The sequence below is a fragment of the Coptis chinensis genome, chromosome 6, assembly GCF_015680905.1.
Source record: "Coptis chinensis isolate HL-2020 chromosome 6, ASM1568090v1, whole genome shotgun sequence".
Lineage (NCBI taxonomy): Eukaryota > Viridiplantae > Streptophyta > Magnoliopsida > Ranunculales > Ranunculaceae > Coptis > Coptis chinensis.
In genome coordinates, this window is record NC_141461.1 from 78500351 (window position 1) to 78572439 (window position 72089).

The window sequence follows — 72089 nt, forward strand, 5'->3', positions numbered from 1 at the left end:
CTCAAGTAATTAATTAGTTTTGATTAAATATTTTGAATATTAATTAGTTGAGTTGGACCAATTAATTATTTATCTTATACACATTTTTTTTTTTATAATATCAGCATTTTGTTGACTACCGAGTTAGATCGGCTTTACTTGGTGTTAGAGAGTGGTGGAAGGTTATTAGGAGTTTGGATGAGTTTGTACATATTAGAGATATTATTTTGTATACACCTTTGGGTATTTTGATTGATACGGATTATGAGAAGGCTGATTGGGCAGTGGTCATAGCTTTAGTAGAAAGATGGTGGAGTAGAACTCATACATTTCATTTTCTTTGTGCGGAGTTAGGGTTCACACCACTAGACTTCACTATGATTTCTGGGTTGAGTATCGGTATAGGCCAACCGATACCTTTTCATACACATTATGAGAATATGGATAGTATGCTTGTGAGTTTTCCTCGTTTGGGTGCGAATGCTTATGATTCTTCTGGGATTAAGCTATCTCATATTAAGACTGCATATATGGAACCCCTCTTGCATCTTGATACATGAGCGGAGTTAGCTTTGACTGTTCTACCGGGTAGTGAGGGTGTTGATCAGTATGTTAGGGCTTTTTTGATGTTTTTTATTGGGCATGTTTTGTTTCCTAATGGTCATTCTACGGTACGACTGGGATATTATGCTTATGTATCTGATTTGCATACTATGAGGGATTATGACCTGGGTAGCTCAGTATATGCCACATTGATATCGGCGTTAGATAAAGCTTCAAAGACATTCGGAAGTAGAAGTCCTCAAATTGCAGGATTCACGGGACTTTTAGAGATTTGGTTTTATGAGTACTTTCGATGTCTTTGTCCTAACATAGACATGATTGCTGATACTCACCCTAGATTTGCTAGTTGGTCAGGGCCTCACTTGACTTATAACAGAGGGCAGATTCGGAATAATATCTGTATGGCTCGTGCTCAGATTGATATTAGATCATTGTCATCTATTGAGTGGAGACCTTGGCGTTTGTCTACTGCTTTTGACGATCCGGTACCGCAACATGCTTGTGTGTTGTCACGTCCGCGAACTTGTTTTTGTCGACGTATTTGTCGGGTTTAATCTTGTGGCGGCGGATGTTGGAGGCAGATGACTGGACGATATGGAGTTCCATGTGCTCCCATGCCAGATGTTAGTGATGCAAAGTCGTGGGGTAGAATTCAAGTTCATGAAGTTCATGCCGGTGGTGGTCCTTGGCGGATCGTCTTCTTTTTGTTGTTGAAGCGGGCTGGCGTCGGTATTATAGATGGTGGAACCGTGTTTCCATGGGTCCGTTGTTGCCTCCTGTTGGTCGGGTTAGCAACTTCGAGTTTGTGGGCCTGGAAGGGATGAGACGTGAGCTACGTATTCCTCATCCGCCACAGCTTGTTTACAACCCACAACCTCTGAATGCATATCGGCCGCCTCGTGGTAATGCGCGGTAATCCTCAGATGTTTGCCGTGTGTGGACCTGATGGGGAGCCTACTTATATTTCCATTCCTGAGGTGCCTCATGCTCGTTTCTCTGAGTTAGAGCCGCATATTGATCAGTATACCATGGTGAGTTTAATTATTTTATTTATCTTCTTCATTATTATATATATAATATGTACTCACACTAATTGTATTTTCTTGGATTTTCAGGTGAGGTTGGGAAAGATATGAGAACCGAGGTTCTCATGTTTGATGGGATGAGGACTGCCCTGTATCATTATAGCCAAGAAAGAGAGGAGGCATATTCTCGGACATATATCGGCAATCCAAGCGTCATTATGATGAGACTTCGAAAGCGTATGAGGATATGCAACAAGTGTACACGCAAAGAACATCGGGGATATGAGGAACTTCAGGTGAAGTAGTTAACCCTCCGCTTGAGGAGAAGATCATCGATCCCGGATTAGGAGCTTAGAGGAGCGACTTCGGAACGTCCAAATAGAGAGAGGAGAGGGATCGAGTGGTAAAGGGCGTAAGAAGATAACTAAATAAATTTGATGTAATATGATAGGTTTTGGATTATTTTAGATATTATATGATTATATCATAATCATAGATTTTGGACTGCATAATCATAATCATAATCATAGGTTTTTAATTTCTTTAAGTTTTTCGATTTTGAATTACAATTCTTAATTTCTTCAATTGCACAATTGTTAATTTCTTAATTTCTATGCACAACTCATAATTTTTCAAGTTCTATGCACCACAGTTCTAATTTTCAGAAAAAACGCACGCAGTTTTGGCAAAACCACGTCCATTGAAGCCCAAGCCCATGCGGTTTTGCCAAAACCGCGCCATAGAAGCCCATTTAGCAGCCCAAGCCCACACGGGTTTGCCAAAACCGAGCGGTGTTTCTCAAACCGCGTGAGTGATTTGATACAACATCAAACCTGGAACCAAATATTGGTCGATTTGGTGTTTGGTTTGGTGTTTTTTTTGTGTTTTCATCAACATGTAGTACTGCTGAAATTGAAAAAACACCAAATTCTCAAGAATTTGGTGTTTTGATGCAAGGTTGATATCACTGCTAAAGATGCTCTTAATTTAGAAATGTGATTCTCGTTTTTAATAGTTTTTAATAGGAGAAGGATTCATGTTTTAATTAGAAGTGCTAGAATTTCTCTTTTCATTAAGAGAGGAATTCCCGTTTTAATAGGAGTTGATGATGTGAAATTTTAAGAAAGCTAGAAAAATACCCCTTGTGGAAGCTTTAATATTAGCTAGAAAGTAGACCCGCGCATACGCAGTGACTCTTTTAAAAACTTGCTCAACAATCATAACTATACATAAAGAAATTTTCTAACAAATCACGATTCCTGTTTTCGACGCTAATTCGTTTTAATTTCCTTACAAATTGTTTTAATCAAGTCTTAAAAACCCATTTTAATTTCTCAACAATTGTTTTAATTAAGTTTTAAAAACCCGTTTTTTAATTGGGGGAGGGATCCTGTTTTAATTTAAAAGTGTGATTCCCATTTTCAATAGGAGAAGGATTCCCGTTTTAATTAGAAATGCTAGAATTTCCCTTTTCAATATAGGAGAGAAATTTCCGTTTTAATAGAAGTTGATGACGTGGAATTTTAAGAGAGCTAGAAAAATACCCCCTGTAGGAGCTTTAATATTAACTAGAAAGTAAACTCGTGCATACGCATTGACACTTTTTAAATCATAATTATACATATATAAATTTCCTAAGTGATTTTTGTTTCCGTCGTATAATATGTTTTAATTTCCTAACAAATTGTTTTAATCAAGTCTTAAAAATCCATTTTAATTTATCAACATATTGTTTTAATTAAGTTTTAAAAACCTATTTTTTAATTGGGGTTGAGATCTCGTTTTAATTTAGAAGTATGATTCCCGTTTTTAATAGGAGAAAGATTCCCATTGTAGAAGTGTTAGATTTTTTTGTAATAGGAGAAGAATTCCCATTATAATAGGAGTAGGATTCTCATTTTAATTAAAAGTGCTAGAATTTATCTTTTCAATAGAAAAAGAATTTCCACCCGTTTTAATAGGAGTTGATGACGTGGAATTTTAAGAGAGCTAGAAAAATACCCCTTGTGGGAGTTTTAATATTAAGATATAGATACTTAATATATTGATTGATTTATTACTAATTGAAGATACTTACTGATTTTTTTATTTCATTTAAAAAAAAATTGATTGAATTATAAAATTTATCCAAGTTTGATGGAATCCCAACATGAAAACAAATAAGTCTAATAATAGTTTACGAATCAAATCAGCCATAATCTTTTCTCCACATTATTACAGTTGAAATCAAAGCAAAACTTTTATGCATTTGAATATACCAATTCGTTCAATTTTATGAAAAATGATTAAAATTTTAAATTTGTCAACATTAAAAAGGAACATTGATTCAATTGAATGTAAGATAAAACTAAACTAATCAAAATTAAACATTTTTTTTTTATAAAAACATTAAAAATCTTAAGTAGGGCCTATTAAATTTTCAAGTGGTTTTCATAAAATAAGAAGATTTAATTCTAAATTGGTTTGCTTTGGGTGTTCGCAGTCTTTGGTAAATTAAGTGGTGCTTTTATGAAAACCCTTATTTTATCTCTAAATAAATAAGAATTAAGTCACACGATAATGAATATGCCCATAGTAGTGTACTGTTGTGATCAATATTAGCAAATTAAATTAATAATTCCTGATCATCTGATAATTGAATACCTGGATGTTGCAACTAACAATACAGGGCAACCCTGTACAACGTTTTAACTACAATAACCATGAACAACGTATTACTGATGTCTAAAACTAAAACACTAAACGTTTTCTACCAGAATGGCTAAAATAATTATTTCTTTCAGAATCGTCAAAAAAGGAAGCAACACATTTAGGATACAAAACCAAACCCACGCATACCCTTTAGGTGGTTAGCGCACTCTCCTGTGGCTAAAATAAAGTTGGCACTGTAAGCGCAGGAGGGATGCTCATCTGTTTAGCTCTCTAGTAGGTTATATGCATGGTTACTCTTGAAGTTTAAGGGACTGCTTCCGCGTACTTACTTATTATTTAGCCACCCATGTTCAAAGGTCATTCCATCACTACAAGATTTGTATACAAGTTGATAAATACAAATAACACATGAGGAAGCACATCTCTGTGGGATTTGATCGAAGCCCAATTTTTCATAACATCGCCCATCATCATTACATCTTCAACCTGCAGAACAGGCCACAATCAGATTGAGTGAAATAATTGATAAACATATACAAATTACAGCATCTAAAATCGCAAGTAGAATAACTTTTTCATTTTGGATAACCAAGTAAAATCACTCTAGCACATGCAGATGGAGTCAAAACAAAGCAAAGTAAAATCCAGAACGGCACTGAGATGCAAACCATGGAGAGGTGCTTATGTAATTTGAGGGAGAATGTCACCGTCTTATTTGACATAACATGCCCATACATATAAGAAGGCGTTGTGTGAGGTGACTTTAAGGGACTAAAACCAGGTGTTGTTTGAGTAGCGATTCAAGGGCAAATGATAGATGGAGCTTTATCTAACTGTCGGGATCTAGGGACATAAATGTGAAATACAACCACTCGTTACATCACTTGGCACAGGGTCAAGTCGAATTTATTGAGATGACGTGGTAACTGACATTGAATTTGCTTTCAACCTGAAAGGCTGAAACCTGTTCAACTAACAAGCTCAGATCAGATGTGATATATGTTGAATACAACGGATGTTACGTAGCTTTGGACCAGCAGCGACCCAGACAAAGCTTTTCCAAACCTGACTCAAACTTCTTCATCCTTCCAGCTTGGGAAGACCAACCATTTCATAAGATTTTGGGGAAGGAAGACCAAGAGCAGTGCTAAGAGGCACACAGGCACACTCTGTTTTATTACCAAAAACTGTGATAACTCTTGATGCTCTTGATCCACCTTCCCAAACTATACTTTTCAGCAGTCAATGACAGGTAAGGCAATTCTAGGCCTAAGATTGAGCCTAGAGCTTAGAGCCTAGGCGGGAATCTAGCATATTAGACTTTTGAGGCAGATTTTGGTTAATCTCCATAAGATTTTGGCCAACAATGTTGTGTTGTAGCTTGAGGAAGATTTTGGCTGCTGAAGAAGATGCCTGAGTATCTAAGCTTATTTTTGCGATATCTCTATATTTATGTGCACTTCATCGATTTAGTAAATAGTAAGTCATCTAGGCATATATGTCACATACTCACATACAAGGGTGGGTGCAGGTCATACTTTTTGGGTGTGCTAGCTGACTAGTCCCACATAAGCATAGGCAGTGTTGCACTGCCTAGGACATTTGACTGCTCAGCTTAAACCAAGCCAAGCGCCTCCCTCACTTGTCAATCTTCTGCTTATTCTTAACACAGTTTACAGCCAAATCAACATGTCCATAATCAGCCATTACTAAGCTACTTCTGTCATCCAGGACTACCAACAAATAACAATGTGACTAAAACTACTTACATTTCCAGAGTTCTCAAACATCACTTGTACTGGAGAAGCAAAAAAATGATTCGCGTATGACATTGGTACATATGTCCTATAAGGGGAAAGGAAAGCATTTTATGCCTGAGAACATGCTCAATGTTCATCTCATCTTAATCAGTTGCTCGCAAAGGAGACCATTGCTTACTTCTAAACCTAGTGCCAAACACTAGTCGCGGTCCGAAAGAAAGTCGTGATGGGGCTTCACTTCCAACGCCTCTATCTTTGCCTTAAAACATGTTATCCCACTCTATGCAGCTATAACTTTCTTTGCAAAGCTAAAAGGGGTGGTCTCGATCTAAACAACTCTCACAACGTAAGGCAATGATTAAAGCTGTCAAACTCTCATCACGAAAGATAGTGATCAAAACAGTGAAGTGCCCACTGTACAAATATCTCACAAAGTCTTACTCTGGTCTATCTACAGAAGCAAGGAAATGACATGTCCCTGGAGTAAGAAATGACATAAGTAGACTCTAAATGCAATGAGGGAAGTCCAATCAACACCCAAACCACTATATAATATAAATATATAATATTCCATCTCTGGATTCCTAAGCTAGAATACCAAAAAAGGGAATAAGAAAAGGAAACTAAACAACAAAACCTAAAATAGACCAACTAGATAGACACAGACCAAACAACAAACTACCGAATGAGTACATCAAAACAATAACTGGCGCTAATATATCTAACCCTAAACACAGGAATTAAAATACTACTGAATATAGTCCATATATGACATCATTTACACACAAAAATTAAATTATCCCACAAAGCAGAAATACGTCCAGCAGCAACACATGACTAACCCAAGGGACGAAACAGAAGCCGAACAAGGAGAACTTTAAAATGCCTAACTAAACCAAGAGTACCCATTATGACCACAGTACCTGGCTCCCTCGTATATAAAAGATACAGTTCCTTTCTAGCAAAGAGATTCCCCAAGACAAAATGTTTCCTAATAACTCCTTGACTATATCAGAGTGCTGACCCGATTTGGTCGTTTTGACTGCACAATATAGGTTCAAACATACAAAACCTAACACACACAATTTTAGAAAAATACAACAACTTCATCAAAGTAAAACCAAGCCAAACAAGACGATCAGCCCAAAAAATACCTAAAGACAAATCCTATGTTTGGAACCGACATAAGTCTAAGAAAAGAAAAAACAAAGATATATACGGATGCATGGGCATGGAATTAATAGTATTTAGTTTGGTTTAGTTAGTTTATAATTTTATTTGTTATGTTAGTAGTAGTTTCCTATTAGGACTATAATTAGAATTAGAAGTAGGGTCTTATTATAAATAGGCTTGGAAGCCTCATTGGGTAAATAGACTAAACAAAATCAACCTGCCCTTCTTGAGAAGGCATTCCACCCAACTCGGTTGTTTTTGTTTATTGATTGATTGTTTAATTGAGAGATTCAATTAAAGGAATTTCGTTTTTCCTTAAAACCCTAGCTTTTGGGTGTTTATCGATTCTTATTCATTTGTGTTATTGATTCGAAGTTGCTTCCGCCTTCGTATACATCATATACTAAGCCAAACTTGATGTTAGAAACAGAAATAAAACAAAGCAAAGAAAACGTTAATATTTTATAAACATATGACAGACAAGTAAAATGACAAGCAGATCTAAAGGACAAACAAATACCTTGCTTGAGCAAAGCCAAATCAATAGCTGACAGCTGATTTTCCGTCAAGTCCTACACAATTCCAAAATCTCAAGATATTAAGATGAGAACTCTGAAAGGATTAAGCGGAAGCTATGTACACCATCAAACACATAAGAGCATATAGTGGATTTGGGAAATTAGAAGGTTTTGAAAGCCAGAAAAAGTTAGATCAAAGAGAAGAAATGTCTAATAGGAAAGATACCCAAGAAGGGAGGAAACTGGAAAATCCTTGATGAGGACTCAAAAAAATCAACTCAAAATAGATAAAACACAATCATTCTGGATTCTACAAATCCGCCTGAGAGTGTTTTGCCTTTTCTGTTACCAGGTATGAACTGATTTAGAATTAGTTCACACCAATTCCCGTTTTGCACTCCAAAGAGCTTCCTTTGATCTTGTACACAAAACATTTTCCACCAGCCACCTTTGTTAGCAATTAGAAGACAACTAATAAGTTATGGAATGAAAAGTAGAACGTGTTCTTATTCATCCATGTTTTTTTCTTCACAGACAAGACAGCATAAAGTACAAGAAACTCATGATGGGATATTGGTTAATGTCTAAATAAACAGAGAATTTTATCTAGAAATCAAGCCCATTTTATTAATTAAAAAAAAAAAAAAAACAAAGAGTTTAAAGAAATGATTTAGAAACTTACCACGGAACTCACCTTATTAGCTGCACGAACTGTGCTTTTGATTGAAAGTAGGGTCGCGTTGTAGACAACAACCTCGGTTACAAAACTTACCGGATCCAATGGGAAATACTTTAATTCTTGGATAACAAGATCCCAAAAGCACAAACGTCCTTCATTACTCCCATACCCAATTATCTTCCCATTCATCAAAACTGCACACGGATAAGCAAAAAGCTCCAACTCTATTGTATATAGTTTCGTCCAAGACTCCATTACATCATATTCATTCAACACCCATATTTTACAGTGCCATATGTACGGATCATTTGAATAAAACACCCACTCAATGCAAGCAAGGTTTTCTCTTAACAAGGCCAACCTCAAATAAGCAGGGGAATCAACACCGTGAACATCCCCGTAAACATCCGGCACTGTCATAGTTTTAAACACCTCAGTGGTAAAGTCGAATGAAAGAATTGCATGTCGTTCTGATTCATCTTCTCCCAACCAACAATAAATTCCATTCCGTAACGGTGCTTTAGGATGTGAGAATACATAAGGGAAAGGTACTACAGTGTCAATAGGTCTCCAAGAATCCGTACTTAAGCTGTAAAGATCAACTCGACATGTCATCAGATTCAGAAAAATAACTTTCACAACTTTGTAATCGTTGGTTTTAGCATCATAACCAAAACCAAAATAGAAGCCCAGCCCGCTGTCAGGAACCAATTCAGGAGGGACTGATGGTTTCGGAAGAATTCGGAATTCTCTCAAAGCAGGGTTCCACAATGAAACATTCTGGGAAAGGTCGGGTTGAAGACAAATTATGCCGTTACAAGAAGCAATGATTTTTGGGGACTCAAGAGCATTGTCAAAATGGTGGGGTAAATCTAAGACTTTGGGTACTTTATAGTTGTCACCAGTACCAGAGAGTAAGGAGAATCTAAGTGAGTAACAAGGTGTGTCATCACATTGAGAGGGATCCAAAATGATAAGTTGATGGTCATCATTATTATTGTTATCCTTGAGAATGGCAAGATGCTGGGTGATAAAAGGGGAGCTTTCGATTAAAGAGCACCATGATTTGCACACAGACTTGAATCGTAAAAGAGATGCCACCGGTAGCCAAAGTAAAATCGTAAACACCACATCTTCTGGCAGCACTTCCATAACAAACAGCTGTCCTTTCTATAATCAATTCAACACCACATAATACAAATAAATACTAGAAGAATCTGCGTTGTTGTATTTGTGTCAACCGATATTACAACACTCAATCTCACTAGTCGCTTCGTCTCTTTTCTTCTTTTTCATCTTTCTTCTCTCCCACTTCTTCTCGCCTTCCCTCGTTCAACTCCGATCCTACGGTTTTCCAGCTGTCTTTTAGGGTTCCGCGGCTTTTGCTACAGTGCTTCCCGTCCCGACTCCCTTGTTCTGCATCCGGCTTGGCCCAAAGGCCCGTCCATGTCCTTTATCCCTAAATGCCCATCTTCTTTCAGGGTACCGCGGACCTGATTCTATGCCATCCGGTTTCCTTTCCTTATGTCACCCTGGGACTGCGGACCTGCCACCTTCATATGTCACGAATTAGGATGACACAATATTCAAACAAGAACATAAATGACACCATATCAACTAGCAAAAGCCTAATGTGGGAAAGCTAATGGTACAATTCAAACACCCTTTCATACCCAAGACTGTTTAGAACTAGCTTCAGTTATCGACTAGGTGCCTAATTAAATTAAACATGGTAAAGATGAAACTCAGTTTTCACTCCAAATAATACGAAAAAGAAAAATCCAACATGGTAAAGCACAATAATATTGGAATGACAATTTTCTTTTATACATAAAATACAACAAAAATATTTCTTTTTTTTAGGGCAAAGTAGGCTCATCAGCCAAAAACCAATCAACGCAGCAGCTCTCACTTCTTCACACGAACAATACTTCTTCATGTCACATGGTGAGGGATGGTAATATATATTTTTAACACGTTTTTTTTTTTGCTTGGTAAGTAGAAAATATATTAAAGACGGGAAAAGTTACAAAATTGTGTGGTATAGACTAAAATGTCCCACCATGATCAAGCTCAGTGTATCCAAAACCATATTATATGATTTCGAATATGTACAAAGATTAGAATCTAAAAAACTGCTGAAAAGGTAACTCCCAGTGTAGTAACCATAGTGGTTTGCCCTCATAGATTAGCTTTTCATTAGGCTGCAGAGCCACTCCAGCTTTTGCAATTGCATTTGCCGAGAAATTGGCTTCTCTAAAAGTCGATGTGAAAGTGAAAACCTGAAGCATAGTGCAGCAGTTTCTCCATCGCAGTTGCAGCTCCTATGGTAGACTATCATTGCAAAAAGCTTTGATTGCCTGCTCCGAGTCCGCTTATATCCTTAACATTACCCATCCCTTCCTTATTGCTAGTTTAATACCCTCTAGGATAGCTAAGCATTCAGCTCTAAAATTTGATCAATTCCCAATATTTGGGCATAGAGACAGTTTAAAAGACCCTTCAAAGTCTCTAAAAGTAACGTCAATCCCCGAGGGCCCTGGATTGCCAAAAGCCGCACCATCAGTATTTAGCTTCATAAAATCTCGTTCTGGTGGTACCCAAGTACACTGTTTAGTGGTGGGGGCTGCCCTTGGTCTATTGGTTAGATTCCATGCTCTAAGAGTAGCCACATCCCTAAAAGAAGAGTTGTTACTTGCCTTAGAAAGATGCGCAGTGGTGAAAATGTCGTATTGAATCAAAAGCTTACATTCATCCAGATTCGCCTTTTTGCCCTCAAAATTGATTCGGTTTCTGTGCTTCCATATCTCTATCATACTACCAATGAGAGCGGCAGTCCATAGGTGCTTGAGTCTTAGACTCCACATTTTCGCCAGTTTATAAGCATCTGAGAAAGAAGTAAGGGTCTGACGAACTTCAAATCTACTTGCAGTCCACTTCCAAAGGGTCTGAGAATTGACACTCCCATAAAATATGCTCCAGCGTTTCACCATGTTGCCTACACAATCTGCATATTGACATTAGGTGGACACCCTTTCTTTGAATGACATCATCTGTAGCTGCACATCCCTTGAGAGTCTTCCAGGTAGTAGCAGCAACTCTCAAGTGTATATAGGAATTCCACACCTATTTATGCCAACCAATTTTGGTTCTATGGTTCATGATAGTCTCATGCGCTGATTTGCACGAGAAAATTCCCTTGAGATCGGGGCACCATACCAAGTAGTCTAGAGGTTGTGAGAGATCTCTAAGAACTCCCATTGTACTTAGACCAGCAATGTCAAGGAGAGAAGAGAGAGGATTTGGAATGACCAAGTCATTATTAATCAAGAGCGAGCTCACCTTGGCAGTGCATCCCCTTAGATTATGAGAGCTAAGGCTTAAAATAGATTGCAGCCAATTGTCTCTCCATAAGTCTATCTTTTCTCCATTACCCACCACCCATTGCGATCGAGGTAGTATCTCAGTGAGTGCTTCTTTGATGCCTCCCCAAACTGAAGACCTTTTGTGGTACTTAATAAGGTCACCCCTGCTGTTCTTATACTTGTGTTGTATGAACTTCGCAAAATCATCATCTTCACTTAGGAATTTCCAGGCTAGCTTCATCAACATGGATTTATTGATGTCTTTCAATCTCCTAATACCAAAACCACCTTCATCGTAAGGCTTGCAGACCTTTTCCCAGCTAACCGTCGTTGCTCTCTTTTTATGCATCTCCAGTCCATAGAAAATTTCTAATCCATGTTTCTGCTTCCTTGATCATAAGAGATGGCCATTTGTATATGGACATATTGTAAATGGGAATGCTGCTAATTACAACCTTAATCAGAACACTCCTTCCTTGAAAAGATAGCATACGCCCCTTCCAACTCGAAAGCTTTTTCTTAATGCTATCCAGAACAAGATAGACAATAGACTTAGTAACTCTACCTTGTGTCAAAGGGACATCAAGATATTTTTCCGATAATGATCCCTCCGAAATATTTAGCTCTCGAAGAGTTCTGACCTTCCTGAGTTGAGAGAAAACACCAAAAAAGATCTTGTATTTAGCTTTGTTCATGAACTGACCTGACGCAGCTTGATATCGTTCTAGGAGTGAGTTGAGGTGTTGAATCCCTGCAATATGACCATTTGCAAAAATGATAATATCATCCGCAAACAATAAATGACTAGGGACTGGGAACCTTCTCGGAGACACCATAGGCTTGATTATGCTATTTGAAGTGAGATAAGTCAAGCCTCTACTCAGAACATCTTCAGGCAAGGCAAACAACAGGGGAGATAGGGGGTCGCCCTGCTTTAGGCCTCTTTCCATATGGAAAAAGCCAACTAGGCCACCATTCACCATCATTGAAATTTGTGCAGAGTGAAAGATAGTGTGAAGACACTGTATCCACCCCTGTGAGAAACCCAAGGCAGCTAATACTTTGAAGAGAAAATCCCACGACATGGTGTCATAAGCCTGTGAAATGTCAATCTTCATAGCAATGTTACCCCCATTTCTTTTGAATTCAAGTTCATTCATAAGTTCAGAAGCCCACTTGTTCTTTTGTTATAATTCTATCCGCTATCCTATTCAGTCTTCTTTGCATCAACTAGTGATTATCTTGAAGAGAAAAGTCCTCATACAAATGGGACGGAATTGACTGAGCTTACTTGCACTTCTCTCTTTAGGGATAAGAGTGATAAAATTGGAGTTAAGGATATTTGGTAGGATCTTGCTGGTGAAAAAAGATTGGACTGCAAGACAGATGTCCACCTTTATAATATTCCAGGAGTTGGTGTAGAAATGTCCTTGGAAGCCGTCAGGACTAGGGGAGCTATTTGAGTTCATGTAAAAGACTGCTTTCTCAATCTCCAAGTAATCAGGGGTTTTGGAGAGGTTAAAGTTGTCATCTTGAGTTATGAGTCTAGGAATTAGACCCATCAGATAGTCATCATGCGTGACTGGAGATGCTTTAAATTTGTCTTGGTAGAACTCAACAATGTGTTGTTTAATCTGATCCTGGTTCATAAGAGAAATCCCCTCCTCTGTTTGAAGTTCAGTGATCAGCGCAACTCCCTGTCTAAGCCTGTAAATGTTATGTAACTATTCAGAGTTTCTGTCGCCCTCCTCATCTGTTCGAATTCTACTTTTCTATTTCAGAACATTGGCTCAATTCTCCCTTGCATTGTCCAACTCGACCTCCGTAAGAATAGCTTGCGAGACGAGTACTTCATTGTCAGTGTCCTCGGCAAGTACTTGCACACTTATTAGCACTTCCTGAGCTTTTCTAATGTTGATGTCCACATTCCCAAAAACCTCATAGTTCCATTTCTTAATGTCCTTCTTGAGTCTCTGCAACTTCCTCATTACTCTCAATAAAGGACCCGCGTCGGTAAATTGGTTCCAGCTGTGGGTGACTAATTCCATGAAAGAAGGGTGTGTGAGCCATACTTTGAGAAATCTGAAAGAAGCATTAGTGGGTTTGGGGATGCTTGGGGAGCCTCCAATGAGGGGGGCATGATCAGACGCTTGCCTAGCTCCAACAGAAGACTTCCAACCAACATATTTTAGATTCCACGCATCTTTGAAAAAAACTCGATCTAGTTTTGAAGACACCCTGAGAGGACCTCTTTTGTTATTCGACCAAGAAAATTTTAATCCATCAAAATTTGCTTCAATGAGATTGCATGAGTTAACAAAAGAGTTAAATTCCTGCATTGCGGTTCTGTTAGGAAAATTGGTGCCTCTTATCTCTTCATACCTGAGCACCACATTAAAATCTCCTGCTATAAGCCATGGAGTGTTGTTATTCATAAGCTTAAGCTGATCCCAGAGCCTTTGTCTGTGCACTAGAGAGTAGTTAGCATGGACAAAAGATACAAGCACATCATCCGCTAGAATAGTAATCTGCTAGTCAGAGGAACTGATGAGAGTAACTTGGAGGCCGACTCTATAAAAAACCCAAATGTTACCAATTCTGGTCGGGTTGTCATTATGAAAACAGACCCCATGGTAGTTATTGTTAATACCTCTCGTAGATAAGAAGTCCAGCTGATGTCTAATAAGTGGTTCAGCTAAACAAACTAAATCCATGTTATGAAACTGAAAGAGTTCTTTTAGTCGATCAATGCCTTTATCTTTTCTTGCACCCTTTATGTTCCAATATATGATCTTCATTGGAGAAGGGATTGAGACAACTGGCCTTGCGACCTAGTAGAAGGATGTGAAGCCGAATCTGGAGGATACACTTCCGCTTTCTTTCTTTTGATTTTTTTTTGGCACATCCGGCACTGTAATGATGGCACTATCTTCCACCTGATCTACCCATCTCTGAGCCATTACTGAGGCCTCTGCTGCCACCTGACATTGTTCTTCATTCTCATTTGATAGAACCTCAAATGGGTTACTATTGCTCAGTAGTTCGCTATGAGTGCCTACGACATTGTTCGTTTGTAGGTCCTCAAACACAACCATTTCTGATCCCATAGGTGCTTGCTCACTAGGTTGCTCATGACTAGCAACTTTGTCTTGTAAAGGGTGGTTGGCCTCTGATGGTACCAAGGGTTCCTTACTAGCAAGACCTGGTGGGTCTTCGGGTATGCCAGGTACTCCATCATCCATACTAGTAGGAAGCACCACGGTAGTTGGTACTTGAACAGGGCCAGCTGAGTTTTCACTACTGCCACTCCCATCACTAGTCAAAGCTACATTACCTCCAGTAATGACTACCTCCTTATTTTTTTGTCTCCATCTTTTTTTTTGTCTCCTAGACATTTTGTCATATTCCGTAGCTTTGTCAACCACCGTTTTCCCAGCTACTTTGTTTAGGGTGTCTTGTAAAAACAATATTAAAGAGATGGGAAATAGTAGATTTATATGGAGGAAAAACATTAGATTTCATACTCTCTAAATCATGTAATATAGAGGAGTAGTCGTGTTCGCCACCAGTTGTACGTTAGCTACTTGAATACACGTTAAGGTTGATAAACGATTTACTAAGAGAGAGTAATAATATCAAAGTAGTATAATAAGATGTGAACACTATACCAAAATAGGATATTAGTAACGTTCACTTTTTTTTCATTAGTAACGTTTTTTAAGCGTAAGAGAGTTCCTCTCACTTTAATACCGTGAGCAATTATGAAAAACTGTTACAATGATTTTCCATTAAAATTGAATTAATTTCTAACGTTTTGTTTTAATTTTCTTAAGAAATTTATGCGCTGGCAAACCGTGAACATTAAAAAAAACACACAAAAAAATTAGAAATTTGGGAAATAGAGGGAAACTGCTAAAAACTTGCGCTCTCTTTGAGTTTCACGTATCACAACTCTTTAACTATGGAAACAAACTATCTTTATATCTCTCAAATTTCTTTCAATCTCTCTCAAATCTGTTTCGTTCTTAAGTTATTTGCTGTCGCCGCTTGTAAGTATGCCTTCCCTTCCCTTCCTTTCAATTATGTAGGGTTTGGTAATTAACTTCTTTCTCTCTCTCTCTCTCTCTCTCTCTCTCTCTCTCTCTCTCTCTCTCTCTCTCTCTCTCTCTCTCTCTCTCTCTCTTAATTCTTTCTTGGTTGGATTAATTGCTGAGGGATTTTGCTCGTTTTTTCAAATCAAGTTCAATTTGAGTCGCTGCAAAAGGTATGATTTTTTATTTTCATTTGTGCGTGCTCTCTATCTTTTAGTTTGATTGTTTTTCTTTGCAAAGGGGATGATTGTAGGGCTTATGCCAGATTTTGTTTTCTCCCCATCACACCAACGTCAATATTTTGGGCCTTGTGTTTAGTGTAAGCTACGACACAAAAGTTTGGAACTGAATGTTATTAAAGGTTTACCACTTTGTGTTTGCTGTAAATTCTGCTGCCTAGATATACCAAAATTTCTTCTTATTGTTAGTGCAAAGGCGTAGGAGAACTATTCATTGTTTTCACCACATTTTAACGGTTATTGTAGACGTCATGTTCTTTCGATGGTCATGAATTAGTTCATCTTCGACAACCGAAATTGGTTACGAGAATAGACACATTTAGTTTAGAAGAATAACAAAATTGTTTTTTAGTTAGCAAACACTCATGCTTGGCAACTGATTTTGCAAAAGAAAAGCAATTTTTTTTATACAGTTAGCTTATTCTAGAATGTGAAGTTCAACTGGATTTACTTTGAGCTCCTAATTCTAGGAAAATGTTTTTTCCCCATGGGGACCCCGAAGCCACACATCCAATCTTGTTGTCAATAATTTGGTGAATGGTGAAGGGACATCCACAGCTCAATCTACAGTAACTCACAGTGCTGCAGTGACCAATTTCACGAGCAACTCGTGGAGCTTTAAGGGCAATGAAGTTGGTGGCAGTTCCTAGGAAATAGAACAATCATTTCTCCGGTGAGCTCGAGATAGCTCAGCAGGGTGATAGGCAGTACGTGGAACTTAGAAACTCCAGGGGCTATGGGTCTTCCACTCGTCAGGTGCACTGGTCTCTTTAAAGGCTCTTGGTGATAGTGTTATATACTAAAAACATTACTTTTGTATTAACTCTAATTCTTTATATTTTGAATGAGAATCATATGGGCAAATGTTATGCATATTATATATGTTATTAGTTATATGCATGTGTCTAATACTTTATGTTGTAGATGATATGGTGTGAACACACAGAAGATCATATCATCAGTACCTTATAAAGTATAAGTAATCGTTCACAACTTAGATGGATTTGGACAAACCATTAGTACGGTTTTAGTATAATCTGGTATTAGTCTATCTTGACTATAGGATTACACTAGTACACTTTGTGTGTATTGAACAGGACCAAGTGAGGTTGTTTCTCCTTATACTGACTATATAAGAGAACAAACGCCTCTGTTATTATAGATGCTTATCCTCCTAATCCGGATATAATAACGGGCACTTACATGCATTGTACATTGCTTTAAATCATCAATGAGTGAGATTCATATGTGAATCAACAAACTCGATGGATTGGGTAATGACATTGTATGTAAGGTGTGCTGTTGATTATAGAAGGAATCCGTGTCCCACAAGAAGTCGGGTTGATGATGTCCCCTTGAGGAGCTCAAAAGATTGTCATGTAAACCCCAACGGTGGATTTATTCGACATGACAATGAGGTTGAGTGGTACTACTCAAGGACATAAGAAGTTGATTAATGTAGTTGTCGAACTTGACTTAATCAACGGACATTCGATATCTTAAACACGGGGAGATCAACGAGCATATAATATGGAGCCCATAAACGCTGATACGTAATTTGGGATTAGGGCGGTAGTGCAACAATGGCCTTTAGTGGATTAAGTCATTTGTTGACGGACTTGGGTCGTGTGTTCGGGGCGAACATGGGAAGCCCAAGCCCATCAGGAGGCCCAACCCTAATTTCTCCTCATGGTCCCTGTTGTAGCCTATAAATAGAATAATCTCTCTCTGGCCGAAATTCACTATTCATCTAAACAGAAAAAGAGGCAAGGAAAGATAGATCCAAAATTGGATCTAGCTTTGTGAGAAAGAAGGGGATTGGTAGATCGTTGTCCACACAACGTCCAATCTATTCTAAAGGAATACAATAGAAGATCAAGGGGTTGATTGTTGATTCGGATTCATAAAGATTGGATTCTCAGAGTTATCAAAACTGGATCTAAAAGGTATGTTCTCTATCCAAATCGTGAGAACCCATTAATTCCGCTGCGTGTGGTTCTCGCGGTTTGTAGAAATATTGATTCTCAAAATAACGGTTCCTACACTTGGCTTCTCGGGATATATATCTCCTGATCCTAAGGGTGCTTCTCCCATGCATGAATTTGAACTCTATCCTAGTTTATTTTCTGCGAACTTGGCATTACCCATTATCTTTTGAACTTAGGGTGAACTCCTAATTTGTGGGTTGTTTCTAGTTGCTTAGACTGATAATTAAGCAGCTAGCCTTGCTTTTTGGACAATATAACTTGCATTTAGGTGTTTAGATAGTTGTTTTCTGTTGAAAAGTAAAGTGCATGTGTAGTTTCAGGACCAAAATCCTTATGCATCTGGTTATTAATCTAAACTTTTAAAATCTATTAATTAGCAAACTAATGTATCTTAGTTAAAAGGCGAAATGATTATGGAGGCATCTGATCCTTTTCTTTTGCCAACTACACAGTGAAATGCTACCGTATTTTGGAATGAATCTATATTTTCTCACCATCTAGAATGATGTATCTGCTTCGGTTCTTGCTTCTGGTGTGGTAGATGGTTTTATGTTGCTATGCATTAAGGACTTGCGTTTGGTTAGTATGTATTGATAGATTTATAAAGAAAGGGGAGTGTGAAACAGAATGAATGTTGCTAGATTTATTTCAAGTTGGGGAAGGGCAGTTAGGGTATTAAGTAAAATATTGACGTTGGTGTGATGGGGAGAAAACAGAACGGGGGTTTATCTCTAAGGAATCATAAAATGAGGGGTGGGGTGGTTTAGTCTAAACATGTATATAAAATGGGGGGTTTTAGTCTAATTAACCCATGAAAGAATGATTAGATACAATTATACAAAGGAATGTTGATCTCTCTTTCGAAATTGGAACCATATCATGATGTGCAATGAAAAGAACACTTATCTATTTTAACTGTACAAGATTATTCAAACTTGTTTACGTATCAAAAAAACAGAACTATCACATTAAAACGTAAGAAATCCTTAACATGCCATGAGCCGAAAGACCACATCATACTTGCCACAAAAATACAACCCCTTAAAACACATCCAAAAACGATTGGAAATATACAATATAAAATTCAAAGCCCATTAGAAACTCACTCAAATAATTTTGTAACCAAGAAAAAATAAATTACATAACAATCAGGCATAAAAAATAATTGTTTTTGGGAGTTGTTGGTTCTCTGTTTCAGTTTGTTGGTTTAATCAGGCATGTAATGGGTATGCTCTATTAGTACTATTCAATATATGAATACTATGCTGTTTGAACTCTTCTTTTGAGTCTCTAGATTGTTTGTGGAAATGCATCTTTGTGGTTATTATCTACATGTTATTATCGTTGTTTTATCTCTATGGTTTTTTTTTCAAGTATAATGATTGTGGTAAGTAAACTAATCGATGGTGTTAAAACTGACTTTGAGAGATCTTTTCTTACATGTCATTATTTGGACAAATATCTTGTCGTCATTGCCATGAGTGAACTCGAGTGTTTGTATTTTTCTTTAGTGTTTCCTTGTCAAATTTGTTATGGTGACTGGATTGAAATATTGAGTATACTTACCTTAGTGTTTTGATACTTTGCCGATATTTCTACCGAAAAAAAAATGATACTCTACTAATACCTATACTAGACTTGCATATTGAAGGAATTCCCTGATTTGGTATAATGAAGTTTAGTAAATAGTTGTGTCTGTATATGTCATGTTGCAAGCTCGAAGTCACTTCCATCCTTTTGCCTCTAAACTATTTTGCGTAGATTTTATTTTATTCTAAATGGTGTAGTGTAAGGAGTTATTTTGCAGTATGTCTCAACCAATTCCAAAGGATTGGATGAATGAAATTGACAAATTTGGGATTGTATACAAGTAAGGGGTGTCGGATTTTATTCAATTTGCTAGTGACAAGGACCCTACATCGACCACGTGTCCTTGCCCTTGTAATAAGTGCCGAAATAGGAAAAGGTTTCTGTTTGATATAGTGAGAAAACATTTGATTTTGCATGGTATAGAATCAACATACCATGCATGGGTTTTACATGGTGAGAACCCATATAAGGATTGAATGGTAGACCGAGATGCAGAAGAAAACGATGAGGCTAAAGGACTCAGAATGGGGAATCTTGTTGTCGTTGCTTATGGCATACATGAAGGGCTAGCAGGTGATTTGAATGGAGGCGATGAAAGTGAGGGTGGAGATTTGGAACCACCATATGTTCTTGAACCAGATTTGGGTAAGAGGTATAATGAATATAAACAAAAAGCGGAAGAAAAATTATACCCTAGCTTCATGCATGGCTCCTATAACAACTCTCTCTGCAATGGTGGACCTACAAAACTTGAAGAAGCAATATAATTGGTTAGGAAACAGTGTGACTGTGTTCCATGTTAAGAAAATGGTTGCCGGAAGGAAACACGTTGCCTTTAAAGTATCCTGTAATGAAGGCAATGTTAAAAGATTTGGGAATGAAAGCCAAGTGTATAGATGCATGCAAAAATAACTGTATGTTATATTGGAAGACTGAAGCTGACTTAACGGTATGTCCTCAATGTGAAACACCTAGATACAAAGTGAAGGAGGGGAAAATGGGGAAGAAAGAAACAAAAGAGGCGAGAAAAGTATTGAGACATTTTCCTTTGATTCCAAGACTCAAGAGGTTGTACACAATACCATGGATAACACGTGAAATGACATGGCACGATAGAGCGACACCTTTTTGGAATTATATGCGACACCCAATCAATTCACTTCAGTAGAAGACATGTAAAGATGACTAGCCAGACTTTGCTAAGGAAGGGCGTAATGTTTGGCTTGGGATTGCAACTGATGGATTCAATCCATGTGGAGTTCAATCCACTGGTTACAGTTGTTAGCCTGTTTACATAGTTCCTTAGAATCTCCCTCTGTCTTTGTGCATGAAATCTGAGTTCCATATGATGTCATTATTAATACCAGGGCTGAAGGCACCGGGTCAAAACATTGATGTATTTCTTCAACCACTAGTTGATGATTTACAACAATTATGGAAAGAAGGGGTGGCAGCTTATAACATGTTCAAAAGAGAGTACTTTACTTTGAGGGCTATGTTGATGTGGGGGATTCATGATTTACCTGCGTATGGTAACTTATCAGGCTGTGTAACACATGGTTACAAAGCTTGTCCTATTTGTTATGATGAAACTCTGTCTATGCATCTTGGGAATGCAAGGAAGATCATTTATACAAATTACCGGATGTTTCTTAAATCTGATCACCCATTTAGGCAGGGCAAGTACTTAGGACTTAAGACAAAAGAGTTAAACCCCCCTCCACCAAGGTTAAAGGGAGAAGTAATTGAGAAAATGCTAAGTCGTGTCCATTATGTACCTGGTAAAGTATTAAAAGGTGCCAAACGGAGTGTAGATGATGTAGATGTGGTTGCTATTGGAGATGATGAAGATGATGACGATTATGAAGTTACTGAAGCATGGTATAAGAGGTCTATTCTCTTTGAACTGGAATATTGGTCGAAACATAAGATTTGACATGTTATCCTAGGTGCATTTGCCTGATATTGGTCAGCATCCACCTCTTGGTGCATTTGGTTGATAAAGGGCTGATTTGTGGACCCGTGTATCCTAGGTGGATGTTTCCATTTGAACGGTATGTACAATTTTACCTTTATTTCATATTTAACGGCAATTATCATCGAAACTACAAACTACAATTTTGGATTTGTTTATTTTAATAGGGCAATGAAGGAGTGTAAAAATATTCTGAGTAATAAACGCTATGTTGAAGGCTCCATTGCGGAGTCCTATATTGTTTCTGAATCTGTCAGGTATGCTATGGAGTACATGCCAAATTCACGGGATGGAAACCACAAAGCTACTCGTGAGGTGTTTCTAGATGAAGATGGAGAGTATTGTGATGGGGGCTTATACTTGAGGGTAAAATTGTGACCCTAGGCAAGGAACAATGGATACAAATCCGTAGATGGGTTCTTTTTCGACTAGACATCGAAAATTTTGATGAACATTATAGGTTAAACAGTCATGTCAAACTGCATAAACAAATTGCAGTGAGTATCGTGCCTTGCAAGCAAGTGCACGTGGTAGAAGAAAAAGGATAGCAAAGACAGAAGTGGAGATGCAGACCGAGTTCATTGTGTGGTTATATGACAAGGTATTGTTTTCTTATATTTATGTATTTAGTTTACTTGGATATTACAATTTGTACTTTTAACTTTCTAATTGTCATTTTTTTTTCACTTCACAGTTGTTGGTTGAAAAAGACACAAATTGTGACTTATGGCGATTTGTCCAAGGACCTTTGTTCAAAGCTAAAACGTATAAAAAGTACCGTGTTAATGGTTTTGTGTTCTCTACTAGGTCGCATGATGAAACAATTGCCACACAAGACAGTGGTGTTTGCATGAATGCAATCACTACATTTATGTCAAGTAGGAAGGACAAAAATCCCATTGATGCATCGACTAAGTGGTTGGGGTTATCGAATAGATAATAGAGCTGGACTATACGATCTTCCAGCATGTTGTCTTTTACTGCAATTGGGTGAGGGTGGAGGACAAGACCAATGGTTGTAAACTTTGTCCAGATTCTAATTTGGTGATGGCTAATCTCAATAGGCTAAAGAGTGTTGATCAGTATATTGATGAGTCTGTGATTCTTACTTCCGAGGTTAGTCAAGTATTTTACTCAAAGGATTTGATAAATCCTAATTGGTGGGTAGTCATAAATTCACCTAGGCGATTGACAAGTCGAGTTGATGAACTTAGATGCACCAACCGACTTCCAATCTATTCTTGATGACCAACCTAATTTGCAGCCTTTGATGCAAGTCTAACCTGATTGTAATAGTTACATTATCATATTTTTAAGATTCTTAGATATTTTTAAGATTCTTAGTTGCATGTGAACTTCTCATTTTCTACTTTTTTCTATTTTGAAGTTTGTTTGTGCAATTAGGTGAGAGTTATGTTTTTTTTATTATCAAGAGTAGTCTTTATAAATGTATACTTTTGAACTTTGTCATTTTTTTTTTTGTGGTATCCTAGTTTTACCTCTCTGTTCTAACAATTTTTTTGTCATATTAGGCTATTTAATAATGTCATCAGGTCAATCACAACATACTGCTTCCCAGCCTTCGAGTTTAGTCCCACTTCCATCTCATAATATAATTTAACTTCCGACTCACATACATCTCAACCTTTGGAATCGTCACCAATGATTACCAAGTTACCTATAGAGTTCAATGGGGATGGCGTCGATGTGGGTCCTAACCATGCCAAATGGAATACCCAGGTTGGAGTTTATGTTCGAGCTCGTATTCCAATTTATAACAAAGATTGGAGAAAAATAGATGGAAGCCTCAAGGATAATGCCTGGAACAAATTAATGGTATGGTTTACATGTACTTTAATTTCAATGATATCATCCATTATTCTTGATAATTAGTATGTTTTTCCAATCCTATATCTACATGTTGTCCAACCCTATGTGTGGAAATTTACTTAATATGAAATGAACAAATATCACTTTGTTCATGTAGGAAGAATTTGAGCCTAATGTTCACCAAGCAATAGCACACCGAGAAGTTGAAAAGGATTTTCCCCAAAAGTTCAGATCAGCAAAGTATGCCTTTCGAAAAGAGATTTTGCGTAAGTGCAAGAGTGACACTTCCTCTCTTTGTGTGTGTAGATGAGATGATGGGTGATGTAGATAGATGATGATCGTTGAACAAATAGAAGCGTATCAAAACCTAATTATCCCTCAATAAGTAAAGGATGAGTAGGGTATCGTTCCACTTTTAAGTGTATGTTATGTGAAGGACAGGACTGGAAAGGGGGTTTGAGGGATTAAAAACTAATATTGTAGAGATTGTAGATTCTAATGCTAAACTAAGCTAAACTAACTAAACTGTTGAGAATTTATAAGAGAGGGAATTCAAGAGATTAGAATCCACCAATACTTTTGATCTATGACCTTACGCTTCATGGTTGTTCTTACAAGTAGACTACAATTAGGTAATCGAAATGAAAGTGTCGATGCCCTCTTGGATCTAAAACATCGTTAACAAATTAACTCTACTTAAGGTTGTTCCTATGTTTATGCTATTAATATCTTCTTTCCTTTTATGTAAGCTCGGGCAGCCATTTAATGTATTACCAAGAGCAACATCAAGGAGTACTTCCTAATAGGTATGCCATTCAATGAATCACCACTTAAGGCAAACACAAAGAATACTTCCCTAGGCAGCCACTCCCTGAGCTACCCCTTATAAGGCAACACAAAGAATACTTCCCTAACTCTAAAGAACTATACTACTAGAAGAAAAGTAAAGAACACTAGCATGATATTAATATTGCAAAACATAAACCCTATTCTATACTTCCATCCCCTGGTGTGGGCAATGGAACTAATAACTACAAACATAAAGAACTAACATGATTGAAGAACACCATGAACCAGAAGAATCATTAAGCCTTAAGCACTGGCTTCATCTTCTCCCTTGAAGGAGAAGATTAGCCTTCCATAAAGAAGGAAGAACAAGAAAAAGAAGAGTTGAAGAACATAAGACTAGAAAGACTAATTTATTAAGACTCAGCTAGTTAAAACCGAAGTTATAAGGGCGCTGATATGTGCAGCAGTTCAGGCAATATGGAATGAAAGGAACTAGAGATTGAAGAAGCAACGGTATAGAACTTCTGATGATGTCAGTGCCCGAGCGCTGAATAGGATGAAAATCTACTTGGGGAAGAAACTGGAGACGGTGAAAGAGGATGAAGTACTGCGAGCGCTGCTGCTGAATTTGGGTATTGGAACCAAGTTCAAACAAAAGGAGGAGAAGTGGGTGCGATGGCAGAAATCAGAAAAGGATATCCCTACTCTTAACTCTGATGGGTCTTTGCAGGGTGGGAGAGCAGGTTATGGAGGAGCCTTGAGAGATAGTAATGGAGAGGTGCGACTTGCTTATAGTGGAAGTTCAACAAGACTGTCAGTCTTATACCAGGAGCTGTTGGGGGTCCAGAAAGGGCTTGAAGGTGCGATGGAACTAAAAGTACAGAGAGTTGAAGTCCAGTCGGATTCAATGAGAGTGATCCACATTATGAACAAGACGGAGGAACCACCGTGGTACTGTAGAAACTTGGTGGCACAAATATGGGCTGCGAGAGCGAATTTTGATGAAGTAAGCTTTAAGCATATATTTAGAGAAGGAAATCAGGTGGCTGATTATTTATCAAAAGTTAATAGGTCCTTGTGTAATGATATTTTGTTCTTTATTCCCCCCATGGATCAAAAACTCAATGCACTGATCAAAGGGGATAAGGAAGGAAAAATGTACTTGCGTTCTTGAGTATATATAAAAGGTTGGGGCATCCGTAACCCCTAGCTATAAAAAAAAAAAAAAAAAAGCTAGTTAAAACCAATCTTTTATTATTAATCTCTCTCTGCCTCAAGTTCTGGAGACAAGAATATAAGTGAATTGGCCCTTTACATAAGGCACTTAGGTCCTCTATTTATAGGGGTTACAATGAGCTCTAGAAGCATTCCAAACCGTCATTTGTTTCCTAATACAAATAGACTTCTTCCAGAGTCCGACTTCGTCTTCAAAACTGAGAAGGAATTAGCTACAGTGTCGATTCATGCGTCTGGACGCATTATTCATGCGTCCCAGACTTAATCAATGCGTCTAGACGCTCGATTTATGCGTCCCAGACGCAATCAATGCGTCTGGACGCTCGATACTTGCGTCCCAGACGCATAAGCCGATTTTCTCTCTTCTGCTCTATCCTTCTATCCTCTTTTGCGGGCTTTGGTCCAAACAACGAATCCTTTGGCCTTGGGCTTCCAAATAGACTTTAAAATAGGTCCAAGTCGCATCTTTAACAGCTCTAATTCCTTGGCCTTCTCCATGATTGTCCACGGGCCTCTCATGTGATCCTTAATGCTCCGAATTGCTTCGTTTTACCCCATTTTCTCTAATATTCTACAAAACTCTCTTTTTCACCTGTAGAATCTTAAAACACAACTTATAAATACTATTAGTCCACTAAGATGGCTAAACAAGAGGCATAATCGAGGGTTAAATAGCACTTTTTGAGCACTTATCACAACTCCCAACTAGCCTTTTGCTAGTCTCTTAGTAAATAAGATAAAAAAATGGATAAGTGATCAAAATCACATCCTAATAACAAAAATAAAATCCTAACTCATTTTCGCCGGCATCGCGATTGCATTTACCATATGCAACAAGGCTTTAAACATTTAAGTTCCCCAAAAAGGACGAGTTATAGTCTCGTGAGGGTTTTCAGGTGATATACCCACAAAATCAATCAATAGCATGTTCAAGAATGATAGTATTTTTCAGAGAGAGAAATTCCTTACCCACTTAGTGCTTACTCCAATAGACAATCTCCATTGCTAACTACATTGCTGCAAAGACTCATAGATTATGATGAGAGATAGTAAAAATTGACAAAATTCTCAATCAAGGCTTATGTGTGTACTTAGTCAATTTTCTATACTCTCCTATCCAAGAAACGGAATCCCTAGTTTACCTTTAGACAGATAATCTCGACTTTCAATCCTCACCAGTCATACTCTCAACAAAGAATCTCTCAGAAGATGGTCTACTATTTTACCTCATATATGTGGGGAAAAGAATAATGCATACGAACATCCTACATACTACCTTGAAAAATGACTTCTGAATAAAAGTAGTCTCATGGAAAGAATGTCAATCACATATGAAGTGTCGGGTCATTCACTTTAGCATCCTCTCACCTATTCTAGACTTCGTACCATACTGTAGTGATAAGTCATGGGTTGTAACTTGGCTTGGGTATTGGTTTATGAAGAAAAGGTAAAAAGGATTCTAAGGTTGTTTCTGAAAAACACTAAGGGTTTTGCTTCTTTCTTTGGAAGATTTCTTTAAATTCTGTATTGCAGAGAAAATTCTTCCTTTGTCTTAGCTTTTCCATCCATTCTGTTCAACTTTTTTTTTTTTTTTACTCAGTGGTATATCCTTGATTAGTACTGGATATGCTTGTTTTCCACTAGCTTCTTTCACTTAGAACAGAATGATGGTCTTTATTGTATCTCTCTGGTATTTCCTTGTAATCTTCCTTTTGTGCTCTTTCTTCCTCTTTGTGTCCCTCGTATTCTCGAAACATATGGGTATGGCTGATAAAGATTTTGGCTATACTCCTTGTGCGGAGTTGGGTAAAGGGTAGGGGTTTTATGAAAGAAAATGGCTTATTGTAAAGCAAAGGGTTTAACATGATGGTCCTACTAGGTGGGATAAAGGCTGAATGGGTTTACTACTTGACTTATCAGTATGATACTCTGTTTCGAATAGACTACAAGACCTAATGGCTATCTCCCCAGTTGATGTCACTTCGTGATTAAACAAATCAACGAATAATGAGACTATATTATAACGACATAAAGAACTGAAAGATGTTGAGTCACTAAGACTCGGATTTTTTTGTAAAAACTCTCCAAAGAATGGGTATAAAGCTTAAGTCTTATGGGCTAAGTCTAAAAATTCTACTTCTAGTTTACTAGGGGTTTAAATCTTTCTTCTAGCAAAAGTACACAAAACTGACCAAGTACTATGGTGGTGCCTTGATAAAGAATTCTATCAATAAGAACTATGTCCGAGCATAATAAATAGTCTAAGCGGTAATGAAATCAATAATATCAACTATCTATCAAACTCAACACTAAGCAGTATAGAATATATATCCCAGACTCATCATTAAAATTCATTTTTCTCATGCTACTGATATAGAAACAAAAATATTTTTGTTTTTGAAAACTAATTTTCGAAATTCATTTCTCAAGTACACCCTCCCCCTACTTATGCATGCATTGACCTCAATGTATAAAGAAGTAAATGAAATGGATGAGAAAAAGGTAGGATATTACCATTGATGCCGAATATCAGAATTAGTTCAAGAAACAAATTTTTAGGTCTTTTTACGTCAGATCCCCAAGACGTAATGTGAGTCTTTTAAAGTCAGATCCTCAAGACTAGAATTCCTACTCCAAAACTGATATCTCAACAACATGCTTACTTCCCATAGACATTTTATACTCGGTCTACTAGAGTTATGAGACTTTGATTCCGGCGCTTGCAACTCCTCTCAGTAAAGGATAAAGTTATGAAAATCGGGGGCCCCGACTATCGATTGGCACTTATACTAATAATGATCCTAAGGAGTCAAGCTTACGACGCTTTTGGCTTCTTCATGCAAAAACTTAAACTAGACAGAGTAACAGGTTCAGCAAGACATAAAATGTAATCTTTAAGGTGTGTAGGTAACTTACCCCAATTTTCCGCTTCAACAAATGGGTCCGATAAACCGGATCCTTGAGAAAAATGGCCTCCCCGTCTCCAAAAGAGGGTAACTCAGAAAAGGCTTTTAGTCGATGAGCATTGACTTTGAAGCGAGTCCTTCTCTTGATGTCTTCTACTTCAATAGCTCCAAAAGGTGTGACATGTCTTACTATAAACGGTCCCGAATCCATCTAGATCTCAATTTTCGGGGAAAATTTCTAGGCGAGTGTGTAGATTTAACCTTTCGGGTCGGGTTCAAATTCTCTCTTTAGAATTCTTCTCGTCATGTAATGCTTTAGTCTTATCCTTGTAAATCCTTGACTTATCATAAGCATCACTTCTCAATTCCTCTAATTCACGATCGAAGCTTCCTCCTTTCTCCCTGCTTGATCTAGGTTGAAATTCATCTCTTTCACTACCCAATAGGCTTTATGTTCTAACTGGGACAGGGTAGATGACACGCTTTTCCATATACCAAGCGATAGGGCGACATCCCTATGGGTGTTTTGAATCTGTTCAGTATGCCCATAGTGTATCTTGGAGTCTAAGAGACCGGTCTTTCCTAGATGGATTTTTGTCTTCTCCGAATACTCTTGATTTCCCTATTCGAAACTTCGCTTAACCATTAGTCGAGGATGATATGGTAAAGCTAGCTTGTGAATTACTCCATACTTTGCCATAAGATTCCCAAATACACGGTTCTGAAGTGAGAACCGTTATCAGCGATGATGGCTCTCGGTGTTCCAAATCTTGGTAGAATGTTTTTCTTCAGAAAGTCCACAACGACTTTATGATCGGCGGTCTTCGTAGGAACTGCTTCAATCCATTTTGAAACATAGTCCACAGCAAGTAGAATGTAGGTGTAACCAAAAGAAGGAGGAAATGGTCCCATGAAATCTATACCCCATACATCAAAGATTTCTGAGATAAGGATCGATTGTTGAGGGCACTCGAACCTTTTCGAGGTCTTACCCAAAAATTGGCATCTTGGACATGCTTTGCAATAAATATTTGCATATTTAAAAAGAGTAGGCCAATAGAATCCAGCTTGTAATACCTTGTCTGCAGTACGTTGCGGGCCAAAATGTCCTCCGCAAGGCTGATCATGACAGAATGATAGAATGGATTCCTGTTCCAATTCTGGGATGCATCTTCGAATAATTTGATTCGAACACTTCTTGAATAAGTATGGATCATCCTAAAAATAATATCTGGCCTTTGAGTAGAATAAATCTTTTTCTTGCTTGCTCCAATGTGATGGTACCTTGTCAGTCACAAGATAATTTGCAATGTGGCTGTACCATGGCACTTCTGATATACTGAACAACTGTTCATTAGGAAAAGTCTCACAGATTTGTAAATTGTCTTCCGTATTCTCCACTAGCAATCTAGAAAGGTGATCAACAACGACATTCTCTGTTCCTTTCTTATCACGTATCTCCAAATCAAATTCTTGTAAAAGTAGTATCCATCGGATCAATCTTGGTTTGCCATCCTGCTTAGCAAGTAAATGACGCAAAGCAGCATGGTCAGTATAGACAATCACCTTTGAACCTATTAAATATTGTCGAAATTTGTCAAGAGAATAGACGACGGCTAAGAGTTCCTTCTCAGTGGTAGAATAATTAATCTGTGCTCCATTTAGAGTCTTGCTAGCATAATAGATTGCGTACGACACTTTCTTGTCTCTTTGTCCTAGAACAGCTCCTATAGCATAATCAGATGCATCACACATGATCTCAAATGGCTGGCTCCAATCGGGCGCGCGAATGATTGGTGCTGAAGTGAGTGCTTCCTTTAACTTCATAAAAGCTTCAACACATGATGTATCAAAATCAAAGACAATATCTTTCCCTAACAGATGTGACAAATGGGTCTTGCAATTCTGCTGAAATCCTTGATAAATCGACGGTAGAATCTGCGTGACCAAGGAAGGCACGAATATCTTTGACAGTTCTCGGTTTGGGTAGATCCTTTATAATATCAATCTTCGCTCGATCTACTAGAATTCCTTCCTTTGAAACTTGGTGACCTAGCACTATCCCTTCCTTTACCATGAAGTGACACTTTTCCCAGTTCAGAACTAAGTTGGTATCGCAACAACGTTTAAGGACTAATGAGAGATGGTGTAGGCAATCCTCAAAAGATGATCCAAACACTGAAAAATCGTCCATAAAAACTTCCATGTATTTCTCCACCATGTCGTCAAAAATACTCATCATGCATCGCTGAAAAGTGGCCGGTGCATTGCATAGACCAAAAGGCATACGACGGTACGCGAATGTTCCGAACGGACATGTGAATATGGTCTTCTCTTGGTCCTCAGGGTGAATATGGATTTGAAAATATCCTGAGTAACCATCAAGAAAGCAGTAGTAAGCTTGTCCAGCTAATCTTTCTAACATCTGATCGATGAATGGCAATGGAAAATGGCTTCCCTTGATGCGCTATTCAGCTTCCTGTAATCGATACAAACTCTCCATCCAGTCTGAATCTTGGTTGGAATCAACTCATTGTTCTCGTTCTCGATCACTGTGGTTCCGGACTTCTTTGGCACAACTTGAACTGGACTAACCCATTGACTATCAGAAATAGGGTAGATAATGCCGACATCAAGAAGTTTGACGACCTCTTCTCTAACTACTTCCTTCATTTTCGGATTAAGCCCCCTCTGTGGTTGCTTAGAAGTCTTGGAATCCTCTTCTAGATGAATCCTATGTTGAACTATCATAGGGCTGATCCCCTTGATATCATCAATTGTCCAACCTATAGCTGACTTGTGTTCCTTTAAAAGTGCTACTAAACACGGATTCTTGCTCCTTGATCAAATCGATGCAATGACTCTTGGGTAGGTTCCCAAATCTCCCAAGAAAACATACTTGAGTGTAGGCGGTAAAGGCTTCAATTCTAACTTAGGTGGCTCCTTCTTAAGCTCTTTAGGTGGTCCATCAAGCATAGGCGATTCAAGCTTTTCTTTGAACTTGATGTCATCCATGACAGGTGATGAATCCAAAATTGCATTGATTGACTCAACACTAAGTTCCTCACAATCTGAGTCTGTCAGAGCTTTCAATAACTCGTCAGTAGGATATGAATGAGTCAGATAATCCTGTGCTAACGCTTCAATCATGCATACCTCGTTCACAGTACACACCTCCTGTGGTTGCTGTAACATATCGAAAACATTGGTCTCGACTTTCATATTACCAAAGGATAATGTCATATTACCGTTTCGACAGTTGATGAGTGCATTTACAGTGGCCAAGAATGGTCTGCCTAGAATTATTGGTATTTGCCTACCAGATGTAGGTTCTGTGTCGAGTACTATGAAATCAACCGGATAATAGAAATCTTCGATCTTGACTATGACATCTTCAATGATTCCTCTAGGTATCTTCATTGATCTATCTGCCAACTGTAAAGTAACATCAGTCGGTTTTAGATCCTTCAAGCCCAACTTTCGTGAGATCTAAATATGGTAGAAGATTCACACTGGCACCCAAATCTAATAAAGCTTGTTCCTCCAAAGAATCTCCAATTCTGCATGTAACAGTTGGACTTCCAGGATCTTTCAGTTTCACAACCGATAGATTCTGTAGGTACGATGAACATCTTTGAGCGATAAAAGCTTCTTTCGGAATGTTGGTCTTCTTCTTTACTAGATCTTTCAGGAACTTGGCATATGAGGGAACTTGCTTGATGGCAGTCAGAAATGGGATATTAATGTAAATTCTGAAATACATCGCCGCAAATCTCCTTGTACTGGTCATCCTTTCTGGTATTCACTAGTTTCGAAGGAAACGGTGCTGGCGGATTCTTCAATATCGGTTCTCTTCTTTCGGCTTCGGTTGGCTTGGTAACAAATAGTGGAGTGACAGGTGGAGTCACTCGTGATGGCTTCTTCTTACTTACTTTTACAGTAGTTCCTTCAGCTTTCTCTCAACAAGCATTTTGATTGGGTGGCACAACACTAGATATATCTGGAATGTTAGAATTGGGTGGGATGGTGGGGACATAAGTTACCTTAGGCTCCACAGAATCTTTTTCCTGGTTCATAGACAATCTTGTTATCAACTTTCTTGCCTGACCTCGAGTGGTGACAACATTAACTTGTTCATGAGTAATCTCCAGGTTATCTACTTGCAGGACACCTCTTCCTTTCGGATTTGGCTCCGGCTGGCTTGGTAATGTTCCTTTTGATCTCTCTGTCAAGGAGGAAGCGATTTGCCCTATCTGGCCTTGAATGACACTAAAGTTATTCTCCAACTTCTGGGTTCTTTGATTTGTCTGTTTCAGCTAATTGACAATGGTGGTGATAGCTTCTTCCAGATGTGGGATAACTGCTTTGCTCGACCGGAGGCGTAGGGCAATATATCCACTCATAAGATCCCGGTACTAACTCGTGTTTGTGTTGGCTTGGTATTGCCGGGTTTCGGTATGACTTGTTGATTTACGTATGGTTCTTTGGCGGTTTTGGAACTTATAATTGGTTATTCGAACCGATTTGATGATTCTGAAATCCTAGAGGAAAATTCCTCGATTTGTATTTTGTGGCTTCCAATAATTTCGTCCCTGATTGAACTGGTTATTTCTTCCTAAAGAGTTGATACTACATACCTCTGCATTAGTATCCAGATAGTACGAACACTCTTGGTGGTATGGCCTTCATCGTAACATAGCTCACAAATGGTATAACAAGGCTTGGATGGTGAGGTTTAGCTTGGAAATTGTTTGGTTTTGGAGGATTCATGGAGAACTGATCAAACTTCTTGTTCAGAGTTTCAAGTCCTGTTGATAGGCTTGCCATAATTGATAGCATTGCTTGATTTGGGTCTTCTTGAATTTGGTTGCCAAATTGCTTTGGCACCCCCTCCACTCTAGCTACGTCCTCGTTGCTAGTACTCTATTGTTGAGTGTCTTCAGCTAAATTCTCAAGAAAGTTGTAGGCTTCCTCTCCATCCAATGATGTAAACTTACCTTGATGCATTGACTGTATCATCTGCTTGTTCATAGTAGAAAGTCCTCAAAAGAAAAAAATGAGCCAGTGTGCTTTTATCATAACCATGATGTGGACATGAGACTAGCAGATTATTGAATTTCTCCCAGCTTTAATGATATTCTTCAGTCACCTTCCCTTTGAAATTGTCGATGGGCTTGCTGCATGGCATCTGGCCTTACGGGGTGGGTAAAACTTGTTCATAAACTTTGTTCTCAACTTTCCCGGTTGTTGATTGAATTGATTGGGTGCGGCGGTTAACCATTCGGATGCTTTACCTTCGAGTGAGAGTGGAAAAAGAATTAACTTGATACTCTCATCTCGATATTCGGTTCTTGAAAAACCGAGGATCGATAGAAATTTGTTCATGTGAACATAAAGGTGAACATTAATGCGACCCATTGAACTTTGGAAGCATAGAGATTACCGATGCTCTAAGTTCAAACTGGTTATACGTCTCTGGAAAAACAATACTTGCTTGGTGGGTCTCCAATGATTGGTGAATAGAAATCACCTTCTTCCTCACTGTTGTGCTTGCATGGGAGGGATAGCTTCAAGATTATTGGTGTCCAAAACACCTCCATCATTGCTTGCAGACCATTGTATCAATCTCGCCTAGTATTCTTGTGAGTCGGTTGTTAAACCTTGTCCCTTTGTTGTGTTCTTCTTGGGCGATGATATGGACGACGGGCATACACTAGAAAATTCTATGTGAAAATAACAATAAACTATCCTACTATGCAACTATTCTAAATTATACTAGAATGTAAAACTACTTTTCTTCAACTGGGTTGGGCTTTGCAGCTAGTATCTCGCCCGTTGTCTAAAGCTGTCTCTTCTAGGGTTATGGTGAATCACTTGGATTGCTTAAGTACCACTGCCCACAGACGATAGTCCGTTTGTCAAGATTCAGACAAGAAACACTAGAGTCTGATTTTTCGCTGTGTTGGCTTACAACTTCAATTGTTGAAAAGGTCCTAAATGCAATTATACTAGAAAGCAATAAAACTAAACTATGATGCAACTATACTAAGAAAGCAATAAAAAGAATGAAGATTCGACTAACCTGGATGGTAGATCTTGTCTTCGAGATGTCCTTCAAGCTTCTTTCTTTCTTAAAAGGATGGATGATGCGGCTAAAATTACCTCATGATCCAAAATTCTAATCTTGACAGAAAACGTTAAACATAGACAACTTAAAACAGCAGCGGCGCCATTGACACTACCTCTTTTTGTGTGTGTAGATGAGATGATGGGTGATGTAGATAGATGATGATCGTTGAACAAATAGAAGCGTATCAAAACCTAATTATCCCTCAATAAGTAAAGGATGAGTAGGGTATCGTTCCACTTTTAAGTGTATGTTATGTGAAGGACAGGATTGGAAAGGGGTTTGAGGGATTAAAACTAATATTGTAGAGATTGTAGATTCTAATGCTAAACTAAGCTAAACTAACTAAACTGTTGAGAATTTATAAGAGGGAATTCAAGAGATTAGAATCCACCAATACTTTTGATCTATGACCTTACGCTTCATGGTTGTTCTTACAAGTAGACTACAATTAGGCAATCGAAAGAAAGTGCCGATGCCCTCTTGGACTGAAACATCGTTAACAATTAACTCTACTTAAGGTTGTTCCTATGTTTATGCTATTAATATCTTCTTTCCTTTTATGTAAGCTCGGGCAGCCATTCAATGTATTACCAAGAGCAACATCAAGGAGTACTTCCTAATAGGGCTGACCATTCAATGAATCACCACTTAAGGCAAACACAAAGAATACTTCCCTAGGCAGCCACTCCCCGAGCTACCCCCTTCTAAGGCAACACAAAGAATACTTCCCTAACTCTAAAGAACTATACTACTAGAAGAAAAGTAAAGAACACTAGCATGATATTAATATTGCAAAACATAAACCCTATTCTATACTTCCATCCCCTGGTGTGGGTAATGGAACTAATAACTACAAACATAAAGAACTAACCTGATTGAAGAACACCATGAACCAGAAGAATCATTAAACCTTAAGCACTGGCTTCATTTTCTCCCTTGAAGGAGAAGATTAGCCTTCCATAAAGAAGGAAGAACAAGAAGAAGAAAAGTTGAAGAACATAAGACTAGAAAGACTAATTTATTAAGACTCAGCTAGTTAAAACCGATCTTTTATTATTAATCTCTCTCTGCCTCAAGTTCTGGAGACAAGAATATAAGTGAATTGGCCCTTTACATGAGGCACTTAGGTCCTCTATTTATAGGGGTTACAATGAGCTCTAGAAGCATTCTAAACCGTCATTTGTTTCCTAATACAAATAGACTTCTTCCAGAGTCCGACTTCGTCTTCAAAACTGGGAAGGAATTGGCTACAGTGTCAATTCATGCGTCTGGACGTATTATTCATGCGTCCCAGACTTAATCAATGCGTCTGGACGCTCGATTTATGCGTCCCAGATGCAATCAATGCATCTGGACGCTCGATACATGCCTCCCAGACGCATAAGCCGATTTTCTCTCTTCTGCTCTATCCTTCTATCCTCTTTTGCGGGCTTTGGTCCAAACAACGAATCCTTTGGCCTTGGGCTTCCAAATAGACTTTAAAATAGGTCCAAGTCGCATCTTTAACAGCTCCAATTCCTTGGCCTTCTCCATGATTGTCCACGGGCCTCTCATGTGATCCTTAATGCTCGAAATTGCTTCGTTTTACCCCATTTTCTCTAATATTCTACAAAACTCTCTTTTTCACCTGTAGAATCTTAAAACACAACTTATAAACACTATTAGTCCACTAAGATGGCTAAACAAGAGGCATAATCGAGGGTTAAATAGCACTTTTTGAACACTTATCAAGGAGCGTGGAAGAAGCTATTGCAGCATGCCCAGATGGCAAGGATCCAAATCATTGGGCTGCGTTTGTCAGAAATGAGAGCTAGAAACGCAAAGAATGCTGAGAATGCCAAAAAGAACATATATCGACATGCTAATGGGCAAGGCACATGTTTATAAACTGGATAAAATGGTAGGTGTCTATTCTTGTGCTAACATTTTCTTATCACCTTATGCGAACAACTATTAAGGATTTTTTTTGTAGGATAAAGATGATCCTAGTAGAAAACATGGACGGGTAGATAGTTGGAAAAAAGGACATGAGCGTCGTGATGGAACTATATTAGCGAGCGCTCAAACCTATTATGTAAGTTCTAATAACATTGAAGCTTGAACTTACTTGTGTGTTGGTATTGTATATAGACTATGTTGCATACTTGCATACCATTCTCATAATTTATGCATGTATTACTCATATAGGAACAAGTGGAGGCTTCTAATAAAAGAAGAAAAGAAGCAAGCGCGGGTGGTGAGGGCAGTGTAATGGAAGTAGACTTCGATAATGATGAGTTGTCTGAAGTCTTTAGGCCTGACAAAGGGAGTAGATGTCATGGAATCAGCTCCAACAAGTCTAAGAAGCAATTGCAACGTACAGGTATTGCCAAGGCATTATTGCAGCAAGCAAGCTCTTCATCCAATTCTGAGTTGAAGGGGGAAATGAATGAGATGAAGTCTTCCTTGTCTAATGTCATAGGTGTGTTAAAGGTGAGTTTACAGTTTGCACTTATGCTTTCTTGCATACAATTTCATTATGTATAACTAATTGTTACTATAAATTGTGTCAGGATGTACTTAAGGCTGTTAAAAACAATGGAACATCAACTACTCAACAATCGTGCGGCCTAACAACACCAGAAAATGAAGTCGGTTCCAGTTCTGTTCGTCACTCGACTCAACAAAACTTGATGAGTATGTTTGCAAATTTGAATCCTCCTTCTGGGACGCTTGGTTCTTCACCAAATGTATCCTTATTAGATAGGGATGGTGTAGTGGTTGCTAAGGGGTATGTCATGATAGAGACAGCTGGAGATTGCAATGGTAGAAAAATTTTCGCAGGTGAAAAAAAGGTCTACATATTGGAAGTCTTGGTTGGTGATGCTCTTGTTTACGATGGGCCCTAAGATGGAGTTAGATTTTTGGATGGCTTTAGTGCTGGAGGTCCTTTAATTTGGCTCGAGTCAAGGATGTAGTTTTCTTAATAAGTTGTTTGGGATATGCAAACTTTCTGAACTTGGGATTTTTCAGTATGGTTTGGTTTCTTTATGTTTTGAATGCCGTTTGTTTTTTGTTTAATATGGATGTCATAGTGACTTGACAAACTTATAGTCTTTTTTTGGTATGAATGAGTATTAACTTTAATATGCTCGTACTATATCTATTTATTAAATTTGATTGCAGTGTATGTATGCTTGTTTGCTTAGTAGGCTGAAGAAAGTCCTAATCCATTTTTAACTCCGCCTGTGCAAATTAATATAATTGGTTTGCATTGCCGGTCCCAAGCTCGGATAAAGGAGGAGGGAGGATGGTGGAGCCTTGGACTATTTTTCCATTGAACATTGGGATTCTCTAACTAAAGGTGTGTACTAGTCTTTGCTTAACATGTTGTAACTCAGTTTAGTTTCTCTTGTACTGTACCAGGAAAATAGCTTGTGTAAAATGTTTGGCCCTTTCTTTCTAAAGTCGTGTGACTTTCAGGTTATCTATTTTTCCTGTTCATCTTGTTTTTGCTTTAGTTTTAGTAATGAGATACTTTGAGGTGAATCATTTTTCAAATAGAAGGTTTTGTTTATGATTTATAGGTCATTATTTTGCATTTTGCAGGCAGGGCAAGATTTGGATTTATTAGACTACCTTGTGGAGGAGGAAAGTCTCTTGTTGGTGTTTTTGTAGCTTGTCGAATAATGTAAAAGCTGCCTATGCCTTGCTTAGTTAAGACGGTTGTCACTTACACTCTTCTTGATTCACTGGTATATAGATTGCGTTAGCATTACTTGATTTTGTTGCTATATTCCATGCCTGATTGTACACATGTTGAGAATCAGAGGCAGAATATATCGGATGCTTTAAATCTACTTGATTGGCTTGCGACTGGGATTGATGTGAATGTTCAGTTTAGAAAGTAGGTGTTTATGTTTATTATAGGCTTTGATAAGTTTTGTTTGGGTGTGATTATTGGTTTTTGGATTGAAATGAGGATTTTGGTTTTATTTGCAGGAAAAATGATTTTGAGTTTACGCGAGAATGTGTTATATTTGATCTTCTTGACATTCCGTTATATCATGGTTGGATAGTTGACCCACAGGTATTCACTTGTCTATATGATATATATTTGCATGCACAACTTTACCGTTTCTTTTATCAAGGTGAAGAAGAGACTTTTTTCTTTGTCCCTCCATCTGTATTTTTTTTACCTTCATCCATTGACGATACATTGGCATGGGGGGAGGGGGTTATAACTTATGTGTCCCTCTGTTTGTACCCTTCTGTCTTTTTTCTCCCCTGTTCCAATTTCAGCTCCCCTTAAACCTTTGTCTGAAATTCTAGTGTGAATGTCTATACTGTCTTTGATTTAGAGAGCTCCTGGAAATTTTGTTGCCCATCTTGTGCTTTGCCTTGTTCATCATCTTGGGTGTGCTTGTGTGCTGAATTTTGGTGTCATGGTTGATTATTTAAACAAAAATTTAGTGCATGCTATTTCTAGTCCATATCGAAACAAACTTTAGTACATCCTGTTGTCGCTCTACTCTATTCTAGTCTGTTTAGTTTGCACTGAACTTCAGATTGACACTCCTATGTTGGCATCTGAGTTGAATAAACTTGGAGCACTTAGCCATTTTACTGTTATAAGAAAGCTTGAATGAGGCATCTTTCCAATGGGTTTCACGAAAGAGGTTATGGATAGAAATTCAAAGGCTGGTTTGAATATACTTGGTGTTGAAAGCAAGTAAACTTTGTTTCTGATGTGATATTGTTCCATTTCATCTTTCTAAGAGAACGTCTCTTAACAGTTCTTCTGGAAAAATTTACCATCATCCTCTTGCAAATCAATTTCACTATTTTTTAGTTAATTATTTTGCAGTGAAAGAGCCTTGTTGAATTGCCTGATGCTTGAATTACACAAATTGGACAGTGATGTCCTTGTTGGGCATAACATATCTGGGTTTGACTTGGCTATTCTTCTCCACATAGCTCAGGTTATATTTTAATATATTACAAATTTACGAGTACCAACACTTTCTTTGTCAAAGAATCACATGTATTGTTTCTTTTTAGAATTAAGTATTAACTAAATGATAGCATTTCTAAAGTCATTTGGATGACTAGTTGGATAGACTGTCAGTTTGAGTGAAATCATATTTTAAAATCATAGGATCAGCTAGTTGCATAGGTATCCTTCTATTCGTTCCACTAGCCCACGTAGAATATGTTCTCACATATAAAATTCACTGACCCTACCACATACATATCAATATATGTCAAACAGAGTAGTATGCCCATCGCTCTAAACTTGGATTTTGGCGGCATAGTCAGCTGCTTGTGCTGCGATCTGCAGACTGCTTTATGCCATACCCTTGCATGCAATGTACTTCTGTCAGCTATTGGCTGTTTGCTGGACTCTTCATTTGTAGGGAGAAATGAGAACTTGAGATGTCATTGTCACATACCCTATCAACTATTACATGATGTGTCCCAGAACCTGGACCAAAGTATAGTCATCTACTGTCATATGAATTTGCATTGGTATTAAATCTCATTTACCACTCACGCAGACGAGTATAGTTTTCTCTTTAGAGGAGGGGCCTGGTGTACTTTTCAAGGCACTTGCTGTTTTTGCAATGAGGCAAATTAATCTGACAAAGGTAAACACCTTTTATTTTTCCTTTTATAGCCACTTTTTTGGAGTTTTCACCTTAGTTTAATGCATGAGAGATGATACCGATTTTCATGGCTTTTGCCTCTTTTGACCAGATTGAAAGCCGTCCTCGGCGTAAGCAACTTATGCGAGCATCTGATGACGACGATAATGGATCTCCAAAGTGATTACTACAAAGACTCTAAATTTTGCACTATTTTAAGTTCTATAGAACATTGTACACCCAACTGTGTGTAGAATCCTATTAGAACAATGTTTTGCATGAGACACTACTCTGATTCAAAGTTTTTATTCTGACTATCCAGGTACTTCGACTATCTCTTTTATGTGGACTTTGAAGCCTCAATGGCTGATCCCAATTCTCAAAATGCACTTAGGCATTTAGAGGTATGGTTTCTTCCAATTCATCCTTTGTTCATGTGAGTGATACAAGTAAAAGCTATTAAAATGCTAGTTCTTTGACAGGAATTCGCTACATTCTTGAGAGTTCTTGGAAGCTACCCTGCAGATAATAGTCGGCCTTAAATAACCTAAAACAAGGTAAGAATTCAAAACCGGAGATTACTAGCTTTTTAGAGTCGAGGTTAGGTTTTAATCACAGTGAAAATTATTGTTTCATCCTTTATAATCATGATGGATGTCGATATTGCCTCAATATATGTACTGTATTTGCTCCTGACTATTTTTCTTGCTTGTTGAACTGCCAACACATAAAATGTGGTTGTCAGGTTATAACATATCAGGTAGTCCTTGGATTTTCATACTGTTTAATATTATCTCAATCACTCAATGTTTAAATGTGAACAATTTAAAACCTATCCCTTCTAATCAACTCATTATGGTAACTGTTTTTTTTCCTCGATATAGAACAGAATAACTAGTGTGATCAATGTATGAAATGGTAATGAATGGATATAGACTGTTGCACGCACCTTTTATGCATCTACAACCAAAAATAGTGGGAGAAGGGAATAAATCAGAAATTAACATGTGTTATATTTTTCATTTAATATTTTTGAACCTCCTTGAATATGAAGCCTCCAAGAATATCAGGTTGTTTTCACCGAAACTTGATACCCAAGGCCTGCTTAGCTATACACCTTGTGTAGTTTTCAATCCCAGTCCATCAAGCCAGTCCCGTCATCAGTTTTCCAAGTCTCCAACTCCTTTTAATACTCCCGTAGTCAGGTGTGCTTTGAGCATAAGACTCTCCCCTAAACATTTGAGGAGTGTGGAATATCGTCGTTTGAGTTTTGGGGTAAGTTTTTCCAAATCTTTACTTTTTAACTTTCTTATCTGCATATACTGATTTTCGAGTAATCTAATTAGATTGTTAGCTCAATATTTGTTATATTTTTTGTTTCTAATTAGATTGTTAGGTCAATATCGGGGGAGGATCACCGCTACGCAAAATAACAGATGAGCAAGTAAGTTTCTTGCTACCTTATTATCACCAACTGGGCAAAAGTCAATTTTTAGTAATATACTATACATATATCTCTTGCTGGACATAGAAAATACTGTATTTGGAAAATTAAGCTGTCCAATGAGTTGATCCATGTGGCTACCTCAAACTCATCTCAGTTGATTATTAAAAATATGCAGAGAAACAGTAGGGCAGTAGAATGATATAGCTCGATGTGGAGGGCACAAACCTGAAATTGGGATGAAAAATGCGGTGTTTATGACAGGTGACTTTACAGAATTTAAAGTAGTGTTGTAGGTATCTTCTTTTCATTGAAGTAGTGGCAAAAGTTTTATTGTTCCTGGTCTGCTAAACTAATATCATTTTTTTTTCTCAGGACTATCTTGCTAGCATCGACAATTCAATGCTGTCAAATTCATCTTTTAAGTAATTCTTCTTCACTACTTTCTTATTTTTTTTCAGCTATATTCGTAAGTATCTTATGCACTTAAAGATCTCCATAGACTACACATGAGTTGAAGGGGGAAATGAATGAGAGATGAAGTCTTCTTTAGCTAATGTCATAGGTGTGTTAAAGGTGAGTTTGCGCTTGTGTTTTCTTGCACATGATATCAATATAATATCATTATCATTTTGGTGTGAATGTATGATCTAGAACTTATATTCTCTTATCATTTTGGTCTTCCATACTTGGGAGTTGATTCCTTATTGTTACCGTGGTTACTAGATGTTACCAGCATTCTTTGTAGCAAATTCTGTCACGAGGTTTTGTTAACTGACCATAATGAAGTATGGAAGGCAGGTTAATCAATAAATTTTTGGATAAGTCTATGGATAAGTTGTAAATTTCAAAATCTGCATACTCATTCATTATGTATGACTTTTTGGTTGTGATTTATAGTAATAAAAATTAGTATTTGATCAGATGTACTTGTGAGGTTTTATGTTTATTAATAACTTTTGTGGAATTCATTAAAAATAAAAGGGAGGCATGTTATGCAGGTAAATGTGGTAATTGGGTGGCAGGGGGAAAATAATTTTTTTTTAAATACAAAATTGTTTAGTAACGGCAAGAAACCATTACTAATCTCTTCATTGAGTAACACTTGCATGGAAGTAAAAGTGTTAGCAATGGGTGAAAAAACCGCTAGTAAATGCTTTAATCAGTAACACATATTCTACGCTTCACAAACGTTACTAACTTATACAAACCGTTACTAATAGCTAAAGGAACTTACATTTTATAACCGTTAGAATCCAAAGAAACCGTTAGTATTGCTGGAAATAAGTAACACACGTGCTGCTGAAAAACCGTTAGTAATTAATTTCATTTACACTAAATAACCGTTACTATAAATAATTTGTAATGGTTAAAAACTGTAACTAATTAAATTAACACATTAATAACGCCCAAATAGTTACGCATAAAAACCGTTACAAATATTTTTAGTAACGGCCAGACACCGTTAAGGATATCCTATTTTAGTATAGTGGAAAACAGTGATTTATAGGTTGATAAAAGAGATTAGAGAGGGAAAATTCCACCACGCGATTCGATTGACTATTGGTTACTTATCGAATCGCTTGTTGATCCCTAGTGAACACCAAGTCGCCTTAGATCAAGCCTTCATTAACATGAGAGTTTAGCTCCACCACAAATCTCTTTGATGGTGGCTCTAAACTCTAGTTCTCCATTATGAGTACTATCTCTAGAAACTCACAATGAAGAACTTGAAGTCCTAATTGCAAAACAATAATTAATTAATTATAAATCATTCTCACATGACTTCATAAACCCCCTCTAATGGAGGTTTAACCTTATGTCATCGGAATCATATGAACTATAGATTGAATAGAACACATAATAATGAAGACAATTGAATTGAATTGAATGGTTCTAATGGAGGCTACAATTATAAAACTACTTCTAAACTAAAACAAGTAAACTTAATTAAAACTAGACTAAGAGAATTATAACTAAGGGTGAGGAGTAGAGCTTAAGTTTTTCCTTAGCCCTCTTTATATGGGAGAGGGTTAGGTTTACATTTTCGTGTATGGGCAAAAAAGGGTGACTTTGGGCCTCTAAAGTGAGCCTAAAGTCCATTAGGTTAAGTCTAAAGAGGTCACAACTGTTAGAAATTAATTTAGTGCCATTTTTGTCCACTTTTACAGCTCTGATTGGGGCAAATCTAGGTCCATTAGAAAGCTTATTCGATCCGGTCATTTTGACATAAAGTAGGCCCACATCCAAGGCTTGTTTCCAAAGATATGCCTGTTTGAAGTTCTGCTGGCTTTTCATTTTTTTTCTATCCGAATTGACTTTGACCGGCCTTGAAAATGACTTTTCTTCTAAATTCTTGGGATTTAAACATAGAACTCCTTTAGCAATTATCTTGACTCATTTTCCATGCAAAAATGGCGTCTTTAGTCACCTAATCAGATTCAAGTCCTGAAATACACAAAAATACGTAAGCAGTACTAACTCTCATTTATTATAAATATAATTGACCTAAATACAATACAATTAAGGGGTTTAAATTACACTTTTGGGTACTTATCACACCACCCCCAAACATCATTTTGTTTGTCCTTAAGCAAAGATGAGAAAATAAAAAGGGGTTTTTATGTCTGGGTCCTAATAATAGTTTGTTTATTATGGTTTGGTCCAGAAAAGCTTGAATATTAGGGTTTGGTCCTACTTCGAGTTCTTAACTATAAGTCAACTCAGTTGACTGTGGTCAATTTGCTTGTAAAAATCACAGTCAACTGAGTTGACTTACAGTCAAGAATCCAAAGTAAGACCAAACCTTAATATTCAAGTTTTTCTGGACCAAACCCTAATATACAAACTATTATTAGGATCAAGACCTAAAAAACCCAAATAAAAGCATAGAAGTGGCCAAAATGTGTCATAATTAATCTCATTTCGCAGAGTGTGATTGCATTGACCATATGCAATAAGGTTTTAAACCACTAGAAATTCCCTAATGGACGAGTTATAGCCTCGTGAGAGTTTTCCAAAGAAGATACTCACAAACTTCATTTATACTACAACGACTAAGAGATAAAAGTAACACTTCCTAATTAATCTCAGATATCTATACATCTCTATAACAATATAATAAGAACAATACTTTTGAAACCTAAGCTAATACATGTATAATAATCAAATCATTTATAGGTAAACATCCATGCAATGAACTATGTTATGAAATGCAATGGCAGGTCCATTTATGAAACTTTTGGGTAGCGTGCCTAAGTAGGTTTTCACAAGGAATGTGTCAAGACACATAACACTATGATTTTTCCACTCAAGTTTGCTAACTCTAGTGTGTAGTGGGCACACATTTCCTCACAATCTCAATGATAATCCAAGGAAGTCGAGGTCGATCAAACATATCTACCACTTATTATCACACCAAATTAATCCTAATTGAGCTAGATGTCTTTATTAGGTGATACGGGGTTCAGGTGATAGTTTAAGAAGAAATAGAATGAATATTCAAAATAGACAAGTCTGAGATAATAAGGTCTTAAATTATATGTAACTAGAGAAAACCTTGTTCTTATATTGCTTCTACACTTAGTTTCCATCCTTAGCCTTTTTGTTTTGGCTTTTGACTCCTTTGATTATGTTTTTTTGAGTTTTAACTTTTATTTTATTTTTATTTTTATTTTCTTTGGATGGAAACTTCTCCTTACAAGTTTTTCCATATATATATATGGGGAGGGATCCGTTTACCATGCTTTTTTATACTATGGTTTATACCACGCTCCTTTACAAGACGAGTTAAGACCTAATATTTTGTAGATATAATCTACTACCTATAGATAGCTACTCCACCAAAATTTGGCTCATTTAGAAACCTCTAACCTAGTTAAATGTTTTTTCCAACTTTGAATTTATTTTAACGGTCCAGATTCTTCGATTTTGCAATCATCTTTTGACATTGTTAAACACTATCAAATGAGATGAAAGTTTGTAGAGGTGATCTTCATAGTTTGTTAGACATATCCACAAAAAATTAGGTTCTAGCTCATCTTGTGGGGGAGGTTATAGGGCATGGTATAAACCATGGTATGAAAACCATGGTATATTGATCCCTCCCCTATATATATCACTTATCTGTTCTTGGAGCATCAGAATTGTTACCCCATCTTTTCTAGGCCAATTTTCTCTACACTGCCCTCTGTTTCTTCCCCATAAATATGTTGTTGGAGCAGGGGGAAGATAATCATTTGAAGGAGAAACAATTTCATCATATTCCAGGTAATTTTCAATCATGTTTTCTACTGTTAAATTTCTAGGTAACCTACGTTCAGTACTGTTTAAGTTCAGAATACTGTTGTGAAACTTTTGATGATCAAGGTTTTGATAACAAGTTTGAAGTTTTCAAGTTGATACTTTATAATTAAGTTTGAGTAAATAATGTTTTTGGTTTGGACATGGATGTGTGAGAAGGCCACTATGTTTGTGTACATCACTTAATAAATCTCGTAGCTTTGGTATTGTACATCACCTTATCTCTCCTACTGATGTACTCAGTGGTGTTTGTATGTAAACAATTTGAGAAGATTTTTTTGCATATATAGGTTTTCACAATCCTTGTCGCAGTTCAGGTGACATCCCCATCCTTTAGAGGGATATACTATATATTTCACAGTCTTTGGCACCGTTCTTAAGGAGCACCGGTATTTGATTCTTAACTACAATGCCCAAAGACCTTCTGAAGTTCTTCGAGCCGATGTTATCATATGTAATCTCTTGCAGCTCTCCTTCTTGTACCTTGAACAACTTATCATATATCTCTGAATCAGCCTAAATTGAGAATATGTTCGTGGAAAGCTTGTATAGTGTCTACCCCAGCCTATATAATGTCTTACGTTAAATGAGTTAATAAGTGTTAAGTTAATTAAAAGTGTTTGAAGACTTTGTATAAGTTGTTACAGACACTATATAAGCTGCCCAAACACATGTCTGTTTGAGAAAAAGCCAAACGAACTGTCCGTTAATGGACATGTTATATGGTGTATTGATCAGTCCCCAAATGTGTATTTTCTTACCATTACAATGCTTTAAATATGCCTTTCTTATGCTTAACGAACAGACAACTTATAGCTTTTGTTACCATTTGTAGGATATATGTCATTTAGGACGTATATTCTTAATACGTACATTTTAGTGTAAAAAGGCTTGCTATTGACACTATTCGGGAAGATTCTAGCTTAGGAGCAAAAGTGCTAGAAAGTCAAAGTCAACTCTCCAAGACTCAAGGACTTAAAACTAAAAGCTATGGACTCAAGGACTTATAGCTACAAGCTATGGACTCAGGGACTTAAAGCCAAAATCAATAACTATAATGAATGGGCTTAGGTCAAAAGCCCCAAGGTTGTTTCTAAAAGGAATGGCGTAAATGTAAATGGTGTCCTATATAAACCAAAGAGATGTAGAGAATTAGATATCCAATGTTTTAGGGTCCAAACCATTTGGTTTGTTAGGAGTAGTGTAACCTAATTTTCATTTAAGTCATTTTAATTTCAAGTCTTTCTATTTTCTTTTATCTACTTTATTGCATTTTCCATTTTCATGTTCTTCAAGCTTTATTTAATGAATCAAGTTCTTGTTTTCAATCAATACAAGTTTTCAATCTTGTCTTCAATACAGAGTTTTCATTACTTCTCTAATCTTTGATTCAACCCCAAAAACACTAGTTATACTCATTTGACAAGTTCAAATGAGTATAACCTTGTGAGCAAGATATCCATCAAAACCATTTCCATACATGTTTTTCTATCTAATCAATAGTTTGTTTATGACTTCAACCCATTCTAGATAAAGAACTAGTGTTCCCACCATTAAAACCTTATGAACAAGAGTAAGAAAGTTTGGAGAGTTTAGAGAGAATTTTCCAACCATCAAACAATTCCTCCAAACAAAGGATTCAAGATGAACAACAAAACCCCTTACAAACCCCAATTTCTACAATTGTCAAATGGCGCTGCCGTCATAGATCCCAATGGAAAGAGAAAGATGGAGAAAAAATTTACTCATTGAACTCTTCTTTTCAATCTTAATATCAAAAAATTTTAGTTTTTTTTCATTTATTTCGTTATTGATGTTTCTTTTTCGCGTGTTTCCAGTACACTTCTGAGCAAACGAAGCCTGAGAATAGCACCAGACGAATCACCGGAAACTACTGGAGAAAAACGAGCACAAACAAAGCAAAAGAACCAGCGCCGTGCCTGTCACCCACGTGCCCGCGCGAGATACGTGCACACACTTGTCAAACACGCTCCCGCAAGTCGTTCACCCACGCCCACATATAACACGCATCCGCGCCCCATTCACCAGCGCCGCGCCTCGATTTTTTCTGACGAAGATTCTGTTGGCTCAGAATCTTCGTGTGTAAGTCACTTGTAATTCCCCCTAGTCTTTTAATTCAACTGTGAATAGATAAAAAGTAGATAGATTTGCAAAGTTTGAGTAAAAAAAAAGTAAAAAAAATAGAAAAAAAATAGTTTATTTTCACTATTTGATAAATGTTAGATTTTTAGGATAATATCATATTTTGACATTATCTTTATTATGTTTTTTTTTAGTATAAAAATAATAATAATATATTAATTAGGATATATACAAAATGGTTTAAGTTTTGAAAGTTTAGTCTTTTGGTTTAAGTTTAATTACTTACCAAGAGTTGGGGATTCAACCAACTAACTCGGACCGGTTGGATGTGCGAGGCGAAGGGGGTAACATCACGCTCGTGCATCTCAACCCAACTAGGGGGTTGAAGTTCTAATCTTTGACAAACACTTTCTAGCTTTTAGATATTTTGTTTAATTAATCGATCACTAGTGTATAGTTAATTTTCTAAACGTAGTTACTTTACGTATTTACCGCTTTCATAGTTTAAAGCCCATGAAGGCAACTTTGTTTTAGGCCCTCGAAAGCAACCAATTGTATCTTATTGACTTTGCCACATTTCGACCCGACTTGTGAGTCTTAGATAGATTAAATTTGTAACCGAAAGGAAACACTCGAATGGTGGGTTGACACGCAAGACACCAAACACTTCGTCAACCCCACCACGACGCCTTCACCTCAAGGGTCGTGAACGCACACCTTGGGCGGTAATTTCTAAACCTCCTCACTACAAGTGTAAAAAGATACTTGTGTGTTCCTAAGCATGCTTGGCTGATTATATGATATACATTTCAGTCTCGCTAAGGCTAAACCCGAGCCCTAAAAGAACAAAAAGTGGGATTAATCCCCACTTTAGAACGGACGTTGTGTGAACTGTTTATCACATAAACCAAACTAAAAAGATAAAATCAACCAAGCAGAGCCAATCTAGTCATGTCCATCAGGACAAATATCTAGCACGAACAAAGAGAGTAGTAAACTACCAGATTCTAGTGGACCAACCACCTTCCTCACTCCCCTCCCTCAGAAATACTGCGGGTGAGATTCTTGGTGGCACATCATCTGGTGAAGTAGCGATCTTCTCCCTTAACGCGTGTAGTTCCCACAACCTAGTTTTGCACCCACTGTTCAATTCGAATAGGGCATAGTATCTAATCTATAGACATTGCATGCAAACTTTTCAAAAACTTCAAAGTCACAAATGAATTTTTACAGATTGTGCATCATTCTTGTTTGAGCATTCATGTCTTACCAATATGAGGAACAACCGTCATGGAATTACAATGCAAACTCAGAACCTTGTTCTTGTTGTGGTAGTCCATATCATTGGGTGTCTCAATGCAAATCATATACCGAGTTCGAGCTTCCTATAGGATATTCTTACAATTACGAACCTCAATTTTCAAACTTCCCTAATGACCAATACACACAAGAGTTTTCTAGTCATGCAAACAATTCATGGAGTTCCACCACAGATAGTCAACCACTATTCATGTATCCATATGGTTAGTGAGAGTGCGGTTTCACCCAAAGGCCATCACCATTCATGTCAAATTTATTTCCCACTCCACCATCTATCACAGATCAACTTTATCAGGCAATGGTCGAACAAACAATTCAAATACAACAAATAGCAAAGACCTTCTGTTCTCTTGAATCCATTTCAATTGATACCACATCTGAGACTAATATTCTTCCCACCAGTCCAGAACTAAAACCAACAAGAGGAACAAGGTGTTGTTATAATAAAACCAATTGCTAAAGCCTATGCTAATATTTATGACCAATTAAAACCCCATCACTATCTACCTGACTATCGTGTAAATTCCAGATCTTATGAAGATGCTGACGTGCCTGAAGTTACCGTTTCTCCCATTTGTCTTAGTACACCCATGGATGAGAACACTCCGACACAAGAAACTTTAGAACATGTGTTGGAAATTAACTCGACACACTTGGACAATGAGAAGGAGGAATTGTGTGAAGTGCCCGAGGAAGAGGATATAATATCTATGGTGCAAAGTGGATCTAATTTTAGTTTAGCTGTTAAAGGCTTATCGATGGAACAAATTTGTGACATCTTTAATATTGCCGATATGAACCACAATTTTGTGGAAACGTCAAACTAGATGAAAATTTCTCTGAGTCCTCGAGATCATATGAAGAACCACCACCCGACCATCATTCCCCCGAGTTAACACCTCTCAAAAGCCAACCTCCATTCATAAAAAATCCAACAAATTCTGAGGACCGTACCACTAAACCATTTCAAAGAAACCTCAAGCTCACACTTAAGCTAATTGCCTTTGAAATCCTTCATAATTTTCTAAACCTTCCTAGTAAAGAGGCTTTACCCAACATACCAACTCTTGAGAATATCATTCCAATTGAGAAGAGCCCCGCATTGATTGAAGTGCCAGAAAAAGAGGAAATAAAATCTAAGGTGGAATATGAGTTCTTGAGAGCAAATGATGATCCCTTTATTCAAGTGGTTGAAAAACCCAGTTTGTCATATGTCGTACCATCTAAGCCTCATGAAGAACAACTACCACTACTAAAAAAAGGGCTTATAAACTCAGCTAAAAGGTGAGATGTTAGAGCTTTTATCTCGGTTTTCTAGGAAAAACAAACCGAGGTAAAAACCACTGAGATAATATACTTCTATAAAACCGAGATAATAAGCTACTAAATTATCTCAGAAGTCTAACATCTGATCTAAATCTATTATCTCAGTTTTCTCAATCAAACAGAGATTATATGGAATAAAACCAAGATGAATTGTGATTGAAACCAATTAGTATAGAAGAAAATTGAGATGTTCTTTTATTGAAACCGAGATGATAAAAGTAAACCATGATAAATTCTTTTGGAAAGGGTGATCATATGTACAACATTTTATCTCACCTCTTTTTTTGGCCGACATAGTTTATCATTTTTTTTTTTAATTTTTTTTTTTTAATTTTAATGTTTTGTTATTGTTATGACAACCTGCAAATAGAAACCACTCTCCCGAACAACCACCACATTACCCTTTATATTCATAAACATCAACACTAATCCATAAAAGCAACCCAACATAAGTCAATTTCTTTGAAGAATCTCATTTTATTGAATGAACAATGTCAAACATGAACATAACTTCCAAAGAGTACTACTGATCAATCATTGATAATAACTCAAATATTATATATATCATCTAATCTTTGAACTATAGTAAGACATGTTTTTAACCTTTCGATATGGAATACACAGACACGTCTTAGAAGATCTGCACATCCAAGCGTGTTGGGTATTTAAAGCGGACATGATGTAAGTCAATATCACCTCTCACACTGGCTAGTGTGTCGTCTTCATCATTTCTTGAATCTATCTTTGGTTTACTGTCAAGAATGTTGAAAATAGACGCAGCGGAGTCTTTGGCTTTGTTACTTTTCAGCCATTGCATTGGCTTGAGAAATGTTCATGGCCCAATGGTCAGAGCAAAGAAAACCTACAAACAGATGTAGATTAGAACTATATCTAATCGATATGGAAGAAAAACAGTAATCAATTAACATTCTACCGTGAAAAATTTATTAAATATGGATATTTTATCTTTCACAAGACGAGCTCCAATATAGAAAATGGTAGCAATAGTTGAATAGAGAACATAATTCGCAAAAACAAACCTAAACCACTAATGATGCCTAGCTGGTGTTTTCAATAGTCCATAGTCTACAACTCCCAATATGAACTATCATCTAGATGAGGCGCAAGTCTAGGCTTAGTTCTCAGGAGGTAAAACTTACTAGATGGGATGTCGCCTAGCTTGGTGCAATCAACTGAAAGTCAAGTACTTGCGGCCTTGCTGGAACCCTCAAAGATGGACCTCCTGCTATCTTGCCATCTGGGCTTGTTTGTCATACTGATGTGACTGATCTTACGCGTGACAATGGCACGAGCATCAAATTGGGATCTCCAAGCGAGCTTTTGGATTTGCAGACCATTCTATTCCTATCTTATTTGCATTCATCACCTACAACTACAATCAGATAAATAATTGGCATGAGCAAGTTAATAGATAGTTAACCTACACTACCATATAGCGTATTATGTAGGACGAAAAGCATACCTGAATTCACAAGCTAGATCACTAGGAGACAAAAGGACAACTTGAGAAGGAAAGCTTAATTTATCAACACCCTTCATTTTATCATCCTACTGCATCCTAGTGTTATATTTATGCTTCTTGTTGATGCATGCTTAAGTTACATTCTTACGTCATTGAGAATCCATGATTAAAACCTCACACCAAAGGCAATAACAAATAAGCAAGAAATGAGAATATTGCAGCAATATCATTCAACTTAACACCGAAATAATAAGCTTGCAAAGTTTGAATTTCTTAATTTGATAATACGATAGAGATTTTAGCGATATTGTAATTAGCCATAAATTCCAATCCTTCAGACCAGTATTTCAATAGTCCAAAATCTGTAACTACCAACATGAACTTCGCCTTAACTAAAACCCATTGATAAGGAAGCAAACATGTTACGTTAGGTTAGGTAGGATCGATAGAAAATCATGCATTATACTTATTCGACTTAAAGCAATGACACAATGGTTCCTAGTCCCAAAACAACAATGAAGAACTGGGGCCTCCATATTTACAACCAAAAAAACTTAAAAAGGAGATGCCAAAAAATTTCTAGCAACATCTTGTTGAACAAACTTCAATTAACAAAAGAGTGGGCTTCACAAATGCAATTAACAAACTTGCTGTCAAAGTATATTGGCTTAGCCAGACTAATGGTAATTGGTAAGCAAGATACTAGCCGCTACAGTAGCAGAAACAAACAAAAAAAACGAAGAAGAGAGCACCTAGAATTAAGAAGCAAACCTGATGTCAGTGAAGAGACCATCGTCAAGTCCTTGTTCTTTCTTTCTCAATTGGAGCGACATGACAAATTCAGAGTCTAGATCAGACCAGAATTCCCTCGCCAGGCCTAAAGAGAGTGCACAAATCAACACATGTGATCACCCATTCCACTTGAACACGTGTAACAGTAGCTTTAACCAAGTTCAATGGATTCACATCTTCTGTCAATACAGTCCTGATAATGCCAACCACGATTAGAGCCAATGCCTTACTATAGTGGAAAACCTCTACTCCAGGAGAAATTACCTTCAATTCAAGGACAAAATCAACATCTTCGACCTTCAAAACAACTCCATGCAGTCCTTGCTCAAAGACCTAAAAGACAAAGGAATATAAATGCCTCATAAGGTCCAAATAAATTTATGGTGTAATGCAAAGTCTGGATAGAGTCTATTTGCCAGTCTAGGCAATACTAAAGGTGTGTTTGTTTAGTGGCAAACCTCTAGTGGGAAAATATGAGATTTGCCAACATTTTCCCACTAGAGTTTTGCCAGGCTAATTTGTAGTGGGAAAATTTCAGTTTGCAAGTGTTTGTTTGCAAAAATTTATAGTGTGAAAATATGGGATTTGCCAGTTTTGCCAGTGTTTGTTTACATAATTTTTTTTCCATGGCAAATAATATTTTAACTTTTTGGAAATATAATTTTGTTGTTTTCAAACTCAATGGAATCTAAAAAAAACTAAAAATAAAATACAAAATAAAGACAATACAACTCAACATTAATAGTAATAGTTAATGGAGTCACTTCTTGCATAGACGCCGATGATATCTTTGTTCGGTATTTCACAAAAAAGCAACATGGGCTCCTTCAGTGCTATCACACATTGAGTACATCAACAACAATGATGACTGCACATATCTAGAACACCCATTTCCTTTTTTTAAAGAATAACCATGTAAACATCTCCCGTTTAAGATATCGGCTAAATTACCACAAGCTTGCAAGCCAACTTCAATAGTCCTAAAGTTTGGTTTTTCACCAGTGTAAGCATTCCATGAAGACAACTCAAACCCTTTAGAACCATCAATCACATTACCACATTTCGAATACATATAAACAAAAGAAGGGACTGCAGAATTGCCCACAGACAGACCAAGCTTCAAACTCAAACCATAAACCATTTGACCATTTCACTACACAAAAGCTCGGCATAACAAGCGACAACAAAAGGCAAAGATCGGCATTGCAAGTAGCATCGGCATTAAGAAGAAAGAAAAGACACCAAAGACGCAAAGACCCAACACGATCAACCAAAGAAGCAAAGACCAAAGACCAATAGCAAAGAAGCAAGACTCCACATCAATCAACCAGAAGAAGAAGACTCAAAGACGCAAAGACACATCAACCAAAGAAGAAAGCACCTTAACGCAAAGAACACCTAGAACGCAGCAACACCGAGGCAAAGATCACCCAATAATACCGAAAGCAACAACAACAAGCAGTCCACCACCACACCACTAGTCTAGCACACTCAATACACACACCACCACCAACACACACACAACACACTTAACACTAGCCCCGCACACTCAACACACCCACTCCACTAGTCCAACACACACACACACACACACACACACACACACTCAACATACTACCACCACCACCTACCACCACTCAAAAGATTCATATCACCACCTACTTTATAAACAAACAATATAACACACATATATGAATACCAAAACAAAGACATCCAATATCATTTTTAATTTTTCCAAATCATTTCTTATTTGATGTTGAGCCTTGTTCAACATACATTATTGTGACCATAATTCCTCGATTCTTTGCGGTTGGACATCATATACAAAATTCTTTTTACATCCATCTTCACATAGATCTAGTATCAAGAATCTACCATTTTCAAGAGTAGCCACGAAACAAACCATGCATTAGAAAATCTTTTACCTAAATCAAAACCCAAAAAGAGAAATCAAATCCAAAAAGAGAACGAAATCAAAACCAAAAGCGAAATCAAATCCAAAATCATGCGATGATGGCCGAAATGGGCGAGAGCTAGTGAGAGATTACAGTGAGAACGAATCCAAATCTGAGAATGAGAGAAAAAAAACAGTGAGAAAATTATTTGTTTGAGTCAAAATTATTTGTTTGATTAAAGAGATTGTTGAATGAGAAATTGAGCGAAGTGAGAGATGAGAGAGAGATTACTTGTCGAGACACAGAGATGCGAGCGAGAGAAGAAGATGAGTGCGATAGATTTGATGGTGGCAAATGTTTTGGTCATAGTGGAAAAATTTCAGTGATTTTGATGCTGGCAAAAGAGTTTAGGGGTGGAGGTGGATTCTATTTTCCAACTTATAGTGGGAAAATTTCTTTTGCCGGCAAATAGGGAATAGTGTTTGCCAGTGCCCTTAAATGCCACCCAAACACTGGCAAAGGTACATCTAGTGGGAAAATAAAATTTGCCACCCCCATTTGCCACTAAACAAACACACCCTAAGCTCCCCTGGGAATGAGGCAAAATGGGTAAGCTAGATCCCAGGTGCAGTTTGACTGCATACTGTTGAAATAACATTATTTCAGAAACTTAACAAGTTTTAGGCGGTTTACCCTCAAAGTGCTTTTCTTAATTCATATTTTGTAGTAAATAAAAAATTACCTCAATAAGTACTTGTGCTTCAGACGGAGTTTTTGATATGGAAAACACTGCCTTCTGAGTGTCTTGGAGTGCTGCAATGATAGTGAAAGAGGAAGCCCAAAATGTGAGTAGAGAATAATTATATTGTGACTCACTATTTGGATAACGTTGGTTTATATTACCATACACACGGACACCTATCTCTATGTAAATCAATGATGATGAATTTTGACACATCAATAGGTTCAAATAGTAGGGTCAAATAAGTGGGTTGGAGTAGCATTACTGAAGGAAAAGTTGCAAAGTCTATGATGAGTTTGCAGAGTTTACTAGTTCGCATCAGCCAAATATATAATATATATGTTATATAATATATATCTATTTCTGGAATCGTAATGATTTGAATTGAAAGGATTAGACATCTACAGAGGGAAATCTATTTAAATAGCAAAGTCAAGACTAAAGGGGGCAAGGCATCCCCGGCTTAGATAATGAAAAAGATCCGTACTTTCAAAATGAAGAAAGATACAACCACAAGTTCCAAATAAAAGGTCCTCAATAGACGTTGAAATCAACCAGTATTTGCACACAATAGAAATTCCGGTCAAGCCACAACGACTCAAAGAGAACTCCTATACGTAAAACTTATTAGATCACCAAAGAGTAAAGCCTTGATGGATAAGATAACATCCTCCTTTGCCAATAACTTTGCAACTGCTGAGCTTCACGAGAGAGAGAGATAGAAAGGGGGGTTGGTCTGTGTGTGTGTGTGTTGGGGGGGGGGGGGGGTCATTAACCATCAAGAGCCTCGAAATGATGACGTTTTTTGATTGGAAAGAAGTCATTGTTATCTCAATGTTAAGTTAACAGATAGGGACAAGTTGAATTGTTCTCACCCTGACGTCAATCATGACACGAAGGCTGATGCTGTGGCAAAGAAAGGGACGTGTATTCTTTTCTAATGTTAACACTTAACATAATCTGTTAGTTGTTTTGGTTTTACTCAAAGTAGTGTCTCTTCCCAAAATTCCTTTCATTCTCATCAGCGTATTTCAACATTCTATTGAATGGAAGACCATGACTAATAAAAAGACCAGTAAAGTAATTTACTCAATTGACAACATATCTAACTTAAAGGCGTTTACAAAACAAATCAAAGCACATGACCACAAGTTCTAAGAGAGGAGGCACTCAAATCTTACATGCTAACATACCTGCATGGCTGCACATTAGCTTAATTGCATATCATATGTAACCCTAACATAGTTACCTCAATGAAGGCATGAGGATATGGACACTTCTGTTTCTTTGATAACTTCAAAAGGTATTCTGCAGCAGTGTGACCATCCCGTCTGCCAGTAGCCTAAACATCCTTGGCACTCTAGCTGTGGCGCCTATATCAAGGATGACTAAGCGGGGCCAGTTCTTATCTATCTGAAAGAAGATATTTGTAGGACTCAAGTCAGCACCAATAAACTCGTTCACCTGCAAAATATCTATATTATTAAATATAAACATGTAGATTCTATCAATAGTAAGAAAGAGATTGTGTGTTAGTGTATATGAGGCTTACATCCCATAAATGGTCAGGCTAGATTGAGAAGGAGACTGTGTATCAGTGTTTATGAGGCTTACATCCCTTAAATGGTCGGGCTATCTAGATTGACATGCATCATGGCATTACAAATTGACATCCCTATAGACAATATGTAATAATATATTTAGTTTTGGAGAATATCTCTCCACCATGGACATCATCCTCCGAAACAACACATCTCATGAGCATGTCTAATTTCGCCAAATATTAAAATGCTACATCCAAAGTCTCCAATCAATAGAAAAGAAAAACTGTACCTTGAAGCCTTATGAAGGAGATGAAGTACATTGATCCAAGAGAGGAAGAGATGTGTCCACACTCCACCTTAAAATTAGTTATAACTCTGATTAGGCCACAAAGTTGGGATGGATTTTCATTTCGTTAGGTTGAAGAAGAATAGTTACGACCTAGGGCTTTTGAGGAGGGACTAAATTCGTTCGTTCTTCCAATTTAAAAAAATCGGTGCTTGCAATTATAAAAATCGATACTTACCTTGTTAAGTTGGAGAGTGGAAAGCGAGATACTTGGGAGGCTGGGAGCACAACGGGGAGCGCAGTTGCCATCCTGAGTTCATGCATTATCTAATCGTGTCCTCGTTTTCTGCGATTTCTGTTTTCTATTTTGCATATCTATTCCAAGATATTTGGTTTAAGATTAGTTATATCGGTTGAGTGCCGAGATATTTGGTTTAATTTCAATTATTTTGATTGAGTGTGAGATAACTGAAATTTCCTATTATATCAGTGCCACACCATGCGAGATAATTATATTTTGGTCTATCTCGGATATGTAAGAATCGAGATAACATATTTCAACTCGTAGTTAATAACTAGTTTATGGGACATATTATCTCACTCATCAGCATAACTGAGATAAGGATAGTTTTAGAACCGAGATAAAAACCTTTTTTTTTAGTAGTGTACTACCATACTGATAGTCTCTTGGACAATTCAAACATGACGGGTTATTGCATATATTCCATGATGCGTTACATAAGCTTTCACATACCATTCTGCATCTTACACTCCAAATGCATCATTTCATTCTGTTCGGGGGTAAATGCTTTCATATATTTTTCTATAAAGATCCCCAACTATTTAGACTATTAGTATATAATTAACAACATATCATCCATCTCATATGCATAGTTTTGGAGAATCTGACTTAAAACGACCTCACATATAGTCTTGAATATCTGACTATAAAAGATTCATGTTATGTTTTCTCGATGCATTCCATGGGAGTGCATCACAAAGGTAACTGGACCATTCCACTTGGAGTGTGTGGTTGTAAGTGCTGGAGCCTTGAGTCCACGTATATATTGCATATTCCTTGTTAGCACTTTTATTCGTAGTTTGAGTAGTGTACCCCTATGAAGCAAGTATACATTTTTTATTTCTTTATTTTACACTTCTTTTTAGAATAACTTTTCATTTTTTGTCATTTACTATTCCTGTCATTCCCATTCATTTACCTGCTTTCTGTTTTTATGTTTTCTATCTTACATAAGTCCTTTCCTCACCTTTGATGCTGAGTAGTCTTTCCTTTATAAAGAAGATATGTGAAACAAAGCAGAAGGCGATGGGGATTCAGTGAAATGTCTTATGGTTGTCTCTCATGGTTGTCTAGCATGTCTCGTCTTCCATAGGCATGTCATACCGTGGGATGGTTGGCAGCTGGAGCCTTTGATTTCAAAAACTTTTTCCTTCTATGGGTGATTTCTATTTGTTTTGAGCTTCGTCTTTCTCTCTAGTTGGAACAGCTACAAAATACAGCTAACTAAAGAGTAGGAGAGGAGAGACTAGATTATCTAGAAATAGAGCTAGTCCTCTTCACTAGATTTGCCTACTTGCAAAACAAGAGGTGGAAGATCTAGGGAGGCCAAACCATGGGATGGTTCTTAATTAGAATCACTTAATTTCAAGCATTTTCTATTGGGAGGATCACTTTCCTCATAGTGATTTTTCTTAGTAGTATTATAGTTATATTTTTCTGTCATAGTAATTTAGGAACCAAAAACCAAAAAGCCAAAAACAAATGTTTCTTTTCTTTAATAAAATTGTTTGTTTTCACCGCGCTTATAATAGATGATTCTCGATACAACACTAGTAATGTGATTTTCTAAAACACGGGCAATGGATTCCACAAAGACCAACCCTTAGAAGTACGCAATCTCCATTCTTCTAAGGGCGGTTTGAGGATTAGTTATGTGTTACTAAGGGTCGCCCATACCACCATGATAGTTGTACAAGACATCTTACGTCTTGCACAGTAAATCCTCCAACACACATAACTGAAGCCACAGTCTGACTGGATTGGGTTAAAAAAGAGCCGACACTAAAGTTGCCTAAGATCACCTGTTATGGTTTGTTTTCAAACTTAGCTTAAAAATCACTGTTTTTGTACGAGTTATTTTTTTAACATCTCTACATAGTTTTCAAAACTTGAGGATATATAAAAAATAAAAATCTTATGCCCCAGAGTAACCAAAATGATACTGGATAAACGTATGATTTTATTCTCTTATAGAAACCCTCTATATGGTTAGAGATACGTTTTGAGAAAAACAAACTTTATCAAAAAAAAAAAAAAACACACACACACAAAATTTCACGTTAGAATAATTACGATTTTCACTTTTAGTTAACCTTGGTACATTTTGTTCTATATCTATCAACCCACACTCCAAACTTGTTTGGGGGTGGTATATTCTCAGCACGAAGAACAAAGTACAGGTTTCCTGCCATTTTTGTTCATGTTCCTATGATAATCTCTTTCCTTTTCTTCATATTTTGAGGACAAAACATATTTCTGTTTGGGGGTGGTATAGTAACATTCTGCAAAAACTAGGCATTTCTTATATTAGATATATTAGTATATTTTTTCTTTCTTAAAATATTTTTGAAAAGACCAAAAATAGTTTTTCTGTTTAGTACTAAAAGTCTTGATTCATTTTTCTATGATGAATACATGGTCTAGAAGTCTCATTATAGCAATAGAGTAAAGATTCGTTATTCAAACTTAGACTAATATACACACAATAGTTTCTACATCTTTTCATGAATGGCATGCATCAGTATTTGATTATATATAACAGTAAGTTTCAGAGACCAAGGTTAGAACAGTTAAGTTCCATATCCTATGAGAATCTAGCCAAAAGCCTCATCTGAATGATTATTGAGTGATGACACAAAGGATGTCCGGATAGAAAGATAACACGTCCACTTGCTTGATCACCACGTCATATCCTAGGAGAGAATTTAAGCCATTTTTGGATTGATATAGCCAAATAAACATTAAAAACCCAAAAAGATAGTTTTTCCTCTAGTTACCCTTTTTGAGCCTTCACCAATTTCTAAAAACCTTTTTATTTCTTTGCCATCAATCCCTGAACCATTACTACACACAACAAAAACCGTACCCAGCTAATGAGTTGAGAATTGGATGAACAGTAAAAAGAGAAGAGAAGGCCTTGTACAAAAATAGAATAGTTAGAAGCTTCGAAAAGAAAAGAAAGAAAAGAAAGAAACGATTCAAAAATCAAAATCTCCCAAAAGTTCAAATTCAAAAGGAGTTGATTTCAAAAGAAACAAAAGCAAAGTTAGAACTCCCAAAAATCAAAATCAAATGGAGTCACAAAGCTAAAGGGCTAAAGAATGAATCACAAAGTCGGAAGCAAATAACAAAGCGAGGTTCTTCTCTAGTTACAAATATCCTGAAGACCCGGTTTCTCAACTTATTAGAGTTTGTTTTCCCTTCCTTTTATTTCTAAACCACTACCTTATCCTCGTAACTCATAATAAAAGACCTCTAGCTCAATTAGGAATAGGATGGTGTGATAGTAAGTGGATATTGTGATCAATCGACCCTGGTTTCTTTGGACGTCATTCGAGTATGTTAGAAATATAAGTGCCCTCTGCACTTGAGAAAACGAAACTTGAGCGAATCTATCAGAGAGTTGTGATTACAATACACCCCTGTGAGAACCCAACTTAAGGACGTTCTCCAAAAGTTTTGGAAACGACTCTGCTTTTGCATTTCACCACTCATGTTTTGCAAATTTATCGTTAGATGATTAAACTACTATATATATATTATTCTGAGTTCAAAGGAGCTTTTCTTTATTCCCCCACTAATGAGATGTGTAAACCTCTGAGAATAAATAAGCAAACGAGACCCTTTATACTAAATAGAGAATTTTGTGAGTACCTTCTCTGGAAAACTCTTACGAGGCTGATAAGTGATCAAAAGTAATGATTTATATTCCCAATTATGTGTATGTTAGTCTTCATTTTATATTTATTTGTTCTAATATGATGCAATTTGAGATTTTTCAGGTCAAAGAACCTAAATGTGAAATATGGAGGGAAAAGAAGTCAAGCAAGTAAAAAAGGAGTCATTGGGAATTACAGCTAAAAACCTAGGGCAAAAACGTCATATTTGTCTCCATATGTGTCAATCCTAATGTGACACTAAAAAGGATAATAATTGAGTTAGAAGAGTCTTAAATCTGATATCAAAGCCTTAATTTCAACTTCATAGGAAGAGGAGATCAACATGGAAAAGAATTTAGAGTTTCACAAGAATTAGGAAACTGAAAGCTGTCAAAAGCTACAACTTGGGAAATAACCTTCAGGGAAAAGTGGGACACGCCTGATATTTATCCAAACGAATCAAAATTTTCCAGGATTGCTTCTAGAAATATTCCAGAGAGTTTGACACTGAATAAAAATAAGATTCATATCTCTATCCAGACGAACATGTAAGCTAATATATAAGGCACAAAAACCCAAGTTAAAGATTATCTAGGAACTTTAGTTTTTGCATCTTAGATCTAGAATTTAGAGAGAAGAAAGTTCAAACCTTTTTCATCATTACCATCAATAAATATTATCCCTTTTCATATTGTGTTCATAATATAGTATGAGAAGCTAATCTCCCTTCTCTTGGGAGGGGAGATGAAGCATTTTTCTTATGTTTTAGTTTAGTTCTTCTTCTATCATGTTTTAGTATAAATCCCCCATTGAGTTTCTTCTTATTCATCTATTGATCTAACGCTCCTTGTGGAGGTTAGGAGGTCTTAAAGTAATTCATGATTGTGTAAAGCAAAATACCACAAACCCTAGATTCTTTTCTTCTATTTTTTAGTGTTCTAGTGTGATGATTGGATTCTTTATGGCACCTAATTAGTTGTATGGTTAATGCCACATGTGGATTTTCCATAGCACTTAGAGTTGTATATTGAATGCCACTTAAAGCACAATTTGGTTAGATAGAAGATATCAATGGAGATTGAAGAAGTACTTGGTGGTAAGGTAGAAAGCACATTGAAATCCAAATATTAACATCATGGTTATGAGCATAAGGTTTGTAGGTATGGTGAGTTTTCTATTGGTGATTTATATTAAGCATGATAGATAGATATATTAGACTAATTCTATGATTTTGGTGGATTCATCTCTCCTAAGATATTCTCTCTCTTCATTCATAATTATATATTTAATTTAGTTTAGTTTATGCATAGTTAAATCTCAATTCAAATCAACCATATATTCATTATTACTTAGCCACATCTTTTACTTGCATCCAGTAGAGTAATTTAGATTAGGAATTTCTATTATCATCAACTAGTTATTTAGAGTAGGATTGATACCTTGCTAGCCACTATACTAATAAATATTTAATAGGCTAAGTAAGATTTGTAAAAGAAACGTAACACAAACAACGACATACAAATAATTAGTGTTTACGTGCTTTTTTAATGGCACCGTTGCCAACTCTAAATTGATTAGATGATAGAATATTTAATTTAGATTACTTTAATTTAGAAATTCATATAGTATAAATTGCATATTTAGCATAATTAGATTAATTTAGCATAATTAAATTAGATTTGTATGGTAAAAAGTATTTTCATAAAGTTTAGTGTTTGTTTGAAAGAAAAGAACGGTACAGAAAACATATTTATAAATTTCAAAATTTTTTGAAATTTTACAGAGTTGATCTGTAAAGTATTGGTAATTTAGTGGAATTTTATCATAATTTTCGTACTTGTCTTACCTAGTTAACTAACATCGTCTTTGCAATACCCCGTTTTCAGGACGCAAACATCTATAAAAACAGTTGAGTAAAGTTATTTGTACGTTATAAAATATTCTAAATTTTTTACAGGAGGAACCTCGATTTGTCAGGAGCTTCCAGTAAAAATTTGGGTATTGTTTGACCTGTTTTGACCACTTAACTAGTTGCTTGTGTTTAGTGTGTTGCTGCAGTTTTTCAGGACCAAGGTCTATGGAAGAACAGTTGAGAAGAAGCATCTATAAAACTCCAAATAATCCAACTTTTTTACAGGATCATCCCTGATACGTCAGAAGACTCCAGTAAAAATTTCGTGATTTTTAGTGCTGTTTTATTTATTTAATCAATCGATTGTTTACAGTGTGTTCAGAAAACTTCTTCACTAGACTTTGCAGGATTAAACAGTACATAAGAGGGACTTTGTAAGCTCCGATTACTCTGAAAGTTTACATGATACTTTCTGGATGTATCAGGTAACTGCTGTAAAAGTTTCAAAATTTTTGGACTTGTTTTGCTTGCTATAACAGTAAGTACTTCTCTTCCACCGTGAATCTCCTGTTAGCGGTTTCATAATTAGCATGAATAGTCAGTCTAATATAGTTTGATAATATAATTTAGTTAATTAATTAAGTACATATTATATTAGTTTATATAGTTTAATTGTCTAGTGCATGAAAACTTGGTTTCATGATTCACCTCGTAAACGTTTAATCAGAAGAGCAAATGCTTGTAACAATCTTCCAATTTTGAATTTGGAGGAGACCACACCATCAAACTCAGGATCTGATTCTGAATCTGAGACACACACACCATTAGTAGACTTAGTTACACCATCTACGCAAGTACATGATACACAAGAGAGATTACCATTAGCCTCCATGGCTGATCAAATAACTCTTAGCACCTTGTTTCAACCTATCACGGTTCAACCACCGAACTGCATAGTGATGCCCAACAATAACAATATCTATGAGATTAAGCCCACCATTCTTAATATGTTGCCAAGATATTATGGAAAAAGAAATGAAGAACTGTATAATCATCTAAGTAAGTTCTTGAGCATATTAAATGCTTTTAAAGCACCTCATCTTTCCCCTGAAGAAACTAGATTAAGGTTGTTCCCCTTGACCTTTGAGGATACTGCACTACATTGGTATAGATCCTTACCCTCTAATTCTATAACTACTTGGGAGCAACTATCACAAAAGTTTATGAAACAATATTACCCTTTACGTAAAATTGAAGCCATGCAATTGGCTATTTCAACCTTCAAGGAAAACCTAATGAAGAGTTTCATACAACATGGGATAGATTTAATGATTTACTTGTCCGTTGTCCACATCATGATTTTGACACACTTAATATAGTACATTACTTTATAAAAGGTCTTTCACCTATGAACCGTCAGTTAATTGAATCAATGAATGGAGGAAGATTTACTAGTCTTACTCCTGATGAAGCCTACACTTTTTTGCAAAACTTTTCTGAGAGTTCTAAGGATTAGGCCAATGGTAGTGACCATGAGGACATGGCACTGGTAGATGGGGGGATGAGTTTTAATAAACCAGGTATGTATGAAGTTAAAAATGAACTCAATGAGAAACTTGAAGGTGCCATTGCTAGTTTATCCACAGGAATTGAAAATTTAAACAAGAAGTTTGATTCATTTACTTTAAATTCTCCAATGAATAATCAACCTAAACAAGCAATGAGTGTCAATCAATTTTGTGAAAGTTGCCTAACTACAGACCATGATACACTAGTTTGTCCATTATTTGTTGCCTATAACTTTAGTAACAACTATAACCAAGATCCACAAAATAATTATCAATGGAGACAGAATATGCCTTCACAACAAAACCAATATGGATTTCAGGGTTATCAAGGGAACAATAGACAACAATACATGAATAATAGAGGTGCAGTAGTACCTACTCCACAGTATTACCCACAACAACAACAACAACAACAACCAAATATGAATAGAGAATTAGCTATAGACTCCATGGCTAATTACCAAACCCAAACTAATACCACATATGAAACCATGAAAGCTTTAGCTATAAAAACCGAGAATGAATTCAAAAGAATTAACGCAACAAATTTCTTAGGTAACTTAACAAATAACCCAACAGATGAGCCAACAATTCAATCAGATACTAGCTAGTCTAGCAGACAGATCCAAAGGAACCTTACCAAGCCAACCTGAACAAAACCCAAAAGGTAGATATGTTTATCAAGTTGAAACCACCTCTTCATCCGCACTCACAGAAGGAGTTAACTTAATATCTACCCTTAGGTCAGGAAAGAAAGTAGATAACAAAGTTGACATACCTGATTCTGAGGAAGTTGTTATAACAAAAGATAAGGAAAAGCCAGTTGAAACTGAGAAAACCAAAGAGCCGGTAACCGAAAAAATTCCACCCGCACCATTTCCCTATAGGTTAAAAGATAACAAAAAGGAAGCACAATATAATGAGATTATGAATATTTTTAAAAATCTACATATCAACATTCCTTTTCTAAGTGCAATTAAACAAATACCTTCCTATGCCAAATTCATAAACGACCTAGTAAAGAAGAAAACAAATATCCCAAAATATGCTTTCCTTGCTCAAAGTTGTTCATCCTTTCTACAGAAGCGAGCCACATTCAAACATAAGGACCCCGGTAGTCCTATAGTTACATGTAGAATAGGAGAGGACTACACTAATTAAGCATTATTGAATTTAGGTGCTAGTGTGAATTTATTACCATACTCAGTTTATAAACAGCTAGGGTTAACAGACTTAAAACCAACAAATGTTAGACTACAGTTAGTAGATAGATCTATTAAGATTCCACGAGGGGTAATAGAGGATGTGATTATCAAGGTCTCTGATTTTTATTACCCCGTTGATTTTATAGTTCTTGACACTTTACCTACAAATGGAAACCAAATTCTTATCACCTTGGGTAGACTATTCTTAGCTACAACAGAAGCTTTAATTAATTGTAGGAATGGAAACATGTCCATCACTTTCGGGAATATGAGAGTAGATGTAAACATCTTTACATTATTTAGAAACCCTGACGATGATACGAAACAGATGGATGATCTATGTGCAATACACACAATAGCTAATAAAAGTTTTCGAAACACTCATCACAAAGATCCATTTTTATCATGTTTATTAGAATTGTGCACAAATTTTAACAAGGATAATGTTATACACCATAATAATGCATTGTTAGATGCAACCCATCTACTAGACATTGGTCAACCTCATGCAAAAATAGAAGACATTCGAGCATCTTTATGTCACGTTAGTTTTAATTGTAGATTTATCCAAGATTTAATTAAGATGGCTCGCCCTCTACTAAAATGTATAGGTCATGCATGGAAAAGGGGGAAGATAAAAAGAGCAAAAATCGGATTACAAACAAGTTTTAAGTCTAGGGAATCTGACTATAAAAGACCCACAAATTTAGAAAATTAATTACCTAAGCTAGTTAGGGGGGTAACCTTAAGTCCCCCTTTGTGTCGGCTGGCGACGTTAAACGTAGCATTTATGGGAGGCAACCCAAGTAGCTTAAATAGATATTTTAATCAGTAGCTAATGACAAATAAATGTAATTGATAAAATGCATACTTGCAACTATCATGTAGACATGAGTCTGCCCAGCATCAGCACACTATAGCTTTACGATTAGGACTAATAGAGACGTGGAGCACTTCTGAAAGTTTTCCTACAAAGCTCAATCTTGTCCAGTCTTATGAGTTCATGACTTCAACACTTTCTACATCTCTATATTCTCTATCCCGTCACCACAACAAGTTCAGAAAGGAGATTTAGGTATCAAGAGTATGGAGAATTGATTAGTTTTTAGTCGTTATGGTATAGTATTAGAAAGAGGGTAGAAATAGTAGTTAGTTTTATTTCCTACTGTCATGGGCTTCGTTGTTTTTAATTTATTAGAATGTCAATAGTTTATTGGAGTGAGTGATTAGATTTTAAGAATAAAACTAAAATTGATAGAAGCTTATGTGTGATGCATTTGTGTTAAGTTGTGTTTCAGTAAGTTGAAATTCTCCTCTATTCTGAACAAGTAAGTTAGTATCTATTTTTGTTTCGGACCCAATCCTAATCGATAAACACTTGGGCCTAAAAACTAAAAAAAGCCCAATCGACTAGGGTATCCCTACACTATATGATAGCCGGGTTTTTAGGACCCCACTCTCCACTATCGAGTAGGCAAATTGAAATTTCCCTATTTGCTCAATTTATAAACACCTCCTTCACAAAAATTAGAAACCCCCCCTTTATTAATAATTTAGAAGAACCCCCCTAATGTAACTTATATTATATAATTATTCTCCATTTTTCTCCTTGAATTTAGAACAAGCCCTCCTTTATTAATAATTTAGAAAAAAAAACTTCCTAATGTCCCTTAAATAACATAATTATCCCTTATATTAAATTATATGTGCCTCCCCTATGTAATTACAATTAGATGCTAATTATCGATATCGAATGACGAGTTTCAATACTTCAGGAAAAACAAACCTCGATGCGTAGCACGGTTTGCATACTTGTTATTATAGAAAACAAAGAAGGCCCGATAGTTTCTTTTCCTCATCGCCTCCATCTTCTACCTCCAGCCGCACTAAACAATAAAACACCCACTCTCAACCTAAACCAGAAGCTACAGCTTCATCTTCCAGCCTACCTATGACGTGGAGCACTTGCAAATCAGCAAGGCTTACCGCCGATCAGTTCACACAGTGTTTTAATTTTAAGTTTTGAAATTCTACAATTCCAAACAGTATTTTGACGTCCTCCTCTTCCTGATTAACTCCTCCAATTTTTGCTAGTTTCACCTCTTAGTTTCGGCTCTAAGCGACCTTGCAATGTGAGGCTTCTCTTTTTCGTTAATGTTCTCTTGATGACGTGGTGAATTTGGTTTCTCAGTCGATAAGAAAAAGAACACCAAAAATTTGAAAGAGAAACAGGTGCTCTCGATTATAATAAAAAAGAAAATTTGGTTGTCCAAGTTCTCAATTGAGTTTAATAGATATTGGGTTTCTATTTCTGTTACTGTTCCAATGAGGGAGTTGGGAGAACATGGGGTGGTTGGGTGGTCTCGGTTATAAGCAGGAAAGACTGGTAGATTATGGGTATTTGTTTAGGAATTGGAGAGAAAGAGGTCTTGAACCTTAAGGACTTATTAGTCGGTAGTAGTTCTTTTGTGATCAAGTTTTGAAGGTTTGAACTTTTAACGACTTGTTCACCGTCCTTCAATGATCAGGTGCGCTGCATGGGTCCTTTGATAACAATGCCATGAATAGTTTTGTGAAAAACGTGGTTGGGATTGTCTCTTTCATTCTAAGAGCAATGCAGGTGGATGTGGTGGGTTTGTGACTTTATTCACCTCTTTTTTGTTCAAAACCTTTGCCCAATGCAAAGGTGAATATGGTGGTGACTATTTTCCCAAGTCAAAACGAATGTGAAACCTTCAACCGAGATAGTGGTTGAGTTGTGAACTTCGGACGGGATGTTGGATTCCGTCTTGTGTGTGTTTTTTTTAAAAAGGGTTTTTTTTTCCGGACGGAATGTTTCATTCCGTCTCGCATGATTTTTCAACTTTTTTTTGGGATGTTTCATTCCTTTCGGAGCGTTTTTTTTTTTTTTACGTCAAGACGGAATCTAATATCCCGTCCGAGATTAATATTCACCTTTGCATTGGGCAGCCTCACCTTGTTTTTCACCAAAACGGTGGAAAAGAGGAGAAATACTACCTACATGGAGGTGAATAATAGTCGACTACATTGGGAATGCTCTAAGGGGGAAAAATATCATGAAGATATTGTTGTACCTTTTTATGATTGTGGAATCGATAAAAAAGGAGTCACTGGGAAAATGGAGTTGTATTGGGATAATGAATCTGAGCCTATTATCATAACTGATTTTCTAGTAGAGAAATTTGGACTCTCACAGTTTCGCATTTTCTTAATAAATAATTTTTATCACTCATGTACTTGATTGTCTAATATGGCTTTATCACTCTTATTTTTAGGGCAGAGACAAATCATGTATTTTTTTATTGATTTAAGCTATTATTATTGATTTAAGCTATTATTATTATTATTATTATTATTATTATTATTCATTGTTTAATTTTTTTATTTTTCAGTCGTGTCATTTGTACATGTACTCTAGCACATTTTCTCTGCCTTTTTGGAGACGTGTAACTCTATGGAATGAGCACATGAAAAATATTTAATCGTTGCAGTAATTTTAATCCTCATGAATCATTACTCTTATTTGTTTTGTTAAGAATATAAATTCTACAGATTTTAGCTAATGTACTTTTGCACGCTTTAAGGTAATATCCCTCCTTCTCTAATCATTTAAACTATGGTAAGCTTTTTACATATCTTATATAGTCATTGAGGACAATGCCTAATTTAGTTAGGGGGTGAGAATTAAAATTTTGCAATATTTTCATTACAATATTTGGAAATTTTATATGTGAATTATGGTGATTCTAGGTGAAAAATATATTTTTATCGTTTAAACTGGCTAATGAAAATTGGAAATTATAAGTCATAGTCAGGATTAGTAAAAGTTTTAGACTAAGTTTCTATTACTATAAATAGATCTCACTGATAAAAGTCTTAGTCTAGAGTAAGTTCATATAATACGCTACTAGAGGGATTTCAAATGATAGAGTAGCTCATCCTTTTACCAAACTAAAGGATTAGTATAGAGACTTGACCTGTGAGCAGTGTTCTAAAAAACGCTAGGCGGTAGTTGGGCGGTGGGAGAACGCCTAGACCTTCTAGGCAGTGCCTAGACGGGCTAGGCGCTAGGCAGTTTTTTTCCTAATATATATAGTAATACACACCTATACTACAAGAAATGAAAAAAATCATTTACCATAACTCAAAAAATAAATACAAACAAATATACTTATTACAAAAATGCATAATAGTTGAAGAATATCGACTTTATATAAAAATATACTCATTGTTATAGTGGCATATAATTTATATTAGACTTTAGTCTTTTAAACTCATTCAAATCTTAAGCCTACACGGGCCTTTAATTTTCGACATTTAATCATTAAAAAAAAAAAACTTGACTGGACCGCCTAGACCCGCGTAGCCTGCCTAATCGGTCCGCCTAGACCCGCCTAGTCGGTCCACCAATTTTTTAAATAACTTGGGCCTAGGCGAGTCGGTTGGGCACCACCTAGCGCCTAGAGACCGCCTAAACCGATTTTTAGAACAGTGCCTGTGAGACTTGATCCTTTCAATTTTAATTCTTGGAGAGTCTTTACATAAATCTGAGTCCAAGTTGACTCAACCATTTTTCTATGCTTAAATTTGTTGTGTAGTCTCATTTATTCTTGATTTGGTTAATCACGAGGTGGCATCAACTGGGGAGATAACCATGAGGTCTTATAGTCTATTCAAAGTGGAATATCATATTGATAAGTCAAGTAGTGAACCAATCAGCCTTTATCCCACCTAGTAGGATTATCATATTAACCCATTTTGAGCCTTATATATTAAGCATTTTATTCTTAAACCAATCATCTTAAACCCAACTCCAGATAAGGAGTATAACCCCTGCAAATTAGCCTTACCCATATTTCCAAGGATTTCTAAAGAACTAAGGAGAAAGCCAAAACGAAGAAGATTATGAAGGAAATTTTACAAAACAAAAATGAAGAAAGTATCCCTTTTGCTCAAAGTGATTCAAAAAAAAAATAATAAAATAAAAATAATTGAGTAGAAGTGGTGAGAAGTTTAAAGTGTTATGGTCTACAAAGTGAAGAAATTTCCAAGAAGGTCAAGTGCAAAAAGTCTTTAGTATATTCTCAGAAACTTTTGAATCCCTTTTACCTTTTCTTGTTAACCTGTCCTAATCCCCGTCTTAATATCCAGACTTATCACTAAAGTATGATATGAAGTGTAGAATAGGTGAGAGGACGCTAAAGTGAAGGACCTGACACTTCAAATGTGATTGACATTCTTTTCATGAGACTTTATTTATATATTTGCAAATTTCCATCTTTCTGACTAAATATGCGGGATGTTCTACTTTTTACTCATTTTCTACTTTTATATGAGAGAGATTTTCTTGTGAGTGTATGAAATGGTGAGATTTGAAGTCAAAATACTTATCGAAAGGTGAGGTAGAAAGTCTGTTGCTTGGAAAAGAGAAATGAATCAAAATGGTTAAAAATGAATAAGCTCTAGTTAGGATGATTAGTCAGTATTTTCTATTTTTATGAATAGAACATTAGCCTAATGTTTTATGATCATGGGTGTGATAAGTAGTAACCTTTTGATTTAGACTTTTTAACTTATAAAATTACTTTCTATAGATTTCACCATAGTTCATATGTAAAACTGATTTTGTGGGTACATCAACTGAAAACCCTCACGAGGCTATAACTCGTCCTTTAAGGGTAACTTAAAGGTTTGAGGCCTTGTTGCATATGTTAAATGCAACCGCGATACCTGCGAAAGGGAGTTAGCTTATTATTTAATTAGTATTGTTAGCTTTGAACACTTCTCTGTTATAACACATATTTGCTAAGAGACTAGCAAAATGCTAGTTGGGGGTTGTGATAAGTGCTCAAAAGTAATGATTTATATCCCCAATTATGTGTATGTTAGTCTTCATTTTATATTTATTTGTTATAATATGATGCAATTTGAGTTTTTGTAGGTCAAACAACCTAAATGTGAAATATGGAGTGAAAAGAAGTCAAGCAAGTAAAAAAGGAGTCATTGGGAATTACAGCTAAAAGCATAGGGCAAAAATGTCATATTTGTCTCCATAAGTGCCAATCCTAATGGGACTCTAAAAGAGGATAATAATTAAGTTAGAAGAGTATTAAATTAGATCTCAAAGCCTTAA

The 72089-nt window shown here is 36.6% G+C and overlaps 3 protein-coding genes and 1 long non-coding RNA gene across 5 annotated transcripts; 1 reads left to right on the forward strand and 3 right to left on the reverse strand.

Annotated features, from left to right (window-relative positions):
* Positions 1 to 4153: 4153 nt before the first annotated feature.
* On the reverse strand, positions 4154 to 9840 carry LOC147494642 (putative F-box/kelch-repeat protein At1g12870). Of its 2 annotated transcripts, none has more exons than XM_086569165.1 (3): positions 8366 to 9840; positions 7674 to 7725; positions 4154 to 4706 (listed from the first exon to the last, which is right to left on the reverse strand). In XM_086569165.1, exons 1-3 carry the CDS (start codon positions 9500 to 9502, stop codon positions 4702 to 4704), a joined length of 1194 nt encoding a protein of 397 aa, XP_086425291.1. In that variant the 5' UTR covers positions 9503 to 9840; the 3' UTR covers positions 4154 to 4701. The 2 variants fall into 2 exon arrangements, with proteins under 2 accessions (XP_086425291.1, XP_086425290.1); XM_086569164.1 differs by having other exon boundaries at positions 8354 to 9834.
* Positions 9841 to 10809: 969 nt separating this feature from the next.
* On the reverse strand, positions 10810 to 11343 carry LOC147494643 (uncharacterized). The gene has a single exon (XM_086568193.1). The coding sequence runs from the start codon at positions 11341 to 11343 to the stop codon at positions 10810 to 10812; it is 534 nt and encodes a 177-aa protein (XP_086424319.1).
* A 28677-nt stretch (positions 11344 to 40020) lies between these two features.
* LOC147494644 (arogenate dehydratase 2-like) lies at positions 40021 to 40750 on the forward strand. Its single transcript, XM_086564974.1, has 4 exons — positions 40021 to 40116; positions 40226 to 40293; positions 40436 to 40517; positions 40596 to 40750. The coding sequence occupies exons 1-4, from the start codon at positions 40093 to 40095 to the stop codon at positions 40653 to 40655; spliced, it is 234 nt and encodes a 77-aa protein (XP_086421100.1). The 5' UTR covers positions 40021 to 40092; the 3' UTR covers positions 40656 to 40750.
* Positions 40751 to 52608: 11858 nt separating this feature from the next.
* Positions 52609 to 56240, reverse strand: LOC147494645 (uncharacterized). The gene is made up of 4 exons (XR_015199994.1): positions 56008 to 56240; positions 55521 to 55591; positions 53148 to 53216; positions 52609 to 53076 (listed from the first exon to the last, which is right to left on the reverse strand). It is a non-coding gene; the product is annotated as an uncharacterized LOC147494645 (long non-coding RNA).
* Positions 56241 to 72089: the final 15849 nt, after the last annotated feature.

Bases quoted from the DNA above. Each gene is read 5' to 3' on its own strand.
- LOC147494642 (XM_086569164.1), bottom strand. From the start codon at position 9,502: ATGGAAGTGCTGCCAGAAGATGTGGTGTTTACGATTTTACTTTGGCTA. The intron at 7,726-8,353 runs GTAAGTTTCTAA...GGAATTGTGTAG, and splicing joins CTAATAAGGTGAGTTCCGTG to GACTTGACGGAAAATCAGCT.
- LOC147494643 (XM_086568193.1), bottom strand. From the start codon at position 11,343: ATGGTGAAACGCTGGAGCATATTTTATGGGAGTGTCAATTCTCAGACC.
- LOC147494644 (XM_086564974.1), top strand. From the start codon at position 40,093: ATGAGGCAAATTAATCTGACAAAG. The intron at 40,117-40,225 runs GTAAACACCTTT...TCTTTTGACCAG, and splicing joins GGCAAATTAATCTGACAAAG to ATTGAAAGCCGTCCTCGGCG. The intron at 40,294-40,435 runs GTGATTACTACA...CTGACTATCCAG, and splicing joins GACGATAATGGATCTCCAAA to GTACTTCGACTATCTCTTTT.